The 72,089-nt window shown below is 37.8% G+C and overlaps 1 protein-coding gene and 1 pseudogene across 1 annotated transcript; one reads left to right on the top strand and one right to left on the bottom strand.

Moving 5' to 3' along the window:
- Window positions 1-21,512: 21,512 nt before the first annotated feature.
- Window positions 21,513-47,447, bottom strand: LOC134391857 (vomeronasal type-2 receptor 26-like; annotated as a pseudogene).
- Window positions 47,448-62,140: 14,693 nt separating this feature from the next.
- CLEC4E (C-type lectin domain family 4 member E) lies at window positions 62,141-67,825 on the top strand. Its single transcript, XM_063115765.1, has 6 exons — window positions 62,141-62,177; window positions 63,007-63,099; window positions 63,736-63,825; window positions 64,747-64,898; window positions 65,550-65,665; window positions 67,636-67,825. Exons 1-6 carry the CDS (start codon window positions 62,141-62,143, stop codon window positions 67,823-67,825), a joined length of 678 nt encoding a protein of 225 aa, XP_062971835.1.
- Window positions 67,826-72,089: the final 4,264 nt, after the last annotated feature.

Below are 72,089 nucleotides of genomic sequence, written 5' to 3'. Positions count from 1 at the left end.
TAAAGCCGTTTGGGGGCTCATACCTGATTTCAGAATATGTCAATCTAAGTGATAGAAGAGTGGGGGTCAAGGAATTCAGACACTTAGCTTCTTGTTAAAATTTTACCATTATCTACTCAAGCACTCTTAAACAAATATGATTCAATTTCCGTATTTGTGAAATATAGCAATGGCAAAAACATTGAATGGAAAAAAGATTTATGAAAGTACTTGGAAAGTTAAAAATTTCATAAAAACATAAGACATTGATATCGGTCTCAACATTAATAATAGCAATTAAGTGGATTAAGCCCTTACACAATTATTTCATTGAATCTTATACCATCCCCAAAAGAAATATGTTATTATTAAACTTATGTTAAAGGTGAGAAAATTAAGGCTTAGATTCTCTGGACTGTAAGACATTACCAAATATATAACACTGTTTTTTAAGTAAGAAACTAAGATCATATTGAAATATAAATATCTCAAAAAGTTATATTTGTGATAAAGATAAAATTTTTGTTCAAATAACCAACATACATGCTTGAAAATCACTTTGTCTTACATTGGATTTTTTAGAAATTTACAAAAGTAATGCATGGTAATTGCTACTGTAAAAAAAAAAAATACAGGAAGACCCGCCAAAGCCCAGGCCCTGACCCGCAGACCCCAAGGCAGCAGTACCCAATCAGTAGCCCCTGCAGGATCCAGGCCAGACACCAGGGTAGAATGAGTGGACCGTGAAACCCTCTGCCTCAATGACTAAATACCAATGGAGAGATACTGGAAATATGAAAAACCAAGAAAGTAGGATACCACCAAAGGACAATAATAACTTTCAAGTTCTAGATCCTTTAGAACAGGAAGTCCTTGAAATGACTGACAAGGAATTTTGAGCAATAATTCTAAGGAAACTAAATGAGATACAAGATGACTCATTAGACGACACAACAAAATGAGAAGAAGTATGTAAGACCTAAAAGAAAAAACGTACAAAGAAATCAATGCCCTAAAAAAGAATGTAGCAGAGCTTGTAGAGCTGAAGGATTCATTCAATGAAATAAAAAACACAACAGAGAACTTAACCAGCAGGCTAGAACAAGCAGAAGAGAGAATTTCTGACCTTGAAGACAGCCTGTTCAAAAAACCATAGGTGGACAGAAAAACAAAAACAAAAACAAAAACAAAAAAGGGCAAAGGAGCTGAATAACATTTCTCATATAAAGATAGACAAAACGGCTAACAGAAACATTAAAAAATACTCAGAAATCTCTCAGCATCAGGGAAATGCAAATCAAAACCACCCTGAGATTTCATCTCACCCCAGTTAGAGCTATTATCAAAAAGACAGAGAATAACAAATGCCGGCAAGAATGCAGAGAAAGAGGAACCTTCCTATACTGCTGGAGGGACTGTACATTAGTGCAGCCGTTTTGGAAAACAGATGGAGTTTCCTCAAACCACTCCATATGACCCAAGAATCCCATTGCTGAGTGTACACCCAAAGGAATGGAAATCATCATGTCAAAGGAATACCTGCACCCCACATTTATTGCAGCTCTATTTACAATACCCAGGAATTTGAATCAACCTAAATATCCATTGGCAGACGACTGGACAAGAAAAATGTGGTATATATACACAATGGAATACTACTCTGCCATAAAAAAGAATGAAATTCTGCCATTTGCAGAATCATGGATGAACTTGGAGAAAATTATGTAAAGTGAAATAAGCCAGGCCTAGAAAGAGAAATACCACATGTCCTCACTCATAAGTGGGAGCTAAAAGAAAGAAGGAAAGAAAAGATGAGAAAAGAAAAAAGAAGCAATCACAATAATACATAAAACTTTCAAAAAAAAAAGAGAGAACAAAACTGTGGTTATTAGAGGTGGAAAGGGGGAGGGAGAGAGGGGTTGCCAAGAAACTAGTTAAGGGTCACAAAGGTTGATTATGTTTTGTAAACATGAGTATGCTAATTATCCTGATTTGATTACCACATATTGTACACATGTATTGGTATTCAATTCTATACCCCGCAGATTATATAATCAATTATCTTTCAATAAAAACACTGTGAAAAATTTTTTTAAAAACAAAGTTTTTCGTTCTAAAAAAACTGCCTTTCTGTTATATGGTTGCTCTATTTTTTATTGTCTTGTTAGGTTTGTCCTCTATTCTTTTTACTAAAGATATAAGTGGTTTATTATCACCCTGACAACATGGGAGTATTCTGAGGTTGTCTGTGTACTTACTTTATTAGTGAGTTATGCATCTTCAAATGTTTTCTTGCTAGTCTTTAGAGTCTCTTTTTTCACACTGAAAAACTCCCTTCTAATGTCTAAAAACATTTCTTCTAAGGCAGGTCCACTATTGATGAATTCCCTTAGCTTTGTTTGTCTGGGAAAGATTTTATTTCTCCTTCATATCTGAAGGTTAGTTTTACAGATACAGAATTCTTGGTGGACAATTTTTTTTCCTTCAGCACTTTGAATATATGATCTATTCTAGCTTATAGATGTTTTACTGAGAAATCTGCCGAGATGAATTGGGGCTCCATTGAATGTTTGGTGTTTCTTTTCTCATGCTGCTTTTAGTATTTTTTCTTTGTCTTTGATATTTAATCATTTGATTATGATGTGCTTTGGAGTGTTCCTCTTTGGATTGAATTTGACTGGTGACCTTGGGGCTTCCTGTACCTGGAGGTTGTCAACTTTCTTCATACTTGAGAAATTTTCTATAATTATTTCCTTGAATATGCTTTCTAGGTTTCTTTCTTTTTTAGTGCCTTCAGGTATGCCAATTATGCAAATGTTATTTCACTTGAGGGAGTCCCACAATTGCTGCATTTATTTTTTTCTTATTCTTTTTTCTTTTTGCTCCTCTGATTAGATAATTTCATATATCCTGTCTTCAAGTTCACTGATTCTTTCCTCGATCTGATCAAGTCTGCTGTTGGATCTTTCTATTGGGTTTTTCAGTTCGGACAATGCATGCTTTATTTCTAGAATTTCTATTTTTTTTTTTTTTTTTTTACATTGACTCTATTCCTTTGTCAAGTTTCTTTTTCTGCTCCTGAACAACTGTTTTTCAAATATTATTTAATTTTCTATCTGTATTTTCTTGTGACTCCCTGAAAATCCTTAAGAGGATTATTCTAAATTCTCTCTCAGACATTTTATAGATCTGCTGTTCTTCTGGGTCCATGGCTAGTGGTTTTTTTGTTTCCTTTGGTTGTGTCATATTTCTCTGTGTTTTTTTTTTTCCCTCAATCTTTGTTGATGCTGTGCATTTGAGGAGATGGCTACTTCTTCCAGATTTTATAGGTGTTCTTTGGTAGTGTTACACCTTTACTGGTTAATATCAGATTTTTGTCTCTGGTCAGTGTTTTTTACTTTTTATTTTTATTTTTCATTCTGTGGTGTAAACTCTGCACTGGAACTACTTTGCTGTCTAGTGGTTAATTCCCAAATTAGGAAAAACTTCCTCTGGGGACCAGAATTTGAGCTCTGTGCCTGAGCAAGATTGCTGCTTTGCTGCTGTTTCTCATACTGGGGAAAGTTTTTTGTGCACATTTTAATTGTTGGCCTTTTAGTCACTGCCACATCTTTTGTGGCCACCATGGACACAACTGTGCGGAATATGTGGCCCAGGACTGAGTCTTTCCTGCAAACTGTGCCCCCTGCAGTTCTATCACTTTGATCAGTCTCCAGTGTGTGGCCCTGTGCCAATTGGAAGGCAGATCAACGGTCTATGCTCCCTGTTTTTAACATTTTCTTGTTGCTTTGGTTTTCATCAATTTTATTATGTGTACCTAGGAGTGGTTTTCCTGTTTGAAGATTGCATAACTTCTGGAACCTATCCAAAAGTCTATTTAATTTTTAAAAAATTCTTAGTCTTTTTTTTTTTTTTGAAAAATTGCTTCTACTTGATTTTTTTCTCTTTTCTGCTTCTGCAACTCCAAAGTGATGTACGCTAGACCTTTCACTAAGACCAACATGTCTCTTAAACTTCTTTTTGCATTTTCTTTGTTGCTTCTCTCTCTTCTTTATTAGAGATATTTTCTGTTGGCATGACTTCCAGTTAACTCTCTTTCCTTTAACTGTGTCTATTTTTTTAAAAAAAAAGTAATTAAGTTCTACATTTCAGGTGTTCTATTCTATTAGAACTAGAATTCCTATGTCTCCAGTAAAATTTCTCTATTTTCCTCTCTTTTCTTCTATTTACTTAACTATCTATTTTTAAAAAATTACACATATACGCCAGGAGACTTATACAAAATTGAAAGAAGCAGCATTGTTTGCAATAGGAAAAACATAGAAATAGTCCAAATATCTGTTGTGAAGAGAATTCACTAATTATTTACATATTCTTACAAAGTGAGATATAATATGCAGTAGTAAAAAGAATGACATATGGCTATATTATATAAAACTACATATATAAATCCTTAAAACAGGCTTAGAAAATAGAGCAAATCACAAAAGAATATATATATTTATATAAAATTACAAATGAAAGAGGAGATATTACAACTAATGCCACAGAAATACAAAGGACCATAAGAGACTACTATGAATGATTATATACCAACAAATTGTATAACCTACAAGAAATGGATAAATTCCTAGAAACATATAACTTACCAAGACTGAATTATGAAGAATAGAAAATCTGAACAGACCACTAATGACTAAAGAGATCGAAGAGGTAATCAAAAAACTCCCAACAAAGAAAAGCCTCAGACCAGAGAGTTTCACAACTGAATTCTACTGAGCATTTAAAGAAGAATTAATGTGACTCCTACTCAGATTCCTCAAAAAAAAATTAAAATGGAGGGAAAAGTCCAAAACTAATTTTACAAGGCCATCATTACCCTGATAGCAAAGCCAGATAAGGACACTATAAGAAAAGAAAATTACAGGCCAATATCCCTGATAAACCTAGATGCAAAAATCCTCAACAGAATACAAGCAAACCAAGTTCGACAGCACATTAGTAGGATTATATACCATGATCAATTGGGATTTATCACTGGTATGCAGGTTTGGTTCAACATATGCAAATCAATAAATGTGATAAACTACACTAACAGATAAGGATTATTTTAATATATGCAGAAAAATATTTGACAAAATTTAACATCTTTTCATTATAAAAACTCTAACAACTTAGGCACAGAAGGAATGTATCTCGATGTAATAAAGGCCATATATGAGTAGTCCACAGCTTACATTATACTCAGTGGTGAAAATTTGAAAGGTTTTTCTCCAAGATCAGTTACAACACAATGATGCCCGCTCTCACCACTTCTACTCAGCATAGTACTAGAAATTCTAGCCAGAGCAATCAGACAAGAAATAACAAGTAAAAGCCATCCAAGTTAAAAAGAAAAAAAATTAAATTGTTTCTGCAGATGACATAACCCTAAAGATTCCACATACACACTCAAAAAAACCTGTAGAACTAATAAATTAATCAGTAAAGTTGCAGGATACAAAATCGGCATACAAAAATTAGTTGCATTTCTATAAACTAACAATAAACTACCCAAAAAGAATATTTTAAAAATTTACAATAGCATTAAAAAAGTAAAATACTTGGAAATCAATTAAACCAAGAAAGTAAAATATCTACACTGAAAGCTATAAGACTTTGATTAAAAAAAAATTGGAAGACACAAATAAATGTAAATATATTGCATGTTTATGGATTGGAAGAATTAATATTGTTAAAATGTTTATACTACCCAAAGCAATGCATAGACTCAATGTAATTCCTATCAAAATTCCAATGGCATTTTCCACAGACATATAAAAAAAAAATCCTAAAATTTATATGGAAGCAAAAGAGACCTTAAGTAGCCGAAGCAATCTTGAGAAATAACAAAGCTGGAGGCATTCCACTTCCTGATTTTAAATTATGGTACAAATCTATAGTAATCATGATGGTACGCCACTGGCACAAAAACAGACACATAGAGCAATGGAACACAGCAGAGAATCCAGATATAAATCTGCACATACACTGTTTTAGTTCGTTTTTAACAGAATACCTGAGACTGGGTAATTTATAAGGAAAAAAGGTTTATTTGGCTTATGATTCTGGGACAGCTGCATCTGGCATGGGCCTCAGGCTGCTTCTACTCATGGCAGAAAAGCGGCAGGCAGCTGGCGGGTACAAGCAGATCACATGGAGACAGGAAGCAAGAGAGAGAGGAAGCAAGGAAGAGAGAGGAGGTGCCAGGGTCTTTTATACAACCAGCTCTCACAGGAACTAATAGAGTGAGAACTCACTCATTAATCCCCCCGCCCCCAGGGAGAGCATTGATCCATCATGAGGGATCCGCCCCCATGACCCAATCAGCTTCCAACACTGCCACATTGGAGATCAGATTTCCACATGAGTTTTGGAGGGGACAATACATCCAAAAGCCATCATACATTATCAATGAATCTTTGACACAGGTGCCAAGAATATCCAATGAGGCAAGGATATCAATTGGACACTTACCTTACACGATAAACAATAATCAACTTAAAATGTATTAAAGACTTACATGTAAGACCTGAAATTGAAAAACTCCTGGGAGAAAACATGGGAAAGATTCTTGATATTGGTCTTGGCAATAATTTTTAAAATATGATACCAAAAGAACAGGCAACAAAAGAAAAAATAAACAGGTTGGGCTACGTCAAACTAAAAAGCTTCTGCAAAACAAAGAATCAACAAATTGAATAGACAACATATAGGATGGGGGAAAATATTTGAAAACCATACATCTGATAAGGGGTTAATAGTTAATATTGTGTTAATGAATGTGTTAATTAATTTTATTTTGTTAATCATTTCACAATGTATACATACAGTAAATCATCCTTTGTATACTTTCAATATGTACACTTTTTGTTTTGTCAATTACACCTCAATAAAGCTGGGGAAATGATATGCTTATTATAAAGTCCTTACCTGTTAACTCAAATATCTCAATCACCTTTATATATAAGAGAAATTCATTTCTCACAGTTGCTGAGATTGGGAAGGCCCAGATCAAGGCACTGGCAGATTTGTGTCTGCTGAGAGACTACTTTCTGGTTCGTAGATAGTTGTCTTTTTGCTGTGTCCTTAAATGAGGGAAGGGGCAAAGTACCTCTCTGGAGCATTTTCTATAAGGGCACTAATCCCATTCATGAGGACTTTGCCCTCATGACTTAACCACCCTCCAAAGGCCCCACCTCTAAAACCATCAACTTTGGGTTTAGGATTTTAACATATTAATTTTAGGGTGACACAAATATTCAATCCATAGCATTCCACCCCTGGCCCTCCAAAATTTTTGCCCTTCTTGCATGCAAAATACACTTATTCTATCCCAATAGCTCCAAGCATCTTAACTTGTTCTAGCACTATCTCAAAAGCCTAAAGTGCAAAATCTTAAGTAAATTTTTATCTAAATCAGATATGGGTGACATTCAAGGTAAATCTCTCTCCAATTTTAAACCTGTGAAATTAAACATGAAAATACAATACAATTTTCCTTTGAAAATACTAATAGTAGGGCAGGAAAAGGCTAGAAATTCCCACTCCAAAAGGTAAAGATAGGAAAGAAGAATACTAAGCAATCCTTAATAGGATGTTGGTAGAAATATGGATGATTAAAGCCATTCTGATGAGGCCTCACACAGAAACGAGAAACACATTATTGGACAGTGGAAGGCAATCCTTATTATAAAGAGATAATTGTTATAAAGTGGCATGAACTGTGTTTGTGCTCTAGTGTTTTGTGGATGATAAACTTGTGAAAGATGAAATTGAATATTTGGCTGAGGAAATATCTAAGCAAAGTGTCGAAAGTGCGGCTTGGCTTCTCTTGACTGCTCATAGTAAAATGTGAGAAGAGTGAAATGATTTAAAGATGGAATTGTTCATCAAAGGGGAAGCAGAACTTAAGGATTTGGAAATTTTTCAGCCTATTCATATTGTAAAGAATGAGAAAGCATGTTTAGAAGAGAACATGAAGGGTGTGGCCAAATTACTGTGAAGAGTGTGGCACAAAGGAGATTAATAAGCCATTTAACAAAAGCAAAGACCTCATCTCCTAGAGAATGGGAGAATGACCCTAAAGGCAATTCAGAAATTATCAGGGCTGCCCCTCCCATCACAGGCCCAGAGTAAATGAGCCCCAGCAAGTAAGCACAGGGCAATGCAGACAGTCCTGTGGAGCTGTGGTGGTGGGACCACCTCCTCAACCCAGACTAGTGGAGCTACTGTCATTAATGATTCTAGCCTGGTGGAGACATGAGCACACAGCAGAGGCAGAGAGTAACCACTGAGGTAGGGCTTGTGCAGAGAACAACTGAGGGGGTGGGCGGGACCATACACAGACTTGAGAATCTAACCATTGCACTGAAAAGCTGCTGGGTGCTGCCCCAATGTGCCCAGAAAGTGGGAATCCTACCCCAGTGGGTCTTAAAGGCAGGACCTTCACATCAGTGTGTCCAGAAGGCAGGGCTTCTGTCCTGGTGGGTCTGGAGGGAAGACCACTGAGCCAAAGAAGATTGTCCTTGAGCTTTAAGATTTAATGGTGTTTTTTCTATTGGATTTTGAACTCACTCAGGATCTGTTACCCATTTCTTCTTTTCTATTTCTCCCATATTGGGAAAGTGGCAGAAATAATTAAACAGCTCTAGATTTATATTCTTAGCAATGAAAGTCTCAGAAAAAGGAACTTGTATGACATGACAGAGAACAAAAAAGAGAACACATGACAACCACCCATTAGAATACTTCTAATGGGGTGTTAGTGTGGAGTAACATTTATAAAGCAAATGTAATATGTGGAGTATACTAACGTTTATAAAGCAAATGTATTTCACAGGACCTAACTTCTTAGAATTACACACAGAAATGTTAAGCTTATGAAAGACAGAAAACTTTCCATGAGCTAAAGTCTCTGTTGTAAATAAATAATTGTAACATAACAAAATTGCTGACTCTAAGGGCAGTGTCCTTGGTGCAGCCAAACCTAATGATTGTTGCCATACAAAAAGAATGATACTCTGCCATTTGCAGCAACATGGATGACCATGGAGAAAATTATGTTAAGTGAAATAAGCCATACAAGGAAAGACAAATACCACATGTTCTCACTTATAAATGGGTGCTAAGAAAAAGGGAAGGAAGGAAGGAAGGAAGGAAGGAAAGAAAGAAAGAAAAAGAAAAGACCAAAAACCAAAAGACTGTTAAACTTACAGTAGGGGAAAACAAACATGAGGATAGTAGAGATGTGGGGAAGGCAGGGGGTTGGTTTGTGGAGGGATAGGTTGTTGGGTAAAGGGCATAAAGAAAAATCATGATTTGTAATAATAATATGAGTATAATTAATAACAATAAATAATGATAAGCAAACTATAAAAGGAAAAAAAGTTGACCTTTTGAGAAGACAAACAAAACAGACAAACCATTAGCTCAGCTAACTAAAAACAAGAAGAGAGAAGACCCAAACAACCAAAATCAGAAATGAAAAAAAGACATCACAATGGATACCACAGAAATCATTAGAGACTATTTTAAACAATTATACACCAACAAATTTGAAAATATGGAGGAAATGGATAAATTTCTCAGCACATAACAAACTACCAAGACTGAACCAAGAAGAAACAGAAAACCTGAGCAGATAAATAATAAGCGGTAACATTGTAGCAGTAATCAGCAGTCTCCCAAAAAAGAAAATCCTAGGACTAGATGGCTTTACTGCTGAATTCTACCAAACCTTTAAAAATGAATTAATACCAATTATCTCCAAACTATTCCAAAAAGTTGAAACAGAGGCCATTCTCCCAAACTCTTTCTATGAGGCCAGCATCACCCTGATACTATAACCAGACAAAGATACAAGAATAGAAAACTATCAGCCAATACCCTTGATGAACTTAGACACAAAAATTCTCAATAAAATATTAGCAACAGAATATACACATCAAAAAAATTATACATCACAATCAATTGGGATTCATCCCAGGGATGCAAGGATAGTTTAACATGTGCAACTCAATAAACATGATACACCACATCAACAAAATCAAGGATGGAGTAGATCAAGATGGCAGAACTGATGGTCCCTAACATCACCCTCTCCCACAACCAACCAATTTACAACTATTAACAAGCAACAAATGCTAAGCTGGGGCTTCCAGAGCTCAGGGGAAGAGGAGGAGAGAACTACAGAGTTCATGAAGGCAGGAGAAGCCATGATGAGAGAAAGAAAGGACCACTCTGTCTGTTTTGAGCCCCAACCACTTCAAGTCTGGGCCTGATGAGCACACAGAAAAAGAACTGACAAAAGCCACTGTTGTACCCTGCATGTGTTTCTTGGAGGTGACAGGGGAGAAGAGGGCCTTGGTGGCCCCTAGTCAAGCAATACCATTACCAGGGTTCCCATTGACCCACATAGGAGTGAGTAGCAACAGACAACTGAAAAAAGAAGCCACTCAGAGGCTGGCAAGTCATCACAAGGGATCAGTGCATGGCCCATCAAAGTGTTTGGAGTGTGAACAGTGAGGGAGATGAGCCCACCCGGGGAACATTGCTGTACAGCATGGACAGCTGATCTTCCCTCCAATCAGCACATTACCTGTTCAGTGGAGGCTGGTCAGGAATGCAGAACTACAGGGAGTGTAGTTTGCTGAAAAGATTCAGGCCCAGACCAGAGTTTCAACACAACTCAGGTGTATCAAACGTAACAAGACCTGGAAGTGCTTACAAGGTCAACAATCAAAACCTGAGCTGCACAAAAAGCATTCCCCAGAGAATCAGCAGCAAAGCAGCAATTTAACTCAACCACAGAGCTCAAATGCTGGTCCCCACAGGAAGTGCCCCCATTTTAGAAGTAAGTAAAGGACAACAAATTAGTTCCAGTGCAGAGTTTAAGTGGTGGGAATAGCAAATAATCACACACAGAACTGAAAGAAAAACAAAAAACACACAGATCAGAGACGAAGTTCTTATATATTTTAGGTTTTTAAAAAAAATATTTATTTACTATTATTATTATTTCTTTTCCATTCTAAGATGTTGTTTCAGAGCAGTTGGGGTAGAGGTAGAGAGAGGAAGGGAAAGGAGGAAAAGGTGGGAGGATTAGAAAGGGGGGATGGGGCATGTTCAAGGCCTGTGGTACCCCTCTTATTTTGGCAGAGAAGCCCAGGGGGCTTCCAGCAGCAACTAAGTTGTTGTTGGGCTGGATGCAGACATTAGGGGCATGGCTGAGGCCTCAGCCCCCCACCACCTCAGCTTGGGAGCCCAGGGCACTTCCTGCGATCACCTGGTTGTTGTCACTGGGCTAGGTGCAGACTTTAGGGGAGTGTGGCTGTATTAGTCCATTTTTATTGTTCATAATGAAATACCTGAAAATGGGTGACTTATAAAGAAAACAAAATTTATTGCTTACCATTTCTGAGGCTGGGAAGTCAAAGTCCATCTGGTGTTAGCGAGAGTGACCCAGGGGTCTCATATTGAAAGACAGTGGAAGCGGAGAGAGCAGACAGAGCAGGGAGAGAGACAGACAGACTCTCCTCTTCTTTTAAAGCCCTCAGAACCATGCCCCTGACCACCATTTTTAATCCATTCACTATGGCATGGTCCTACATTCCAATCACCTCTTCAAGGCTCCACCTTTCAACTGTCATAGTAAGATTTTCCACTCTCTTAAAAGTCACAGTGGGAGCTAAGTTTCTAATACATAAAATGTGGGAGACAATTCAAGCCTCAGTGAGTTTGCAGGGGTCATAATTCAATCGACTACATTCCACCCCTGTTCCTCCAAAACTCATGTCCTTTTCACATACAAATACATTTATTCCACCCCCAAAGTCTTAATTTGTTTCAATTCAAAAGTCTAAAGTTCAAAGTCCCATCTGCCAAATTCAAAACAAGTTATGTACTTCCCAGATACAATGGTGAGACAAGCATAGGGTACATATGCCCATTCCAAAAGGGAGAAATAGGTCAAAAGGAAGGTGTAACAGGTTCCAAACAAGTCCAAAACCCAACAGAGCAGACATTGAATATAAAAGCTGGGGAATTGTGTACCTTGAGTCCGTGTTCGATGTCCTCTGCCCACTGGTGTGGGGCTTGGGTCCCCAAATCCTTGGGTAGCTCTGCTCCTATGGCTTTCCTGGTCTCGGATGATGCTTTAGTTCTTCTAGGCTGGCATTACATGCTGGTAGCTGCACAGGTTTGGGGTCTCCATGGAGGTCCCACCCCACAGCTGCACTAGGCATGACGCTGACGGTGTGTCTCTGCTGCAGCTCTGACCCAGCATTTCCACTTGGCATTGCTCTAGTGAAGGCTCCATGTGGTGAATCCACTCCTGTGATAGATCTCCTTTTGGGTCCCCAGGCTTTTCTATACATCTTTTGAAATAGCAATGGAGGCTCCCAAGCCTTCCCAGCTCTGGCACTCTGTGAGCCTGCAGACCTCAGACCACGTGGACAAAGCTTCCGGCTTGTCTTCTCCAAAGGTGCAGGTCCAGCCACACCTGGGGCCAGTTGCTACCAATTTCCTGTATTAGTCCATTTTGTGTTGTAATAACTGAATACCTGAAACTGGGTGATTTAAAAAGGAAACGAAATTTACTTCTTACAGTTTCTGAGGCAGGGAATTCCAAAGTCCATCTGGTAGTGGTGACAGTGACCCAGGGGTCCCACATTGCAAGATGGTGGAAGCAGAGAGAGCAGAGAGAGCAAAAGACAGATTCTCCTGTTGTTTTAAAGCCCTCAGAACTGCACTCCTGACCACCATTTATAATCCATTCATTACTGCACAGTCCTACAATCCAATCACCTCTTCAAGGCTCCATCTTTCAATTACTATAATAGGATTTCCCACCCTCTTAACAGTCACAGTGAGGGCTAAGTTTCTAATACATAAAACTTGAGGGACACAATTCAAGCTTCAGAGAGTTTGGCGGGAACATAATTCAATCCACTACAGTGGCTGAAGCCCTCGGCCCCCTCCACCCAGGTTCAGGAGCCTGGGTTGCTTGTGGTTGTTGCCTGGTGGTCATTGCTGGGCTGGATGCAGAATTTGGGGGGGCCTGGCTGAGACCTTCAGCCCCCCCATCCCAGCTTGGGAGCCTGGGGCTTTCCAGCAGGGGACAGTAATCACTGGGCTAGATGATTAGGAGCCTGAGATGCTTCCTGTGGCAGCCTGGTGGTCATCACTGAGCTGGATGCAGATTTTGAGGTGACATGGCTGAGGCCCGCAACTCTCTACCCACCATGGCTTGGGAGCCCCCAAAGTTCTGATATTAACCAGTAAAGGTCTAACACCACCAAAGAAGACCTATAAAACCTAGAAGGCTCCCTAGCCTGGGTTAGGGGACAGGCCAAGGGCCTCAGCCAAGCCCCTCTGATGTCTGCATCCAGCCCAGTGACAACCACCAAGCTGCTGCCAGAAGGGCCCTGGGCACTCACACTGGAGCGGCGAGGAGTCGAGAGCATCAGCCATGCCCCCAACATCCACATCCAGTCCAGCAATTACCACCAGGCCACCGCCAGAAGGACCCAGGGCTTCCAGGTTGGGGGGACTGAGGGCTACCTCTGGCTAGTTTTCCCAAGCACTGCATACCACCACTCCAGTAAAATAACTTATATAATATGCATAATTTATGTATACATTCAGAATTTCAAAATTTATTAAGAAACAATTATAATGAGGCAGTGTGATAAATGTGGGCATATAGCAATAAAGAAACAGACATTGTCCTGTACTCATGAACTGTACATTTTAGCAAAGAAAATAATTTTTACAAAATCATAAATTTTACAATCAATATTTACAAAATTAAATAATTACATTTGTGATAAGTACCCCCCGACACACACACACACCCCAAAGAGTATGTTTTAAGAACATGCTGATGTATTCAAGGCTATTAAACTCATGTAGCAAATGACATGGAGGTAGACAGGTAAAAAGGAAACTATAAAATAAATGAATAAAATTTATCCATGCTACAATAACTTGAAAAATTAAAAACAAAAAACAATTTGTATTTTGGAAGTTTATCCCATGCTATGGCTTCAATTTGTCCCCCATAGTTCATGTGTTGGAAGTTTACTCCCCAATACAGCAGTGTCGAGAGGTGGGACCTTTAGGAGGTGATTAGGTCATGAGGGCTCTACCTTCATGAATGGGTTAATGCACTATTGCGGGGCTGGGTTAGTTATCACGAGAGTGGGCTTGTTATAAAAGCGAGTTCAGCCCTCTCTTGCTCTCTTGCCCTTCCACCTTCTGCCATGGGATGATGCAGCAAGAAGCCTCTCACCAGATGTTGGCCCCTTGACCTTGGACTTCCCAGCCTTCAGAACTGTAAGAAATAAATTTCTTTTCTTTATAAATTACCCAATCTGTGGTACTCTGTTATAGCAATGCAAAACAAAGACATGTCACAAAAATAAATATATAAGGCAATATTTATAAAAATCCTTATTGCGGAATTATGTCAAAGAATAATCTAAGCATTACTCCATTTAAATATCATTGGAAACATTATAATCCAACAGACCTGGTGCCTGCTTCCCAAAACAAATAATTTTAAGAAAACATTAAAATTGGCAATCATATCAATGACCTTTTAAGGTTTCACTTCCCACGCTCTGACAGAAGTTTATCTTGGGAAAGCACTATATTACACTGATTTTCTCTCGTGTTATTCTCATTTTATTCTCTAATTTTTAAATGACAAATGAAATGTTGTTTTACACATATATCTTAATTTCAGTAAAAAATCATTCTCTCCCAGATAAATGTAGCAATATAATATTTGAAATAGGTCGAGTATTTTTAAAATAGATTTAAGATTAAGATTACAATTGGTGTATAACAGTTAGAAATTTTATTCAAAAAAAATCTATTTTATTTACTATTTAAACTCTGTTTACCTCTGAAGATTTAATTTCTGCTCATTCTTGAAATGGTTAAAATAGTGTGATTTCCCAAAATTTGTACGTTCTTTTTTCCCTCGATGTATGCAGTATTCGGAAATCCTATATAGAAAAATTTTTATTTGCTATTCACTGTCCTTCTTTGTAATGTCAGGGTCCTCCAGAGAAACAGAACCAGTAGGATCTAGGTAGGTAGGTAGACAGGTAAGGGGAGATTTATCATGAGGAATTGGTTCACACAACTACAGAGGCTGAGAATTCCGATGACTTGCCATCTGTAAGCTGGACACCCAGGAAAACCAGTGGTGTGATACAGCCTGAATCTGAAGGCCTGAGAATCAGGGGAGCTGATGGTGTAAGTCCCAGTCAAGGCCAGGAGAACACTGATGTCCCTGCTGAGGCAGTAGGTCGGGAAAGGGCTGAGTTCTCCCAGGCGCTCAGCGAACTGGCTGGTGCTCACCCACTGTGGGGACAGCAACCTGCTTACTGAGTCCTCTGATCCAAATGCTAGTCTCATACAGAGATACCCTCACGGACACACCAAAAGATAATATTTACCAGCTATGTGGGTACCCCACGACCCAGTCAAACTGACACATAAAATTAACCATCACACTCTGTTTATACTCGCATTTATGTAAACCTTTTTAGATTCCCCCTGCTTATGACAGCAATAACATCCTGACAAGTCTTTCTTCTTTTCTCCTTGTGCCCCTCTAGTCTATTCTGAGAGTGACGTTTTTTACAATTTAAGTCAGATTATATCAATCTTTTGTTCAAAACCCTGGAATTGTCCCCAATTCCAGTCTGATGAAGAGCCAGTCCTCACGACAGCTTCCAGTCTCCACGTGTCTCCCGTGCTCTCTCCTTCCCTTGTTCTACTCTCCCACAGCCTCTCTGCTGTCGTTCGTACCCTGCTTCTGCTTGCTGGATAGGATCACTTGTTATTCCCTCTGCCTGTACTGCTGTTTCCACTACATTCATACTGCTAACTCCCCAAAACACTTTCTCCCAATGATTTCAAAATCTACTGATAATTGATAACTCTTTCCTAAAGCAATGATTAAAACTGGAGATGGATGTACAAACACGATTTTCTAATTCCGTCATTCCTTGCATATTTATTAGCTTGCATTCTTCCATAAAGAAGATCTCCCTTGCCCTCTCCACGCTTCCCTATATTTTGAGTGATATTATGGACTCATGGATTCTGTTTTTATTTATGTCACATTTTGTAGTTTATTATTGGCTTTTTTTATGCTTAAAATTTCCCAAATTTGTCCGGTACGACCTCTGACAAGTTGGCTCCCTTGTCCTTTTGACAACTCTCTATTAGTCTTTGAACACTGTCTTACTTTCTGGCACAAAAAAAGATGGACTAGGCTCACCCTTTATGTTCCCTCTCTCAGACCTGGAATCAGTCATTTCTCCATGAACTAACTTCTAGTTCATTTTAACGAGAAATGGTGCATAAGAGCCACCATCTCGGGACTAAGTCTCGTTGCCATGAGGGTATCCGTGGCCTTTTCCCTTCATTCTTAAGAGCTATTTATATTCGTTCTTTATCTGTGGCATATTCTGCAAATATTTTCCTCCCATTTTCTCATCTTTTTTCACTGATTATGTTTTTATATGTGTTATACAGCATCTGGATTTTGAGTTGCAGTCAGTCATAGTTGAGTTCTCAGACTTAAATTATATAAAAGTTTTCTAGGTTTTCTTTTTCTTGTACTTGTATGGTTTTATTTTTTACATTTAGTTTTCTTATCCATTTGGAGTTTATTCTAGTGTTTGACACATGAATCCAATTTTACCATTTTTCACAATGGCTAATTGTTTCAATTTCCTTTATTTAAAACTTCATTTTGAGATGGCACTTTTATACTTTCATGTACTGGCATTCATTTCTGAATGTTTGCTTATTCCATTGGTTCCTGTGTCTGTTTTCATGCCAATACCACAAGGTCTTATTTTTTCAGTTTTATTGAGGTATAATTGACAAACAAAAATTGTATATATTTTTACAACTAGTTGTTCAATACGATGTTTTGATATGTATATATATTGTGAAGTGATTACCACAATCAAGCTAATTAACTATCCATCACTTCACATAGATACTTTTTTTTCTTTCTGGTGAAAATAGTTAAGATCTACTCTCTTAGCAAATTTCAAGTATGCATTATTAGCAACTATAGTCACTATGTTGTTCATTAGGTCTCCAGGATTTATTCATCTTATAATTGCAAGTTTATATCTTTTGACCAACATCTACCCGTTCCCCCCCAACCTCTGACAACCACCCTACTGCTCTGTTTCTATGAGTTCAACTTTTTTAGATTTCACATGTAAATGAGCTCATGCAGCATCTGTCTTTCTGCACAGTGTTTTAAATACAGAGCTTTGTGATGTGCTTACACATTTTCTTTTCATGGCTCTTTCCCTTTCAGGGTATTTATACGTACTCTAGCGTGTTTTTTGCAATATGAACTTTAGAATCAACTTGCTTTGCTCAAGGAAAAACAAATTACGCTATTTGTGTTGGGACTGTGCTAAATTTTTATGTTAACTTGAGGACTGACATCCATAAACAAGGGATTTCTTTCCATTTGTTTGGGTCTACTTCTCATTTTGGTTTTTCACACATTTTTATGTTTCTTCCTAGGAATTTTATCTTATTTGCTGTTATTGTAAATGAAGTTTTCTCTTCCACTATATCTTCTCATGGGTTACTGTGTGTATACACGCTGATCTTGTATGTTAACTTTCTATTTTACTCTCTTACTAAAGTTTTCATTGTTTAGTTTTATCACTGAGTCACTTTGATTTTCCAGATATATTATCACATAATCTGCCAATAGAGGTAGTCCTGTATCATCTTATCTTCTTTTCTAATTGTTATGCCTGTAGGGTTTTGTTTGTTTGTTTTCCCCGAAACTGCATTGGCCTTTACTTCTAACACAGTGTTAAATCACGATGCAGACAGTGAACATCTTGTCTCATTCTGGACCTTGGTGGGAATTTCCTAATGTTTCCCCATTAAGTTAGATGCTGACTTTAGAAATGACCAGTTCATATTTTACTAGGTGCTCTTTATTGGAAATGGATATTGAATTTTGTCAAGGGCCTCAAATGCTGAAGGAGGCGTTTATGGAGATAATCATAATTTTTTTTCCTGTGATGAAAAACATAAAGTAGAATTTAAGAGACATTGAAGACAGAATAATGCTACTATTATACATCTCAAAGGAGAGGAGATAGAGACTAGGGAAGACAAAATATCTGAAGAAATGATGTCAGAGAAGTTTTCTGAAATAGAAGTTAGCCCACATATTTAAGGAGACCAGAAAATCCTAAGCAGAATAAAAGAAGAAATACGCATTTAATATCATTGTGAAATTTCAGAATTTCAAGGAAAAGAGAAGTAAAAATGGCAATCTCATTGTTAGTCACATAATTATAAATTTAAACTATTTCATAATCTCAAAGTGACAAAATTAAAAGTCTGACAATGACCAAGTGTTGGTTAAGATGTGGAGCAAGGGAACATTTGAAATACAGCTGTTGAAAGTTAAAATTATTACAAAGAGAATTTTAAAAATAATTTAGTATTTCCTAGCAAAGGAATATCCTATGACATAGAAAGTGAGTAGAAATTTCACTTCTAAAGAGTTTGTGCACATATGCACCAGGAGACTTGAGCAAAAATGAAAGAAACAACATTGTTTACGATAGGAAAAAACATGGAAATAGTCTAAATATCTGCCAGGAGGAGAATTCATTAGTTACTGATATATTCTTATATAGTGAGATACAATATGCAGCAGTGAAAAAGAATAAAATATTATATAATATTATATAAAACTGCATGTATAGAATCCTTACAACAGGCTTAGGAATTAGAGCAAATCACAAAAGAATACATACAGTATACCCATATAAAATTGAAAAACATGCAAAATTCAACAATACATTATTTGGGCATGGAAAACTATTTTACAAATAAAGCAAGAAAATGATTAACACGAATTTAGAATAGAGCTTCCCTCTGGAGAACTGCAGGGGGCAGAGTGAGCTTGGGAAAGGGCACATAGGGAGCTTCAAACGTACTGGTGTTTTCTTAAGGAAGGTGGTCAAACAAGGGTGTTTGTATAATGAAAATTCTTTAAACATGGACATTATTTACACTTTTATTTACAAAATATAACAAAATAATAAATTTAGATACTTTTGAGAGGTTATTGGATGACGGTGTATTCTTCATTAACCACGCATCCATTGCCCAACAGTATTCCCACTTACAATCCATTTCAATTTGTGAACATTTGGTTTGAAACATTTGATTTATTTAAACACTGAAGTATTTGACAAATAGTCACTTAATCACTTGGATAGGCTCCTGCCAGAAGGCCGAATTTCTACCATTTATTTGGAAATATTTCTGAAGACATTCTATTCCTTCCATGTATTGCATACATTTTAGTGCTTGGATCTCCAATGTCATGACATACAACTCCAGCATAGAAAGATTTGCTCTAGAAAACATGGATTATACATTGGCATAGTCGTGCTTATCTTCCTTCCAGTTTTTTAAAACTGAGCTTCTTTCCCTTTTCAGTCATAAGTTCTCGTGAATGAATAAATAATAGGTTTATTATTTATAGAAACCTTCCCACACAGCTTCTGCAAGGCACGCACTTCCATACTCATCAGGGAATAAATTGTGAACATAATTCAGTTTATTCACACAGCAGCAGATTCCAGGGGAATATTTGATCCCACTTCTACTGATTTTATGGCTAAACAGAAGCAATTCAGTTCATTTTAACCAAAGTGGTGAGCTACATATTAATCTTAGCTAGGTATCTATTTTGTTAGAGAAAGAAGTATAAGCTATAATCGAGTATCGAGACAGGCTAAGAATATCTTTAATTTACTGTCCCTTTGTCTTGCAGTTGTATGTGTTCAATACTATGTGCAAACACAATTCCTCTCAAGCTGCAGAACTTTGAATGACATATAACTCCTGTTCCAAAAATCATTTACCTGATGTAGCAATTTCTGAGCACCAGTTATTTCCAATATTTCTATTATTTCAGTCATGGCTACCACCCGTCAACAGTAACCCTTACCTCTGTGGCTGACTCCAACCTAAGCTCCAGAAATCAAGTCTAAGGAGCCTGCGCATATGCCCCTTCACATGACAAGCTGACAATTGAGGAGAGGCTGACGGGGAAGCCCGAGAGCGCTCTCTTCCCAGCCCACGTGGCCTTCAGCCTTTAAATGCCTACATGAGGAGTTTATTTACTATGGGATAATCAGAAATGGTCTGCACAAAGGAATTTTTTGCTAGGAAAAAAAAATTGGAAAACTATATCTTCCAGGGAGAGTCCTCTTACAGTTCTCCAGGTCCTCTTAATTACAACTGTTATTTCACATTCTTGGATTTAAACCTCATCTCCCGATGCTCGTCTAACCTTTGACACAGTTCACTTCTGGAAAACAAGTTTAACAAACTGCAGGGGATATCACATATTAGTAGGAGAAGAGGTGAAAGAGAAATGTCTAAGTTTGACTACATTGGAAAATAACACTCTCCTATAAAGGATGGTGTTTTAGTCCATTTGTGTTGCTATAGCAGAACTACCTGAGACTGGGTAATTTATAAAGGAAAGAGGTTTATTTGGCTTACGATTCTGGGACAGCTGCATCTGGCACAGGCCTCAGGCTGCTTCTACTCATGGTGGAAAGTGGCAGGCAGCCGGCGGGTACAGGAAGCAAGAGAGAGAGAGAAGGTGCCAGGGTCTTTTAAACAATTAGCTCTCCCGGGAACTAATAGAGGGAGAACTCACGCACTCCCCCAGGGAGAGCGTCAATCCATTCATGAGGGATCCGCCCCCATGACTCAATCAGTTTCCAACACTGCCACATTGGGGATCAGATTTCCACACGAGTTTTGGAGGGGACGACACATCCAAACTCCATCAGATGGTTTTGCTCCTTCAGTAATACAGGTTTCCCCACCTGTGTGTTAGAGGTCCTCAATGATAATGCACTGTCTTTTCCCTAAGTATTTCCTCCTCTTTCCCTCAGGGCTTTACCTAATCTTGGATCCACAGTATTTCACCTGGGCATATGGAAGAGCACAAAACACTATCTGGGTAGTCCAAAACTTAAATTTCATATTGCTTTGTTATTATGAGTAGTTTGATGAGGGAGAATTAGTTATTACTGATTTTATACCACCAGAAATTATACTTCCTAAAAAATTTTTATTTAAATAAGAAGAAAATGACAACCAGAGTAAGACTAACAGAAAGGAAGCATATTTTTGAGCACATTATGTCTTCACATAAATGATTTTATTTAATTCTCACTCTAATCCTTTGTCAGACCTGCTACATGTTGTTCAAAGACGGAAAAATTGTGATTCAAAAAAATGCTAATTAGATACACTGAAAGTCAGAATCAGCCAGCAGGGGTGTTGAATTTGAACATTTGTCTATCTGACCCCAGAGCTTTTTTCACCGTAACTTACTGCCACCAATGATGATAGTGACACTTGATTAAAAAGAGCAATTGTCATTGTTTTGATGCGCTGCTGTCTGATTTCAGCAGGATCACATAGCACTTGGGAATGAATACACAACCCAGTAAGCCAGCCCTGGGAGCCAAGATTGAAAAAGCTTGCAAATCTACCATGGTTTTGCCTTTGGTACTCAGGCAGGTGGGTGTGAGAGAAGTTCACACAGTGCAGAACACCAACATGCTGAATGCGATCATTTTAGCCTCATTGATACTGTCTAGTAGCTTTCTGCCAGAAAAGAATAATCAAGCTCATAAGTGCCAGAAAGCCCAAGTAACCCAGAACGTAGTAGGAGTCACTAGCGGATCCCTCATTACACTGAAAGATGATTTAGCCAAACTCTGCGTCAATATCAGGGAAAGGGAGAGAAGTTCCCAGCTGGATTGTACAGATACATACTTGAATAAGAGACACTATAGACGATGGCACTTGACAATCGGGTCACTGTCCACATCTGTAATGTGTTTCTTGATTTGGTAGCTTTGAAGGCCATAACCACAATGAAAGTCTTTGCTAAAATAGCAGAAACAACTACTGAAACTATAACTCCAAAGAATGTTTGTCTGAGGATCCAGGTGACCGGGCTAAGCTGGCCAATAAAAGCCCAGGAGCAGAGGGAGCACCGTGTTAAGGGAACACGGAGGATACAAACATTCTGGTTATTTGCTCTGACGGTGGGTTTGTCTCAGTGTGGAATAAAGAGTGCTAAAATCAGAACAGTGAGGACAGAGAAACTCAGCCAGAGAGACCCAAACAGCTTGCAGAGGATCTTCATCAGGCAAAAAAGTCATAATCTTGGAGGGTCACTGATTTATCTGCTTCTGTGGATACTGGTCCTCAGGACACTTGATGCACTGATCCATATCTGAAAGGGGTACAGCTTGATTTATTATATTCCATCAATCATTTCCCAAATGTATGTATTAAACAAATGTATCTTTGAACCGAACCATATTTGAATTCTGAAGGAAACGGGCCCTATTGTATTCCTCGGGCTACAACATTGAAAAATAAATGAATAAACTAAGACTTTCTCTCACAGGAGAGAAATCATCTATTATAAATTTCAATCCATAAAAAATACAGAAAGAGTGAGAGAGCCAAGAATTTAGAAAATGATGTTGAGGGAAAACACAGACTGTATGAAAAATATATTTGATACCATATAAATGGAAGAGAGAACCCGTTCTGAGGCTCTGGGCTTTCATTGTGGAAGGCTTAGGAAATAAATAGCTCTAACGCTTACCGAGCACCTATGTCTCAGGAACTGTGGCAAGTGTTTTCTTTAAAGTTACTTTGATTTTGATAGTAGTTTTGCAAGAGATTTACCATTATTTTAGTGCTTACCTAAAACGATAATGCTGAAAGCAAAAAATGTTAGAGGTAAATAATTTGAAGAAATTTCAAAACAAACAATAAAAAGTAGAGTTTTATCTATTAAGGTTTGAAGAACACTTGCATATGAGCCATTTTTGACCAGAAATGCAATGATACATTCAACTGAGGGTTTATAGCCCACAAAAATTTTACCAAAAATATTATAAAAAAACACTGATCATTTCTATGCTGTTAATCTTGCTTTCAAAAGAGTGATATAAATCAGTTGTTCGTAGGAACAAGAACTTCTTCATGATCATTATCAGAACTTGCTAGAACTGGCTATCAGCTCCACTCGTCCTCCTTCTTGCTTTCTCGGGTATTCCTTTAATATGAGCATCGAGACACTGGAGATTCCAAAAAAAAAGAACACAGGGAATCTAACTTCAACATAGAGGGAAGAAGCAGGATCATTAAACAGACTAGTACAGTGGGATGTGGAAGGTGTTTTAATAAGCCTATTGTGAACGATAAGCAACTAATGAAAAGCCTGTGGGTCATAATAACAAGTCTGAATGCATTGTGACAGATGTGTAGACAGTGCTTTCTGAATTTAAATTAGAAAAATAATATCAGATTTACATGTTCGTGAGATCATGTTAGCTGCATTGCAGGGATTTGGAGCTGAAAGGAGAGAGGATGGTAAAGGTACTTAGGGAGCTCTCTAGAGCCACTGCAAACCACAGCAACAGAGCCCAACAGAGTGACACAAAATGGAGCGTGGGGGAAACGAAGTCACCCATTAGTTAGAATTGGCTGACTTGGGAGTCTTGGTGCGTGGAAGGCGCAGAATTCACCGACGAATCAGTGATGAGGGAGAGCAGGACAGCGATGAAAAGGATGGACACTGCGTTGGAAGAAAACACAGCACTGTGGTCTTGATACGCGTTGTGTCATCCACACGGAGATGTTGACAGTTAGGTGACACTCAGGAGTGAGAGCTAAACTGAAAATTTGAAAATCGTCAGTCTGTAGATGGGAGTCGAAGTCCTGGAAATCAATCAGCTGCCCCAACACAGACTGAATTAAAAAATACACGAGAACCAAGAGCGAAATTCCAGAAACCATTAATTCAGTTGCCACTATTTGCTTCTCCCCAAAGTCAGGCATTAAGAAAGTGGAGGAAGGGAAGCCAACGCCTTAATGCTTAAATATTGTGAACTCTTTGAGTCAAGGCACTAAATCTTGTTCACCTCTAAATCCCTCAAAGATCCTAGAAGTAATTCCTGATCCAATCAGATTATAAGAAAATAATTGTTTAATTTAATTGATGTTACAGAAGAGCTTGGAATCTTCTGGAATTGGAAATGAATCGTAGTAAAGCAGTGAGAACCAGAGGGACCCTAATGTGGAAACTATGACTTTCGGGGTCTGACTATTAACCTCAGGAGTGGGAGAGAGATTTGGGTTTCCCTCTTTTTGCTGAAAAGAATCTAAATTCTTATACATATAACCAAACCACTAGCAACCTTCTACGAAACCTTGGTGAGGCAAAACTCATAAAACTGGACTAATAGTCTTACACTCACTTTCCTGGGGATGAGTTTTCCTATTTAAACAGCTCCAATTTTTCTTTTATAGAAGTAACGATAGTTCGGCGATCTGTCTTACACCGCCACCGTCCATGCTACTACTGGAGAGCCTGTCGGAAGGTGTGCACAGGCGTCCCACATCACGATGCAGGTAACATTGACATCGCGATAACTTCTCTCTTGGACAACTTTTCTCTCCCTCTCTCCATAACCCAGGAAATTCTGCCAGTGGTTTATCTTTTTCAAAAATTACTGAAAAGGAACCTCTGCCACAATCTCCACTCACTCTATTGTGTTCATAAAGCCTATTGTAAAGCAATCTAATTATTTTACAGATGAAAAACTCATTTGGCGAAATACCAAAGAAATGATTTGGTACAGCTTTACTGGTAACAGAGCAGGTGTTCTATTTTAATTCCCCCTGGTTTCTGTCTCTCAGTCGGCTCAGATACAACAGCATGTATTCGTTAGTATTCTCAAACCTCAACAGCCCACGTAGTGGACATGAGATGTGCTACCCAGATACCCCTTCTAGCAAAACCTTGTTGTGCCACCTGCTTGGAGTGCTGTCACTAGCCTGTCAGCTTTTCAGGGTTTGCCTCAGCTGCAAAGAGTCACCTTGCTGGAGAGTACACTCTTACTGGGGCTGCCCAAGTGGACCGGCTGATGCAGTGGAGCTATAATGGTCCCTGTTGGCATATGTAGAGCTAGGGCTGGGTCTGGAGCTCACAGACCCCTCAAGCCTGTTGTCCAGACTGGGTCACAAACACTTCACATGCAGGTCTATGACCTAGGTAACAGGAAAAAGGTCCTTGGAGCCAGAGGTGAAGAAAGAATAGTCTTTATTCAGCCCACACACACACCTAAGAGCTAGGCAGTCCAAAGAGAAACTGAGCACCTGCCAGCAAAGTAAATGTGCTCTATTTTTAGATGCGAGCTCTGCCCACCAGCAGTCCAGCAGTTCACAGCCACTGCTTCAGACACACTGATGAAGAACACACTAAAAATAGCAACAAGCTAAAAGATGCACAGGCAGGCATGCACACTAACTCTACTCCCACACAAGTTGTTTACAAAGAATGAGCTGCACCACCCCCAACCGGACCTGAAGCAGGGGGCCCAACTAAACTACTCTATTTTCTTCACAGCATCTATGCATCAAAGCTCCCATAGGGCTGGCAGATGCTGTGTTGGAAATGAATCACTGTTTAACTTCTCCCTCTCTTGAACACATGTGGATTCATAATAAATATCTTCCATGCCAAACTCTATCTCAGCATCTGCTTTCAAAGAATGCAACCCGTGAAAGCCCATAACAATCTGACTCCTTTCAATCTAGTTTCCATATGAGAAAAAAAAAATGGTTTTCAATGTCAATCTTACCAAGATCCTGTCCTTTTGTTTTGTTTTGTTTCTTTGTTGTTTTTTTGGGTTTCTTGGCAACTGGCTGGTTCAGGGATCTTGTCCTTAAAGTGATCACAAGATTTCACCACACTTCTTAGTATGGCCTACAGTGCCCTAGATGATCTGGTCTCTGCCTACATCTCTAAGATTGAATGGAGACATTTTCCTACCCCCTTCTCTATTGTTTAGTAACACCGATATTCTGTCAGTTTGTACCAAATTTGTCTACCTCAGATTTTTGGCATATGCCTGTACTCTATCTGGAACCATTTTTACTCTGTTTTTCAAAAGCTGGTTTCATTTCATGATTGAGATCTCATCTTAAGTCTCAACTGCACAGAGAGGTCTTCCCTGACCAGTCTATCTACATTAGGTATATCTTGTTAATTCTCTATCATAAGACTATTTTTTTCTTTTATAACATATATCACAAATTTACAACTGCATATTTACTTTTTTGTTCACGTATTAAATATTTACTTCCTTCAGCAGGCCATCATCTACATGAAAGCAAAGACATGTCTGCTTGAAAACCTCTGTGTGCTTAGAATTTAACACAGTTTCTACAGGTAGGAAATGTAGGCTGAATATTTGTAAACAGATAAATAGGTAGGTATATGTTATTAATTGAATTGTGTCCCCCCAAAAGATTTGCTGAAGCCCCAACACCTGATATCTGTGACCTTATTTGGAAACAGAGTCACTGGAGATATAATCAAGTTAAGGGGAGATCATTAGGATGGGTTCTAATTCAATATATCTGGTGTCCTTATAAGAACAGGAAAATGCCAGGTGATGATAGACTCACAGGGAGAAGACCATGTGACGACAGAGGCAGAGACCGGCATGATGCAGCGACAACACAAGGAACCCCAAGGACTGACAGCCACCAACAGAAGCTAGGAAGAAGCAAAAAAGAGATCTCCCCTACGGATTTCAGGGGGAGCATGACCCTGCTGACACCTTGATTTGGGACTTCTAGCTCCAGAACTGCGAGACAATAAATTTTTGTTGTTGGCAGCAAGTCATGGTGAAAAATACAAAATAAGATTATTAAAATAGGTTCAGACATCAGTTAAATCCATTTGCATATTTAAAAATACAAAATTTGTAAGACCCACACCTAAGATAATAGTAACGCAAAAAGTTTGGAAATAAAAGTAAAGAACATTTTATAATGAAGCTCTCAGTCAATAGGACATCACCTTTGCTCCAAAAATAGAGCAATAACTGGTAAAAAAAAAAAATATATATATATATATATATACCATCAAAATTAAACAAAACATTAAAAGAGAAACCAAAAGGCACATCAAGGTTCATGCACAAATATTAATACACCAGAAACAAAAGAAAATACAAAGCACCAAGTAGAAAAAAGCCATAGACCTAGGGAAGGGTCCAAACAGTGCAAAGCATTTCCCAGGCAAGTGGCCAGTACAAGATGACCTAGCCTAAGAGAACTCCACCCGAGATGTGGAAGGAGAGACGTGCATGACATCAGAATTTGCTATGCACGCAGGGCTGAGAGGCAAAGACACAATGCCAAGACCCTGATGCGTCAAGTGAGCTGCTGGCTCTGTTCCTGTATATGAAATATCCTCCATATAATGTCCTCAATATCACCTTAAGGCAGAACCTCACTTAAACATTGATAAGACCTGGCTCTGTACCAGGGATTAGGAGTCCAGGTGAAGGCAACTATAAAATCACCATCTAACCTCCTTATATACACACTTATGGCTTCCATTATTTCTGTTCAGAGTTATATCGTCAGCCTGATAATTTTTCTTTTGTGTGCGTTCTGTGCTCTATTTTTTTTCTCTTGCTGCTTTTAGGACCTTTTTATTTTCTCTCTGTGCAATTCTGCATTTAATGACAATCTGTCTCGATGTAATATTTTTTGCTTTCTCTGTTTAGAATGTTCATATATTCAGATATGGATAGAGATAGTTAGATTTAAGTATTTTATCAATTTTTGCAAATATTCTGTTATTATCCCTTCAAATTTTGCCTTTTCTCCATCCTCTGAATTCTCTCCTCCTGAGACTCCAGATCTTCTCATTTTGAACTGCTTACCTATTAACCTCTCTTAGCTACAAGGACTCCAATCTGAATAATTTCCTCAGATGCATATTCCATGCACTAAATCTCATTTCAGTCCTGAAATAAGATTCAGTAGTATCTGCTACTAACCATACACTGACTATTCTTTTTTTATTTTGAAATTTGTTTATTTATTTATTTTATCAATATACAATGTAGTTGATAACTTTGTTGGGTATATAATTCTTGGCTGGCAATTTTTTTCGTTTAGTATTTTGAATATGTCATCCCATTTTGTTCTGGCCTGTAAGGTTTCTGTTGAGAAGTCTGCTGTTGGTATGTTAGGGGCTCCCTTATAGGTAACTTAATGCTTTTCTTTTGCTGCTTTTAGAATTCTCTCTTTGTCTTTGAGCTTTGCCAGTTTGACCACAGTGTGTCTTGGAGAGGATCTTTTAGGATTGAATCTTTTTTGGGATCTTGGGCCTTCCTGGATCTGAAGGTCTGTGTCTCTCCTTATACCTGGGAAGTTTTCAGTTATTATTTCCTTGAATAAGTTTTCAATGCCTTTTCCTTCCTCCTCCCCTTCTGGAATACCCTAATTCAGATGTTTGTGCACTTGAGTTTGTCTGCTAGCTCTCTTAGATCTTCTTCATTTTTTGAAATTCTTTTCTTCTTCTTCTTCTTCTTCTTTTTTTTTTTGGAGGGGGTGTTTTTTTTGTTGTTGTTTGTTTGTTTGTCTACCTGGGTTATTTCAAAAAGACCATCATTGAGATCTGAAATTCTTTCTTCTTCTTGGTCTAGCCTGCTGCTCAAGCTCTCTGTCGTGTTCTTTATTTCACTGAGAGAATCCTTCAGTTCTAAGAGTTCTGCTACATTTTTGTCTGGTACTAATCTCTTTGTAAATTTCCTCCTTCATATCCTGGATATTTGTCCTTGTTTCTTTGTATTTTCTAATTTAGTCTTCCCTTATCTCTGAGTTTTCTTAAGTTCAGTGCTTGGAATTCCTTTTCAGACATTTCAAGGTTTTCTTGCTCTGTGGTGTCTTGTACTTGAGAGTTACTGTATTCCTTCAGTGGGGTCCTATCTTCTTGTTTATTTGTGGTTTTAGCATTTTTTCACTGATGTTTGGTCATCTGGTAGGAGACTTGTTTCTTCTATTACTCTGGAGTGGGCTGTGAGGAGAAAGGCTTCCTTCTCTACTTTAGGATCTGCTGGTAAATTATACTACTTAGGAATTTTATTTCAGAATAGTCAAACAGGCATTGCAAAATGTCTGTTTTTAAATGCAGGCATTGGGTGAATTTAGAATAAAAAAATCATAATATAAATTAATCGGGTGGGGGGCAGTCTGTGTTGAATGGATTCAAATATTAGACAGATATTTGGAATAGTTAACTGACTCTAGAGATAATCATGACATGCTCATATGCCCTGCTGATGCTTCATCATTAGTGAGATCCTTTTTTATTTGAGAAAAGGCAGTTGAGTATAACCGTCAGCTATGAAGTAGGAGTACAGAGGAAGAAAGGCCTTCACACATGGCTCCTCCTCTTGAGATCATCGGGTGTTTGGACATAAAGAGGCCCAGTGTTGGCTTATAACAAGGAAAGAAGGAAGTAAAACAAAAATTTTAAAATAAAAATTGTGATAAGAATCATAATAATTTTATAATAAAAAAGTAATCATTCAACAAATATTTATCCATTTATTAAAGAATTATTAATGGAGCTTCTACTATGAACCACAAAAGGTATCGCAAACACTGTGACTGTAGGTGTAGTGGACTGAATTATGTCCCCCCAAACTCCTTGAAGCTTGAATTGTGTCCCCCAAGCTTTATGTATTAGAAACTTAGTCCCCCTGGGACTGTGAAGAGGGTGGGAAATCCAATTATGGTAATTGAAAGTGGAGCCTTGGAGAGGTGATTGGATTGTAGAACCGTGCAGTAGTGAATGGATTAAAAATGGTGGTCAGGGGCATGGTTCTGAGGGCTTTGAAAGAAGAGGAGAGTCTGTCTCTGTCTCTCTCTGCTTCCACCATCTTGCAATGTGAGACCCTGGGTCACTGTCACCACCACCAGATGGACTTTGGACTTCCCAGCCTTGGAAACTGTAAGCAACAAATTTCATTTTCTTTATAAATCACCCAGTTCCGTGAATTCCGTTATAAGCAACATAAATGGACTAATACAGTAGAGTATTAGAAGAGTAGTGCTGTATTTGACATCATTGTCACTATACTATAATAGCTTTTATCAGGAACTCTGATTTGACAAAGATGTAGATTTTGTCCCAGCTGTCTCTTAGTTGCATGACCTTAGCAACACATATAATCTCTCTGAAGTTCAATCTCCTCATGAGTAGAATGTTGATTATTATTTGCTCTCTCAAAGGGTCACTGTGAGCATTAAATAAGATAATGCATGTACAGGGCACTTCACAGTTTTTGGTACATAGAGAGTGCCCAGTAAATGTTAGCTATTATTATACTATAGCAACAGTAAAGCAGTTAGTGAAAAGGAGGAGGTGGGAAGAGAAGAAACTAAATTCAGGGCAGATATGCTACCAACAGAGCTAAATCGAGAAGTTAAAAAAGAGTGTTAGAGATATCTACATAAACGTCCTCAGGCATCACTGAGCCAATTCACATTGTGTACCACTCCCACATTCAGATTCAATTTCAGAAATGCCTACCTGTTTTATTTGCAATCTCCCCATCTGGGCAGGTAATATATTCAAAACAACAAAATGGTTTTCCTTCTTGAGCTGTTTTTTCTGAATCCAAGTGGACAACTTCATCTGCAAACAGCAGAGGGAGTCTGTGTAAGAGACATGGGAAGAGGAAAAGCTAGTCCATAAGCAATATTCAGTGAGAGCATGTAGGAGGGATATTTCAGCAGAACTTCTGTGCAACATAACATCCTAATCAAGAACTCCTGATCTTCTGGAAAAAGTTTAATTGCCAGTGTCCTCTCAGGACCATTACGTCCCTCATTACCATGGCTCACGTGTCTTTCCATTATAATAGCACCCAAATTTTCTGGGGGAATAGAGGTCGTAGCAGGAATTAAAATAAATGTGCAGGTAACAGTTAAATCCAAGTAACAAAACGAATTATTGAGTTTAACTGCTGAAACTATTTTTATCCCCACTCACTGCATTGTTTTCATCTGAGTCAGTCGTTCTTGTTACCCTCAACGCTGTGATCTTTGTGAGATCTGTCTCCTCTAGAAAATTGCTTGAGCTGATTTTTCCTACCAAAAAGCAACATTTCTATTTGATCACTATGAGGACAGGCAATCTGTTCAATTAATTCAAAATAAATAAATAGTTTTCACAGTGATTCTGAGGCCAGAACATTCAAATACTTGGCATTACAGGAAAGGACAGAAGAAGGTGAGTCTCAGCGTAGTGGAATTCATGAGAAACATACTCTAAGTCCTACTTACTGAGCATAAAACAATAATGCGAATAAAACAGGATTTTTAACTTTTTAAGAATACAAGCTGTACTCCTCTGAGTTTATATTCATTTTATGGATTTTATATAATTAATTGATGACAACTATCTTGGTTATTTTCATAGAAACGTCTTATTTTTGTTTTAAAACTCGATAACTGTGGAAAGGAAAACAAAATATTATTCCCGTCACATTCAAGATCAATAAGTTTTCCTACACCAAGGTAAATCTCTCAGTTTCAGCTGGAGAAGAGTTTTTCAGGGATACCTAAGAAATACTTGTTGATTGCCCACTTATTTGTTAATGTACTTATTCTTTCATTTTAATTTTATGACCCGCCATTTCATAGAGGACTTTTATGGAAAACATACGAATGCAAACTTCACCAGAAGACTTATTATCCAGAAAAATGTTCATTGAAGTTAAAATTTGTGTGAAATCCATGCTGTAAACTGAGAATTAAATCATTCAGTAGGTAGACAGATAGGTAGGGTAATAGATTATTTGCGGAAAACAAAATAACCTCTAGAGGAAGCAGACTTTTTAAAAAATAAACATTGGCTTTTGTGTATAAATACACAAATGTGTTGGGGGGATAAATGTTCAGGTTTCTGTTATACCAAAAGATAATAAAAATTAGTTGCATATAATATTATATGTACCACTAATGTCCAAAAGAAAAAAACTAACAACTTTGATTTAAAAACAAGGAAAATGAGAGAAAGCAAATGACTACAAAGACAGGGGACTTCCAGTTTCCGCTTCATCATGTAAAAGGTTTGGAAGTCATCTTTCCATCCTAACAATAAGAAAAAAGCTAAACAAACTTAAAATCAACAGCTGTTCTCAGATACATGAGAGAATTGAGGTCACAGGGCAAACTGCTGCCCTGAAAACTGGAAAGACAGGCAAATACAGAAAACAACAGTTTCCGGGGAGTAGATGCTAGATCCAGGATCTCGTACAGAAACTTAGACCGTAACTGGTGAATTGCTGGAGGCTGAGCACAGGCCAGTTCAAGAGATCAAAACTCCTACAGGTCCAATCTTGGGGTGTCCAGTCTGAGAGGGAGAGAAAGGGCGTACTTACACGAGTTTTACCACCACGTGCCCCAGTTTGCACAGTGAAATCAGAGAAAAATCCCCTCTTGCTTCCAGCAGGGGGAGCAAAACAGTAACTGTTCTCAAACATGTGCAGAGCGTTCTGTGACCACAAGACCTGGGAGTAGTGAAACTGCTTCACTGAAGCCTAATCAACCTGGCGGAAGGGAAATGTCCACCCAACTCAAATCCCTTCTAGCCTTTCTGTCTCACCGAAAGGAGAAAAATAGAGATGAGAAGCACTTGTGAAGGTCCAAGCCCAGGGTCACAGGCTCCTTAAAAGGCTGAGACCTAATCACAGGATTACAGAACTTTTCCCCTCTTCCCACACCATATCATCACGTCACCAGGGCTTCTGTATAAAAATAGAAGGTTGCAACTGAAAGAACTACAAGGCTCAGACTCTATCTAAGGAGTTTGTATGGAACCTCAAACAAGATGGGGAGACAAATTGAAAATGCAAGAGGAAAATGAAGTTCAGACACCTATGGCTAAGGCAAATAATACACACAGCCTAACTCTTAGCCAGATAAACAGAAACCCCCGTACTAAAGGGCTCAGGAAATAAGCCCCAGTTGCTGTTACCCAATACATCATGGCTCCCTTTATCAAAAAATTGGATATCATGCTAAGAGTTAAGAGAAAACATAGTTTAAGAGATAAAGCATGCAACAAACCAGACTCAGATGTGGCAGTGATTTTGAATTATCAGAGTAGAATTTTAAAAACTATGATTAATATGCCAAGAGCTCCAAAGGAAAAATAACAACATGCAAGAACAGGTGGGTAATATAAGCAGAGAGATCAAAACTCTAAGAAAAATCAAAATAAAATGCTAGAAATAAAAAAATACTGTAACAGAAAAATGCCTTTGATGGGCCCATCCGTAAAGTGGATATGGCCAAGGAAACAGTCAGTGAGCCTGAACATATGTCAGTAAAAACTTCCCAAACTGAAATGCAAAAAAAAAAAAAAAAGGTTAAAAGAAAAAACGAAACAGAAGCTGTAACATGCCAATAGGGCTACCCGAAGGAAAAAGTACAAGAAAGAAATAGAGAAATATTTGAAATAAAAATGTCTAAGAATCTTCCTACAGACCTCAAACCTTAAATCCAGGAAGCATAGATAACACTGCTGTGGTGTGAATATTTTTGTCCTCTCCAAAACTCATGTTAGCATTTAATCCCCAAGGCAACAGTGCTGGGAGGTGGGGCCTAATAGGAGGTGCTTAGGTCATGAGGGCTCCAGCCTCGTGATGAATAATGCCATTGTGTAAGCATGAATTCAGCCCCTATTTGCCCTTCTGCCTTCCATCATGTGAGGACACTGTATTTCCCCCTTGCAGAGAATGCAGTGAGAAGACCCTCACCAGATTCAGGCAACTTGATCTTGAACTTCCAAGCCTCCAGAACTGTGAAAAACTGAATTTTACCCAGTCTCAGGTATTCTATGATAGTAGCACAAATGGACTAAGACAAACACTAAGCAGGATAAATACCAAAAACACTACACCTAGGCATATCATGTTCAAACTGCAAAAAAAACCACACAAACAAAACATCTTGTAAGAAACCAGAGAATAATATACCTTAGAGTAGGAAGGACAAAAATGACAGCAGACTTCTTGTGAAAATCCATGCACAAAAGAAGAGTGTTATGAAATACTTAAAATGTCAAAAGAAACAAAACCACCTAGAATTCTGTATCAGTGAAATCATCAAAAGTGAAAGAGAAATAAAAATAACCTCAGACAAACAAAACTTAAATAATTTTTTGCCAGTAGTTTTGATTTGCAAGAAATTTTCAAAGAAATTTTTCAGGGAAAAGAATAATGACATGAAATAAAAAACCAGTTCTACACAAAGAAAGGAAGAGCATTAGAGATGGAATACAAGATGGTAAAGTTAAACATTGTATTACCCTCATTCTTTATTGATCTAATAGACAATGATTTGTTTAAAATAACAGAAACAATACCTTGTGTGACTACATCCTATGGATAAGTGAAGTGACCAACAGCAATATTACAAGGGATGAGAAAGAGGACCTGGGAATGCGCTATCATAAGGTACCTACACTACTGACAAGAAATATTTATAAATGTATATTGCAAACTCTAGGACAACCACTGAAATTTTGAAAAAATAATCATAATTGATATCCTAAGAGAGGAGAGAAAATAAAATAATATAAAATCCTCAATTAAAACCACAGAAGGCAGAAAAATAGGGGATGACCAAAAAAGTAAGAAAAAGGGCAATTAACAGAAAAGTATTAGAATTGTTAGATATTAATCAAACTGTATCAATGATTACTTTAATGCAGATAGTCTAAATACACCAATTAAAAGCGGAAACTGGCAGACTAAATCAAAAGCAAGACTTGACTATATGTTGTCTAACATGAAACTCACTTTAAAAAGTAAAGACAATGACAAATTAAATGTAAAAAGACAAAGACATACCATGCAAATACTAGTCAAAAGAAAGCTGCGTTAGCTGTATTAAATTCAGACAAAGCAGCCTTCACAACAAGGAAAATTATCAGGAATAAATAGGGGCATTACTTAACGACAGTGGTCAATTCTTCAGGAAGACATAACAATTCTTAATGTGTATATGCCTACCAAAAAAGCATCAAAAACCACGAGCAACGAATAACAGAACTGCAGGGAGAAACAATCCACTGTTACAGTTGGAGACTTCACCACATCTCTAAGAGTCATTGGCAGATTCAGTAGGCAACAAACGAGTAAACACAGTTGAAGTAAGCAGCATCGCCAGTCAACTGGATATAATTGACCTTTATAGACCAGGACATTATAAGAACACTTCATCCAGCAATAGCAGAATACACATTCTTCACACAGTCACATGGAACATTCACTAATGTAGTCCATATTCTGGGCCATAAAATATATCTCAACAAATTTGAAAGAATAGAAATCATACAATAAATTTTTTTGTGTTTTTATTGGTTATGAATATTCATGGGGTACAAATTGTCACCACTCAGGCCTAAAAGGTGATGGCCAGATCCATACTGGCAGCATGTCCATTACCACAGATTGTGATTATACCCCGTGACCCCACCCAATTATCCCCCCAATTATCCTTAACCTCTCTCCCCATCCCCCTTTCCCCCACTCCACTTTGTATCCCTAGGTCTGCTCTCTCCCTCTGCAAGTCCAACGCACCACTGTGGTCTTTCTTTCCTTCCTTCTTTCTCTCTTAGCTCCCACTTATGAGTGAGCACATGTGGTATTTATCCCTCTGTGCTTTGCTTATTTCACTCAACATAAGTTTCTCCAAGCTTATCCATGTTGTTGCAAATGAAAGAATTTCATTCTTTTTTATGGCAGAATTCCATTATGTATATATACCACAGTTTCATTATCTAATCGTCCATCGATTGATGTTTAGGTTGGCTCCATATCTTGGCTATTGTAAACAGAGCTACAATGAACATGGGAGTGCAGGTATCCCTTTGACATGATGACTTCCCTTCCTCTGGGTTTATACCCAGAAGTGGGATTGCTGTATCATATGGAAGATCTATCTGTAGTTGTTCGGGAAGCCTCCATACCATTTTCCATAGTGGTTGTACTAATTTACAGTCTCACCAACAGTGTAGAAATGTTTCCTTCTCTCCACATTCTTGCCAGCATTTGTTATTCTCATTTTGCTTTTTGATTATAGACAGCCAAACTGGGGTGGGATGATATCTAAATGTGGTTTTGATTTGCCTTTCCCTGATGACTAGTAATCTTGAGCATTTTTTCATATACTTATTGGCCATTTGTATATCTTCCTTTGAAAAATGTCTATTCAGTTCCTTCGTCCATTTTTTAATTGGGTTATTTGTATTTTTTACTGTGTAATTGCTTGAGTTCCTTGTATGTTATGGATGTTAATCCATTGCTGGATGCATAGTTAGCAAAAATATTCTCCCACTCTGTAGGTTGTCATTTCACTCTGTTGATTGTTTCTTTGCTGTGCAGAAGCTTTTTAGTTTGATATAGTCCCATTTGTTTATCTTTTCTTTTGTTGCTTGTGCTTTCAGGCTCATGTTCATAAAGTCTGTGCCCACACCTAGTTCCTGAAGTGTTTCCCCTATATTTTCCCTTAGTAATTTTACAGTTTCAGGTTTTACACTTATGTCTTTAATCCATTTTGAGTTGATTTTAGTGTATGGTGAGAGGTGCCTGTCTAGTTTCATTCTTCTGCATATAGATATCCATGTTTTCCAGCACCACTTATTGAAGTGGCAGTCTTCTCTCCAGTGTATGTTTTTGTTCCTTTTGTCAAATGTCAGATGGCTACAAGCCTGAGGGATGATTTCTGGGTTCTCTATTCTGCTCCACTGGTTTGAGTGTCTATTTTTATGCCAGTACCATGCTGTTTTAGTTACTATTGCTTTGTAGTATAATTTGAAGTCAGGTAGTGTTGTGCCTCTGGCTTTATTTTTTTTGTTCAGGATTGCTTTGGCTATTCAGGATCTTGTTGTTCCACATTACTGTTGAGATTGGTTTTTCTATTTCTGTGAAAAATGTCATTGGTATTTTAATGGGGATTGTATTGAATCTATAGATTGCTTTGGGTAGAACATTTTCACAATGTTAATTCTTTCAATCCAAGCACATAGAATGTCCATCATTTCGTGTCTTTAATTTCCTTCAATAATGGTCTGTAGTTCTCATTGTAGAGATCTTCCACCTCATTGGTTAAATTGATTCCTAGGTATTTTACTTTTTGTGCAACTGCTGGTAATAGGCTTACTTTCTTGATTTCTGTTTCTGTTAGCTCATTATTGGGGAATATAAATGCAACTGATTTGGGGGCATTTATTTTGTATCCTGCAATGTTACTGAAAATATTAACCAGCTCTAGGAATGTTTTGATAGAGTCTTTAGGTTTTTATACTTATAGAATCATGTCATATGCAAATAGGGACAGTTTGACTTCATCTTTTCCAGTCAGAGTGCCCTTTATTTCTTTCTCTTGCCTGAGTGCTCTGGCTAGTACCTCCAGTACTATGTTAAATAGAAGTGGTGAGAATGGGCATCCTTGTCTTGTTCCTGTTCTTAGGGAAAAGCCTTCAGTTTTTTCCCATTCAGAATGATACTGGCAGTGGGCTTATCATAGATGGCTTTTATTGTGTTGAGATACTTTCCTTCTGTAGCTAATTTTCTCAGAATCTTTATCATGAAGGGATGTTTAATTTTGTCAAATGCTTTTCCAGCAGACATAGAGATGATTATATGGTTTTTGTCTTTGATTTTGTTCATGTGCTATATCATATTTATTGACTTTCATATGTTGAACCATCCTTGCATCCCTGGGATGTATCCCACTTGATCATGGTGTATAATTTTGTTGATGTGTTGCTGTATTCTGATTACCAATATTTTGTTGAGGATTTTTGCATCTATGTTCATCAAGGATATTGGCCTGTAATTTTCTTTTTTTGTTGTGTATTTATCTAGTTTGGGTATCAGAGTTATGTTGGCCTCATAGAATGAGTTTGGGAGAATGGCTCCTGTTTTAATTTTTTTTGAATAGTTTGAAGAGAATTGGTATTAATTCCTCTTTAAAGGTTTGGTAGAATTCAGCTGTAAAGCCATCCAGACCTGGGCTTTTCTTTGTTGGAAGATTGCTGATTATTGCTTCAATCTTATTGCTTGTTATTGGTTTCTTCATATTTTCTATCTCTTCTTGGTTCTATCCAGGTAGTTTGTATGTGTCCAGAAATTTATCCATATCTTCCAGATTTTCATATTTGTTGTCATAGAGTTGTTTACAATAGTCTCTAATGATTCTTCATATTTCTGTGGTATTGGTAGTAATGTCTCCCTTTTCATTTCTGATTTTTGTTATTTGTTATTTGGGTCTTCTCTTTTTTTTTTTTTTTTTTTTTTTGTTAACCTAGCTAATGGTTTGTCTATGTTATTTATCTTCCTGACAAACCAACTATTTGTTTCATTAATCTTTTGATCATTTTTTCGGTGTCTATTTCATTTAGTTCTGCTCAAATCTTAATTATTTCTTTCCATCTACTACCTTTAGGATTGGATCGTTTTCAAGTTCTTTGTGTTAGGCATAGTGTTAGGTTAACTGAAATCTTTCCATTCTTTTGATGTAAATGTTTATTGCAATAAATTTGCATTTTAGTACTGCTTTTGCAGTATCCCACAGGTTTCAGTATGAAGCATCTTTATTTTCATAAATTTCAAGAAATTTTTTGATTTACTGTTTAATTTCTTCTAGAACCCATAAGTCATACAAGAGCCTATTGCTTAGTTTCCATGTATTTGTATAGTTTCCAGGGTTTTGCTTGTTATTAATTTCCAGTTTTAGCCCATTGTGGTCTGAAAAGCTCCTTGGAATGATTTCAGTTTTTAAAAATTTGCTGAGGCTAGATTTCTGACCTAATATGTGCTCTATCCTGTAGAATGTTCCATGTGCTGGTGAGAAGAAAGTATATTCTTTAGTTGTTGGGTGAAATGTTCTGTGTATATCTGCCAGGTCCAGTTGGTCTAAGGTGTAGATTAAATCCTGGGTCTCTTTGTAGGCTTGTTGTTTGGACTATCTGTCCCATACTCAGAGGGGGGTGTTCAGATCACCCATTATTAATGTATTAGGGCCTATTTCTTTCTTTAGGTCTAAGAGTGCTTTATATATCTGGGTGCTCCAATATTGAGAGCAGACATATTTATGATTGTTATGTCTTCTAGCTAGATAGATCCTTTTATCATTATTTAGTGGCCTTCTTTGTCTTTGTTTATGTTCTTTGGTTTATAGTCTATTTTATCCAATGTAAGAATAGCTACTCCTGCTCGTTTTGGTTTCCATTTGCACAGTATATCATTTTCCATCCCTTCACTTTTAGTCTGTTTGTGTCTCTAAAGATGAGAAGGGTCTCTTGAAGACATCATATACTTGGGTCTAGCTTTTTAATTGAATCAGTCAATCTATGTCTTTTGACATAGTTTAATCCATTCACTTCGGGTAGCTATTGACAGGTATGGTTTAATTCCCGTCATTTAATTGCTTATCTTTTGATCCTTACTTCCTCTTTTATTTCTCTTCTTCAATGTAAGTTGGATATTTGAGGTGGCATGATTTAGCTTCCTGCTCTTTCTCACTGGCATTTTTGTTTTAACAGCAGGGTTTGCTCTTTATTGTGTATCTGTGATAGTGATCATCATTATTTAGATTCCAGATGCGGGACTCCCTTGAGAATTTCTTGCAGGGCTGGTTTATGTGGCGGTGTACTCCCACAATTTTTGTTTGTCTGGGAAATATACTATTTCTCCCTCATTTCTGAAGGAGAGCTTTGTTGGGTAAAGGATTCTTGGCTGGCAATTATTTTCTTTTTGTGTTTTGAATATAACATTCTACTTTCTTCTCACCTGTAGGTTTTCATTTGAGAAGTCTGTTGTTAGTCTGATGGGGGTTCCCTTATAGGTGACTTGACACTTTTCTCTTGCAGCTTTTAGAATTCTCTTTGTCTTTGGGCTTTACAAATTTGACTATAATGTGTCTTGGAGAGGATCTTTTTGGATTGAATCTGTTTGGGGATCTTTGAGCTTCCTGGATCTGAAGGTCTGCATCTCTCCGTACCCCTGGTAAGTGTTTGTTATTATTTCCTTGAATAGGTTTTCAATACCTTTTCCTTTCTCCTCCCCTTCTGGAATACCCAGAATTTGGATGATAGAACACTTGAGGTTGTCTGCTGTCTCTCTTAGATCTTCCTCATTATTTTTAATTCTTTTTTCCTTTCTTTTTCCTTTCTTTTTTTTTTTTTTTTTTTTTTTGTCTGCCAGGGTTATTTTGAAAAGACCATTTTCAAGATCTGAGATTCTTTCTTCTGCTTGCTTTAGTCTGCTGCTCAAGCTCTCTGTTGTGTTTTTTATTTAATTTAGTGAATCTTTCATTTCTAGGATCTACTACACTCTTTTTGTAAATTTCCTCCATATTCTGGATATTTTTTCTTGTTTCCTTGTGTTTTCTAATTGAGTCTTCTTTTATTTCCTTGAGCTTTCTCAAGATCATTGTTTTCAATTCCCTTTCAGACATTTCAATGATTCCCTGTTCTGTGGGGTCTGGAATTTGAGCATTACTGTATTCCTTCAGTGGTGTCATATCTTCTTGTTTGTTTGTAGTTCTAGTATTTTTCACTGATGTTTGGTCATCTGGTAGAGGTCTTGCTTCTTCTATTACTCTGAGGTTGACTATGAGGATAAAGACTTCCTCCTCCATTTGTAGGCTCTACTGGTGACTCTTCTTATATCAATGTAGTCAAGTGAGTGGCAGGTTGCCCGTAGAGTGGCCCTGGTTGCTACTGGGGTGGTGAACTGTCCTTGTGGTGACAGAAGGTGTGTCGGTACCTGTATTACACCACCTTGGCTCCAGTTCCAGCTTTCTATGGCCATAGACTAGGACCCTGGTGCTGTGCAGGTCTTGGCTCACTTCAGCACCTGCTGGGCTGTGTGCACTTCCCTTCCCCCCAGGGGCCTAAGACTGAGCCCCACTGCCATGTGAGTCTTGTCTTACCTCAGCAGCTGCCGGGCTGTGGGTGCATCCCTCTGGGCCTTAGACTGAGCCCCGGTGGCACATGGGTCTCCCATACAATAAAATCAAACAAGAAATCAATAACAGAAAGATAGCCAGAAAATACAAAAATATGAGATTAAACAGCATACTTCTAAAGAACATATGATATAAATAAAACTTCCAAAAGAAATTTTTTTAAAGCTTGAACTTAACATGATAATACACTTATCAAATTTTATACAATGCAGCAAAATCAATGCTTAGCAAGAAATTTATAGCATTAAATGCATATATTAGAAAATTTTTTAAAAACCTAAAATCAATAATGTAAGCTTCCATTATAGGAAACTAGAGAAAACATACCAATATAAACCTAAAGCAAGAAGAAAAGAATAATAAAAATTAAAGCAGAAAATCATGAAGGTGAAACAAGGAAAACAATAGAGAATATCAATAAAACCAAAAGTTGGTTCTTTGAAAAGATCTATAAAATTGATAAACCTCTATAGAAGCTAACCAAGAGAAAAAGAAAAAAGACATACATTGCTACTATCATAATTATAAGAGAGTTTATAACTACTAATTTCCTAAATATTAAAAAGATAAAAGAAGAACATTATGAACAAATGTTCAAAAATTTGATAACTTAGCTGAAATGGACCAATTCCTTAAAGACACAATCTACTAAAACTCACGAAAGAAGAAATAGATCATATGAATGGGCTTAAATCTACTAAATAAATTGAATCAATAAATAAAAACTTTTCAAAATAGAAAGCACCAGGCCCAGACAATTGTGCTGGCAAATTCTACCAAACATTTAATAAAAAAATGACACCGATTCTCTACAATGTCTAAAGTAGAAGCCAAGGGAATATTTCCTAACACATTCTATGAGGCCATCATTATTGTAATTCAAAGCCAGATAAAACAAATCTCTGATGAAATAAGTTTTAAAAGATCTTAAAAAATAAAGAGATATGTTGTGTTCATGGATAGGGAGACTCAACACCGTTAAGATGTCAGTTCTTCCCCATTTGATGTACAAATTCAATATAATCCCAATCAAAAGGTTGGTAGCTTATTTTGTGGATATGCACTAACTGATTCTAATGTCTATATGGAAAGGCAAAGGCAAAAACAACCCCGTGCAGCTAACACAATCATGGAGAACAACAAAGTGGAAGACTGACACTGCCTAACTTCAACACTTACTGTAAAGCCACAATAATCAAGAGAGTGTAACATTGGTGAAAGAATAGACAGATAGACCAATGTAACTGAATATGGAGCCCAGAAATAGACCCACACAAGTATAATCAAGTGGTCTTTGAAAAGGAACAAAGATAATTCCATGGAAAAAGGATAGGCTTTTCAACACATAATACTGAACCACTGGACATTCACATGCAAAAATTAAAAAATGAATTTATACACTGACCTTATGTCTTTCATGAAAATTAATCTTATACATAATTCTAAATTGCAAAACTAAAAAACTTCCAGTAGACAACAAGGAAAAAACTAGGTAGCTTTAGGTTTAGCAATGAGGTTAACACCAAGAGCATACTCTATGAAAGAAAAAAATTGTATAATTGGTCTTCACTTAAATTAAAAATTTACTCTCTGCGAAGGCTACTAAGAAAATGAAGAAATAATCCACAGATTGGGGGAAAATATCTGTAAAACACATATTTGATAAAACACTTATATCCAAAACATACAAAAAACTCTTAATACTTATAATAAGAAAACAAAAAAATCAGATAAAAAATGGCCAAACATCTAGAAAAACACATTACCAAAAAAGATATCCAGGTGGCAGATAAGGGCATGGAAAGATGCTCAATATCACATGTAATTAGGGAATTGCAAATTAAAGCAACAAGATACCATTACGTACCAATTAGAATGGCTAAAATTTTTTTAAAAACTGATAATACCGAATGCTGCCAAGGATGTAGAGCAACAGTTATGGACTGCACGTTTGTGTTCCCCTAAAATGTATGTGGTGAAATTCAAATCCCTGTGTTTGGAGATGTGGGCTCTGGAAGATAATTAGGTTATAGAGCTGGGGCTGTCATGACAGGCTTAAAGCCCTTACAAGAGAGGGGAAAGAGTTTTCTTTCTCGCTCCGTCTGTCTCTCTCTCTCCACCTTGTGAAGATACAATGAAAAGATTGCTGACTGAAAACCAGGAGAAAGGCCTTCACCAGACACCAGATCTGCCACCACCTTGACCTTGGACTTCCTGGGTTCCAAAACTATGAGGAATAAAATTTTTGTTTAAGTACTCACTCTGTGATATACTATTATGGCAACCCGAACTGATGAAAAAAATGGGAATTCTGATTTATTACTGGTGAGAATGCAAAATGGTACAGTGCTCTGGAGGGTCATTTGTTAGTTTCTTATAAAACTAAACATAGTCTAGAAATCATTCTTCAGTGCATTCACTTACATGAGTTGAAAATTATGTCCACACAAAACCTGCTCGTGAATGTTGAAGTAACTTTGTTCATAATCACTAAAAACTGAAAGCAACCAAAATGTCCTTCAATAGGTAAATTTATAAACAGTGTTGCCTCCATCCAAAGAAGTAGCATTCATCAGTACAAAGAAATGAACTATCAAACCATGAAAGGACAAGGAAGAAATGTAAACACATATTGATAAATGAAGCAAGCCAGTCTGGGACTGATGTCAGCAAGACGGCAGAACAGGAGTTTGCTATTGTCATCTCCTCACAGAAGCATTGACTTTGACAATGACCCAGAGACAAAAAGTACCCTTATGGGAGTCCAGGAGTCCAGCATGGAAGTTCCAGCACACCACTGGGGCAGAAAAAAGAATAAATGCATTGAAGAGGTGAAGACAGTTTCACTTTACCCACATGGTCCCTTACTCAAGGTGGCAAAACTCAGTGCCCACAGAGACCCCCTTAGACCCACAATTTCATCTATGGGGGGAAGTGAGAGCTTAGTAAATGAGCATCCAGCTTCCGTAGACATGCAAGAGGCTGCCCAACAGGCCCAATTCTTCCTTGTCCCATCCAGAATACTGAGATAATAAGTATTGCTGAATGGTCAAGAAAGGCTGGGAACAAGGAGAGAGGTGGAAACTCACAACACACTGGGTTCAGAACTCAACAAAGGTCCATGAATCCTACTAACCACACTGTGAGCTCTATCAGGAAACCCACTTATGAGCTGCTTGGGACATCTTGCCTGCGAACTCCACCACCCTGCACCAACGGGCCCATAGACATTCTCAATGCTCTGCATGCCTCACTCCCCCAAACTCCATTGGGCCTGGCATTCTGCGCATGCCCCTATGGACTGCAAGTGTGAGCCTCTACAGATGGTCTGCACACACAGACAGCCAGCCCAACTCTGTGGGATTTGTAGAAGGCACACAGAATATTTAGGGCACTGCCCTAGGAGGAAAGAAAAGAGGCTGTCAGCACCTAGCCTGTCTTTAGGTGACCAAGAGAAGGCACACAATCTTAAAAATTCCAATCCCCCCCTCAAGAGAAAATAAGAGGGGTGGAATGGATGCAACTATAGGAAAGTAAAAGCAGGCAGACTCTCAAGCCGGGCTGATCAAACTGTTTCTCTGGAGGAAGGGACTTCTTTAAATGCTCAAAGAGCAATGCAAGTCTTCAAGAAACATAAAAAAATTAAGAAAATACAACACCACTAAAGGAACAGGATAATCTTTCATTTACTGACCTCAAAGAAATGAGGATCTATGAATTGCATGACAAACAATTTAAAATAATTGTTTTAAGGAAGTTCAGCTAGCTACATGAGAATACAGACAACTCAATGATATCAAGAAAACAATACATGAACACAATTAAAATTTCAACAAAGAAATAGAAATCATAAAAAAACAACTAAACAGAAATTCTGGAGGTGAATAATACAATGTATGAAATAAAAAATTCAATATAGAATGTCAATAGCTAATTTGAAAAGCAGAAGAATCTGTGAATGCAAAGAGAGGTCATTTGATGCTGACCTGTGTGCCTTATATTTGCAACAAATTGAAAATAAATTTCCACCAATGAATATTTTCTCAAAAACAGAGAGAGTTCATTTGAAATCATCTAGTCAGAGGAGGAAAAGGAAAAAAAATAAATAAAAAGAAATTAAGAAAGCTATCAAGAGAATTATTAATACATGGATTATGGCAATTTCAGAATGAAAAGAGAGAGAGAAGGGGGCAGAAAATTTATTTAAAGAAATGATAGCTGAAAAATTCCACATTTGGATAAAGATAGTATTATTTAGCCAACCACTCATTCATTTAACAGATGGTGAACACCTTTCATGTTAATTTGCCATTTGGATATTCACTTTTGTAAGGTGGTATGCATCTTTTGCCCATTTTTCTATTCTGAAGAGAGATATAGGTATCCAGGTACACTCAAATAGTATAGACCATACATCCTGGAAAACACATCATGAGAATAATTTGCAGGCCGAACACTTCAAAGAAAATCTTTAAAACCAGGTATCTCATCATCCCTCCCTAAAATGAAATATCATGCCACAATTAAAGCAAATTAGAAAACTCTTTATGTACTGATATGGGACAATATACAGTATACAATAAAGGTTAAAGTATGTTACTATTATTGTTTTTTAAAAAGAGAAAAAGTAAATGGATAAATATCCATGCTTGCCTATTGGCATAGATATGTGTTAACTCCATGAGGATATATGAGAAATTTATTGAAATTAGTTGTCACTAGGAAAGTCAACTTCATTGACCATTTATTGACAAAACACCTAGAATGCAGATGATATATGCTCAGTAATATAAAAGAAGACAGTTTGGAATTCACTACCCAATTTATAAAACCACAAAGGGCTGAGACACGGGCTGTTTAAATAATTAAGAGTTTACAAAAGCAAAGGAAAAATCTTAAAGCACTCTTCAATAAACTGTAATATTTTCATTAATCTTTTAACTGCCATAGTAAAAGTATAGAAATTCTTGAAAATAACTCAGAAGCAATTTGAAAATTAGCCTTTTCTGACTCTTTAGAAAATCTTATGTCAAATTATCTTGAGGAGAAAAATTATGGGAAAATGAAGTAAATGTGTTATCAACTGATTTGACTCTATTTTATATAGTTTAATAGAAGGAAATAAATGGATCTAGCAAAAAGAGCATATAGAAATTTGAATGACATGAATTGAATCTACAACATTTAGTCCAGTTTCATTTTAAAGAAGCTACTTATCCTTTCTGGGGCCCATTTAACAAAACGAAATGAAGAACTGTAAAATGAGGTATTTGGATCACATATACCTACAGGTCTCTTCTAAAGGTCCATATTTATGCTTGCAAAAATCCCTTGAGTTAAATATTCTAATTTCTTCCCAAAGCAACAAAAACAGTAAAGAAAAATATGTGTAATAACTAAAAGATCTTAATATTATTTTTAAAATATGCTTAGGATCTGGTGTACATTTTCCCAATTATTATGGATTACTTTATGATGGAAATATGGGAATAAGGGAATTTTAAAACTTATTTTGCTCTTAAAAAAGCATCTTTTTCTCTAATTTTAAGATAACCATCAAAAACTCCTGAATACAGAAATAAGAAGGACAATCTCTGGTGCACTGCCCAAGGAAAATACAAGAATGAGCTATTGCTACCTGCCATAGATGAGGAGCCAAATATGTACCTTTGTCAAATAGTTCTTCCACTCCAAGTGAGAATTCTTATTGGAGTGCCTGGGCAAGGGCATACGGAGCAGCACAGACATTGTAGCTCTGAGATGAGGCATTCCTGTCCCAAACATGCAGAGTTCGAGTCTCTAGGGTACAGTTTTATTCACATTGACTCAATAATCTTTGTCCAAGTGTAGGCACTCAAATAGTATAGATCATACATCTTGGATAAACATATTGCGAGAATATTTTGCAGGGTGAACACTTCAGAGAAAATCTTTAAAACAAGGAATCTCATCTATGGGAACACAAAATGATAACTCTCCACCAAAATATGAATAACTTAGACTTTGTTCAAAAAGTAATGTAGTTATATCCCAGTCAGAATTTGTGACTCCAGACATTACCAAATAGATTACAGCAATAGATGTTCCATAAAAATCTCAGAAGAGAATATGTATCACCAAATGCAACAATGACATTTATAAATGTAAATCTTTTATTGAAAAGTTGCCTGTTTACTGTATTCTTAACAGGGAACTCTGGAATCCTCTCCAACATAGAGTCCATTGCTGGCCATTTCCTCTGTCTTGTCCCTGAGAAACATTTCTCGCCTAATGTCATCTGGAACTACAAGGCCAACCCAGACCCAGCCAAAATGCAGCAGTAGTCAAATAATTCCCTGATACAGAGCTGCATTATCTATGGGAAACTGGTAAAGAAACCGGAACTGGACTCCATCCCTGAGACTGTGGTCAAAGTGCACCATAGTTGATCTAAAAGAACACAAAATTACTGCTCACACAACATCATAATGTTTACTCATAAATGATTTAACTTATCCTATCTCTTATCTCCTCACTGAGCCTTCCCACTTGCTTGCCCCGGCGCGGGGCTTCCAGGGGCCTGCAGGCTGGCCTCCCCTCCCACTGCCTCTGCAGTTCTCTGGTGGGGTTGGCAGCGTGGGGCGTCCCCGGCCAGCATCGGGAGGGCAAGGAAGTACAGGCAGCGTCGACTGTCACTAGACCGCACCCTGGGCTCCGGCTCCCAGTAAACTTCCTGTTACCGGGAGGCAGATACCGTCTCTGCGGCCACAAGTTCGGAAAAACGCCTAACTGATTTCCGGTTAGGAATAGTGTGGTGGGAGAGTTCCTGAGTTCACTTGAACCTGCCGGAGAGCTGACTACGGGCGGGCACCGGAGTCGGTCCGTGCCGGGGAGATTCAAAGGTGAACCGTGTGCTGCGAGCTCCTCCCCTGAGGAGCTCACACTCTGGTGTGGGAGATAAGACAAGTACACAAATAACCACGATACCAGGAGGAAGGTGATAAGTCCCGAGAAAGATCTACACAGTGCTACAAAGGCACCCAGAGCGACCAGTCATCTTCGCCTAGCAGAAACCTGGTAGACTTCCTGGGCGAGGCGGTGCCGAGCAGGGTCTTGAAGGCCCAGCTGATAGACGAGGGTTGCAGAAGACACGTCCCAGCCCAGCCCAGTGCGCACAGAGTGGGGAGAGGTCTGGCTAGGGAGGCAGAGACTCGACAGAAAACACACACCCTGTGGGGACACCACTACGTGATCCAGCAGCCCGGGCCAGAGCACATGGAACAGGGAGAAGTCCTGCATGGGAAGTGGAAGCTCAGCAGAGACCACACACCCTGTGGTCCCACCCCGTGATCCAGTAGCCCAGCAGAGTCCAAGCTGACCAGAGACGTGGATCCCCGGAGAGGCCCAAGACCCGAGGCAACCACACACACAAGGCACTAGAGGCCAACTGAGCAGTCACGGAGGTAGCCATACCAAATTGGCAACCACAGCAACATCTTAGTTAGTCAATGGTCTCAAACCAGTGGACTGTGAAACCCCCTGCCACAATGAATAAACATCAAAAAAAAAAGATACCAGAAATACAAAAAATCAAGAAAGTACACCACCAAAAGTTAATAAATCTCAAACTCTAGATCCTATAGAACAAGAAGCCCTTGAAATGACTGACAAGGAATTTTGAGTGACAATTCTAAGGAAACTGAATGAGATACAAGAAAACTCAGCTAGACATCATGATGAAATGAGGAAAAGTATACAGGATCTGAAAGAGGAAATGTACAAGGAAATCAATGTCCTGAAAAAAAATGTAGCAGAACTTGCCGAACTGAAGAATTTATTCAGCGAAATAAAAAACACAACGGAGAGTTTAACCAGCAGGCTTGTCGAAGTTGAAGAGAGAACCTCTGAACTTGAAGATGGGCTGTTTGAAATAACACAAGCAGACAAAAAGAAAGAAAAAAGAATCAAAGACATTGAAGAAAACCTGAGAGAGATATCAGACAACCTTAAGCGCTCAAATATCCGAGTCATGGGTATTCCAGAAGGGGAGGAAAACAGAGATTGCATTGAAAACATATTCAACAAAATAGTGGCAGAAAACTTCCCAGGTATAGGAAAAATCACAGATCTTCAGATCCAGGAAACTCAACGATCTCCAAACATATTCAACCCAAAAAGGCCTTCTCCAAGACATGTTATAGTCAAATTGGCAAAACTCAGAGACAAAGAGAGAATCTTAAAAGCTGCAAGAGAGAAGCGTCAAATCACCTATAAGGGAGCACGAATCAGGCTAACAGCAAACTTTTCATCACAAACCGTAAAAGCTAGAAAGGAATGAGATGATATTTTCAAAATACTAAAAGACAAAGATTGCCAGCAAAGAATACTCTACCCTGCAAGGCTATCCTTCCGAAATGAAGGGCAAATAGTATATTTCTCAGACAAACAAAAACTGTGGGAGTTCACTACCACATGACCACCCTTACAAGAAATCCTCAAGGGAATACTGGGTTTGGTTCCTGAAAAATAACTACCACTGCCATAAAAACGCAGGAAAAATCAAAACCCACTAGTATAATAAAAATGGCATTCATGAAGAGAAAACATACAAACAAAAATGCTATCTACAACCTAAGGAACCAACAAACACAGAAAACAAACAGTAAATCAGAAAGCAAGGAACAAAAGACACCTAAGACAACCAAATAACCAATAAAATGCTAGGAATAAATCAACACCTTTCAATAACAACTCTTAATGTAAAAGGCTTAAATTCCCCAATCAAAAGACACACACTAGCTGACTGGATTAAAAAGGAGGACCCAACTATATGCTGCCTACAAGAGACCCACCTCACCCATAAAGATTCACACAGACTAAGAGTGAAAGGATGGAAAAAGATTTACCATGCAAACAGAAAAGAAAAACGAGCTGGAGTAGCTATTCTTATATCTGACAAAATAGACTTTAAACTAAAAACCATAAAAAGAGACAATGAGGGACACTACTTAATGATAAAAGGACTGATCCATCAAGAAGACATAACAATCATAAATATGTACGCACCCAATGTTGGAGCAGCCAGATTTATAAAACAAACTCTATTAGACCTAAAGAAGGAAATAGACACTAATACCATAATAGCAGGGGACCTGAACACCCCACTGTCAATATTAGACAGATCATCTAGGCAAAGAATCAGTAGAGAAACACAAGATCTAAACAAGACTCTACACCAATTGGAATTGGCAGATATCTACAGAACATTCCACCCAACAACTTCAGAATATTCATTCTTCTCATCAGCACATGGATCATTCTCCAGGATAGATCACATATTAGGTCACAAATCAAGTCTCAATAAATTCAAAAAAATTGGAATTATCCCATGTATCTTCTCAGACCACAATGGATTAAAACTAGAAATTAATAACAAACAAAACTCTGGAAACTATACAAACACATGGAAATTAAACAGCATTCTACTTAATGACATATGGGTCCAAGAAGAAATCAAGCAGGAAATCAAAAAATTTATTGAAACTAATGAAAACAATGATACATCATACCAACACCTGTGGGATACTGCAAAAGCAGTATTGAGGGGGAAATTTATTGCATTAAATGCTCACTTCAGAAGAATGGAAAGATGGCAAGTGAACAACCTAACTCTTCACCTTAAAGAACTAGAAAACAAGAACAATCCAAACCTAAAGTTAGCAGACGGAAAGAAATCATTAAGATCAGAGCAGAACTGAATGAAATTGAAACCCAAATAATAATACAAAAGATCAACGAATCAAAAAGTTGGTTTTTTGAAAAGATAAATAAAATTGACAAACCATTAGCATGGCTAACAACAAAAAAAGAAGAGAGAAGATTCAAATAACAAAAATTAGAAATGAAAAAGGCGATATTACAACTGATTCATCTGAAATACAAGGAATCATTCGAGACTACTATAAACAACTATACGCCAACAAGTTTGAAAATCTGGAGGAAATGGATAAATTTCTGGACACACACAAGCTCCCAAAACTGAACCGTGAAGACGTAGAAAAATTGAACAGACCAATAACAATAAAGGAGATTGAAGCTGTTATCAGAAGGCTCCCAACAAAGAAAAGCCCAGGACCAGATGGATTCACAGCAGAATTTTACCAAACATTCAAAGAGGAATTGAAACCGATTCTTTACAAACTATTCCAAAAGATTGAAACAGACGCAAATCTCCCAAACTCATTCTATGAAGCAAACATCATCCTGATACCAAAACCAGGTAAAGATATAACCAAAAAAGAAAACTACAGGCAGATGTCCTTGATGAATATAGATGCAAAAATCCTCACTAAAATACTAGCAAACAGAATACAGCAACACATACATAAAATTATTCACCACGATCAAGTGGGATTCATCCCAGGGATGCAAGGTTGGTTCAACATACGCAAATCAATAAATGTGATACACCATATTAATATAGTCAAACACAAGGACCTTATGACCATCTCTATAGATGCTGAAAAAGCATTAGATAAAGTTCAGCACTCATTCATGACAAAGACCCTCTATAAGTTAGGTATAGAGGGAAAGTATCTCAACATAATTAAAGCCATATATGCCAAACCCACTGCCAATATCATCCTGAATGGGGAAAAGCTGAAAGCTTTTCCTTTAAGAACAGGAACTAGACAAGGATGCCCACTCTCACCACTCCTATTCAACATAGCGTTGAAGTACTAGCCAGAGCAATCAGAGAAGAGAAGGAAATAAAGGGCATCCAGATTGGAAAAGATGAAGTCAAACTGTCCCTGTTTGCAGATGACATGATCCTCCTATATATCGAACAGCCTAAAACCTCTACAAAAAAACTCTTGGAGGTGATAAATGACTTCAGCACAGTAGCTGGATACAAAATCAACACACAAAAATCAGTAGCATTTCTTTTCTCCAACAGTGAACATGCAGAACGAGAAATCAAGAAAGCCTGCCCATTTACAATAGCCACCAAAAAAATAAAATACTTAGGAATTGAGTTAACCAAGGAGGTGAAAAATCTCTAAAATGAGAACTACAAACCACTGCTGAGAGAAATTAGAGAGGATACAAGAAGATGGAAAGATATCTCATGCTTTTGGATTGGAAGAATCAACATAGTGAAAATGTCCATACTACCCAAAGTGATATACAAATTCAATGCAATCCCCATCAAAATTCCAAAGATATTTTTCTCAGAAATGGAAAGAACTACGCAGACATTTATATGGAATAATAAAAGACCACGTGTAGCCAAAGCAATGCTGAGCCAAAAAAATAAAGCTGGAGGCATAACACTACCTGACTTTAAGCTATACTACAAAGCTATAATAACCAAAACAGTATGGTACTGACATCAAAACGGACACACTGATCAATGGAATAGAATAGAGAATCCAGAAATCAACCCACACACTTACTGCCATCTGATCTTTGACAAAGGCACCAAGCCTATTCACTGGAGAAGGGACTGCCTCTTCAGCAAATGGTGCTGGGATAATTGGATATCCATATGCAGGAGAATGAAACTAGACCCATTCCTCTCACCATATACTAAAATCAACTCAAAATGGATTCACGATTTAAATATACACTCTGAGACAATAAAACTTCTTAAAGAAAACATAGGAGAAACACTTCAGGAAATAGGCCTGGACACAGACTTCATGAATATGACCCCAAAAGCACGGGCAACCAAAGGAAAAATAAACAAATGGGATTATATCAAACTAAAAAGCTTCTGCACAGCAAAAGAAACAATTAACAGAGTTAAAAGACAACCAACAGAGTGGGAGAAAATATTTGCAAAATATACATCTGACAAAGGATTAATATCCAGAATATATAAGGAACTCAAACAACTTGATAAGAAAAAAGCAAGCAACCCAATCAAAAAATGGGCAAAAGAGCTAAGTTGGCATTTCTCTAAGGAAGATATACAAATGGCCAACAGACCTATGAATAAATGCTCAACATCACTCAGCATCCGGGAAATGCAAATCAAAACCACACTGAGATACCATCTAACCCCAGTTAGGATGGCTAAAATCCAAAAGACTCTGAACAATAAATGCTGGCAAGGTTGTGGAGAAAAAGGAACTCTCATACATTGTTGGTGGGACTGCAAAATGGTGCAGCCTCTATGGAAAATGGTATGGAGGTTCCTCAAACAATTGCAGATAGATCTACCATACGACCCAGCTATCCCACTGTTGGGAATATACCCAGAGGAATGGAAATCATCAAGTCGAAGGTATACCTGTTCCCCAATGTTCATCGCAGCACTCTTTACAATAGCCAAGAGTTGAAACCAGCTGAAATGTCCATCATTGGATAAGTGGATACGGAAAATGTGGCACATCTACACAATGGAATACTACTCAGCTATAAAAAAGAATGAAATACTGCCATTTGCAACAACATGGATGGACCTTGAGAGAATTATATTAAGTGAAACAAGTCAGGCACAGAAAGAGAAATACCACATGTTCTCACTTATTGGTGGGAGCTAAAAATTAATATATAAATTCACACACACACACACATACACACACACACACACAGTAAAACTGGGGGGGGGGAGAAGATATAACAACCACAATTCCTTGAAGTTGATATGACAAGCAAACAGAGGGGACATTGTTGGGGGGGGGCGGGAGGAGGGAGGGACGTTTTGGTGATGGGCAATAATAATCAGCCACAATGTATATCAACAAAATAAAATTTAAAAATTTTAAAAAAATAAAAGTATTGGTAGTAAGCACTGAATGAATCTGTTGAATGTAGAACCTAGACCTGAGTAAATATGGAAATTAGAGTGATATAACAGAATGTAAATATAATTTTTCCTGATATCTTAAACCATATGTAACTAACTGTAATTGGAAAGTAAAGGGAGAAAGAAATGAAAAGTTATAAAATTGTTTATTACAGTCATGCTTTGCTCAATGGCGGGGATATGTTTTGAGAAATGCATCGTTAGGTCATTTTATTGTTGTGCAATCATCAGAGAGTGTACCTACACAAACCTAGATGGTATTAGCCTACTACACACCTAGGCTATATGGTATAGCCTATTGCTGCTACATGGATAATGCATATGTGCTAAGTGATAGGAATTTTCCAGCTCCATTATAATCTTATGGGACCTTTATTGTATATGCTGTCCATCAACCAAAACATCATTATGAGGCACATGACTGTATTTCCTCATCGCTAGGTTAAAACAAGGATTGGCAAATTACGGCCTACAGGCGAAATCCCACCCAGTACCTGTTTTTGTAAATAAAGTTTTATTGGAATATGAAAAATAAATAAATAAATAAATAAAATAAAAAATCGATAGGTGAAAATGTTCATAAAATTTTATACACTGATAAAAGAGTAAAAAACAATCTGTAAATAGAATATTCCTAATATATGTATGATGCTCTATAATTACACAGAAAAAAAGACCAGATGCTAACACCAATAAATAGGAACAAATTTTCCCTGGGTGGTAGCATTACAGGTGATAGAGCTTGGTTGTGCTGTCCCCTCCAAAACTCATGTGGAAATCTGATCCCCAATGTGGCAGTGAATGCTGGAAGCTGTTTGAGTCATGGGGTCGGATCCCTCATGAATGGATTAATGCTGTCTCTGGGGTTGGGGGTCCTAATTGAGATCTCACTCTACTAATTCCTATGCGAACTGGTTGTTTAAAAAGAACCTGGCACCTCCCCTCTCTCTCTCTTGCTTCCTCTTGCCATGTGATCTGCTTGTACCTGCCAGCTGCCTGCCACTTTCTGCCATGAGCTGAATCAGCCCGAGGCCAGTGCCAGATGCAGCTGTCCCAGAATCGTAAGTCAAAAAAGCCTCTGTTCTTTATAAATTACCCAGTTTCAGGTATTCTAGTATAGCAACAGAAATGTAATAATACAGGGATGTAAATCCACCATACTAAAATGTTCAGGATCTGCAAATGAAGGGGGAAGAAAACCATAAAATATGAAAAGAAATTCATATTGCTAGATGATGAATACATACACTCAATGCCCAGGACTGTGCTAAGTGTTGGGAGAATTTGGAATTTAATTTTCCTTTTTAGTTAACAAACATGTGGGTGGTCCAGATCAAAACTGAAATTGGGACTGCCATGGGACTCCCAGCCCAGGCCAGTCCACACCACCCAAAGAAGCCCAAGAGCCACCCGTGCCAGAAGAGGCAGGCACTGCTCCGTGGGACTCCCAGCCCAGGCCAGTTCCTGTCACCCAGGGAGGCCCAAGCCACTGGACACAGGCCCCGAAGCAGCTGCACCAAATTGGCAGTCCCTGCAGAATCCTAGCAGGAAACTAGGGCCGAATGAGTGGACCATGAAATACCCTGCCACAATTACTAAACACCAAAGGAAAGATACCAGAAATATGAAAAATAAAGAAAGTAAGACACCACCAAAGGAAAATAATAAATCTCAAGTTCTAGATCCTATATAACAGGAGGTCCTTGAAATGACTGATAAGGAATTTTGAGCAATAATTCTTTTTTTTTTTTTTTTTTTTTTTTTTAAAGATGACAGGTAAGGAGATCTCAACCCTTGACTTGGTATTGTCAGCACCACACTCCCCGAACTGAGCTAACTGGCCATCCCTATTATATAGGGGTCCAAACCCATGGCCTTGGTGTTATCAGCACCACACTCTCAAATGAACCATGGGCCACCCCTGAATTTTGAGCAACAATTCTAAGGAAACTAAATGAGATACAAGAAAATTCAGTTAGAAAACACAATGAAATGAGTAAAAGTATGCAGGATCATGTAGAGCTAGGGCTGGGTCTGGTGCTCACAGACCCCTAGAGCCCATTCACAAAGCATTCAGACACAGGTCTATGAGCTAGGTAACTGGCAAAAAGGTCCTTGGAGTCTTGGATGAAGTAGGAATAGTCCTTATTCAGCACACACAACATTATGAGCTAAGCAGTCCACAGAGAAACTCAGAAACTCAACTGCTAAGGCAAAGTCCAAAGAAAAAACTGAAACTCAGCAGCTGACAGCAGAGTAAGCATGTTCTATATTTAGAAGCCAGCCAGCCAGCCAGCCTGCTTCACAAACTCAAGAACACACAATAGCAATAACTAAAAAGATACATTGGTGCACATGCACACTAACTCCACCTACACAACTTGTTTACAAGAAATGTGGAGGGAGTCTGACTAAATTATCCTATTTTCCCCACAGACCTGAAAGAAGACATGTACAAAGAAATCAATGCCCTGAAAAAGAATGAAGCAGAGCATGTGGAGATGAAGGATTCATTCAATGCAATATAAAACACAACAGAGAGTCTAAACATCAGGCTAGAATAAGCAGAAGAGAGAATTTCTGACCTTGAAGAATTTCAGCCCTTGATGAGCTGTTCAAAATAACACAGGTGGACAGAAAAAATGAAAAAAGAATTTTAAAAATTGAAGAGAATCTAAGAGAGATAACAGACAACCTTAAGCACTCAAATATCTGAATCATGGGTATTCCAGAAGGGGAGGAAAAAGGAAAGGGCATTGAAAACACTTTCAATGAAATAATGGCAGAAAACTTCCCAGGTATAGAGAAAGACACAGGTCTTCAGATTCAGGAGGCTCAAAGATCTCCAAACATATTCAACCCAAAAAGGTCTTCTACAAGACATGTTATAGTCAAATTGGCAAAAACTCAAAGACAAACAGAATCTTAAAACCTGCAAGAGAGAAGCGTCAAGTCACCTGTAAGGGAGCCACAAACAGATTAATATCAGACTTTTCAGTAGAAACCCTAAAAGCCAGAAAAGAATGAGATGATATATTCAAAATACTAAAAGAGAAAAATTGCCAGCCAAGAATACTTTACCCAGCAAGGCTATCCTTCAGAATGAAGGACAAATATATTTCTCAGACAAACAAAAACTGCAGTAGTTCACTACCACAAGACCAGCCTTACAAGAAATTCTCAGGGATTACTGGATTTGGTACCTGAAAAACAACCACCACTGCCATAAGTACTCCAGAAAGAACTAAACCCACTAGTAAAATAAAAATGCTAACAATAAAGAGAAAAAAATGTTTATCTACCACCCAAGAAACCAACAAACACAGAAGACAAACAGTAAATCAGAAAGAAAGAAACAAATACTTAAAACATCCAAACCAAAATCAATAAAATGCTAGGAGTAAATTAATACCTTTCAATAACATCTCTTAATGTAAAAGGATTAAATTCCCCACTCCAAAGATACAGACTGACTGACTGGATTAAAAAGGTGGGCCCAACAATATGCTGCCTTCAAGAGACTCACCTCACTTGTAAAGACATACATAGACTAAGAGTGAAAGGATAGGAAAAGGTACACCATGGAAACACAAATGAAAAACAAGCTGGAGTAGCTATTCTTATATCAGATAAAATAAACTTTAAACCAAAACCATAAAAAGAGATAAAGAAGGCCACTATACAATGATACAAGGATCTATCCATCAAGAAGACATAACAATCATAAATACATATGCATCCAACATCAAAGCAGCCAGATTTATAAAGCAAACACTATTAGACCTAAAGAATGAGATAGACACTAATACCATAAGAGCAGGGGACCTGAACACCCCACTCTCAATATTGGACAGATCATCTGGGCAAAGAATCAACAGAGAAACACAAGATCTAAATAACACTTTAGACCAATCGGACTTGGCAGATAATCTACAGACCATTCCAACTAGCAACCTCAGAATATGCATTCTTCTCATCAGCACATGGAACATTCTCCAGGATAGATCACATGTTAGGTCACAAAACAGGTCTCAACAAATTCAAAAAAATTGGAATTATTCCATGTATTTTTTCAGATCACAATGGATTAAAATTAGAAATCAATAACAAATAAAACTCTGGACACTATACAAACACATGGAAATTAAACACCATTTTCTTAATGATGTATGGGTCTAAGACGAAATTAAATAGGCAATCAAAAAATTTATTGAAACTAATGAAAATAATGATACATCATATAAAAACCTGGGTAATTTATGAAGGAAAGAGGTTTATTTGGCTTACAATTCTGGGACAGCTGCATCTGGCATGGGCCTCAGGCTGCTTCTACACATGGTGGAAAGTGGCAGGCAGCCAGCAGGTACAAGCAGATCACATGGCGACAGGAAGCAAGAGAGAGGAAGCAAGAGAGAGAGAGAGAGAGGAGGTGCCAGGGTCGTTTTAAGCAACAAGCTCTTGCAGGAACTAATAGAGTGAGAACTCACTCATGAATCCCTCCCTCCCCCAGGGAGAGCATTAATCCATTCATGGGGGATCCATCCCCATGACTCAATCAGTTTCCAACACTGACACATTGGAGATCAAATTTCCACATGAGTTTTGGAGGGGACAACACATCCAAATTCCATCAGCAAGTGAACAACCTAACACTTCACCTTAAGGAACTAGAAAAACAAGAATGATCCAAACCCAAAGTTAGCAGATAGAGAGAAATAATTAAGAACAGAGCAGAACTTAATAAAATAGAAACCCAAAAAATGATACAAGAGGTCAATGAATCAAAAAGTTGGTTTTATGAACAGATAAATAAAATTGACAAATCATTAGCAAGGCTAACTAAAAAAAGAAGAGAGAAGATCCAAGTAACAAAAATTAGAAATGAAAAAAGGTGATATTACAACTGATACCTCAGAAATGCAAGCAATCAGTAGAGACTACTACAAACAACTATATACCACCAAATTTGAAAATCTGGAGGAAATGGATAAATTTCTGGACCCAAACAAACTACCAAAACTGAGTGAAGAAGATGTAGAAAATCTGAACAGACCAATAACAATAGAAGAGATTGAAGCTGTTATCAGAAGGCTCCCAATAAAGAAAAGCCCAGGACCAGATGGGTTAACTGCAGAATTCCACCAATCCTTCAAAGAGGAATTGATACCAATTCTCTACAAACTATTCCAAAAGATTGAAACAGAGGCCATTCTCCCAAACTCATTCTATGAGGTAAACATCACCCTGATACCAAAACCAGACAAAGATACAGCAAAGAAACAAAACTACAGGCCAATATCCTTGATGAACATAGATGCAAAAATCCTCAGTAAAATACTAGCTAACAGAATACAGCAACACATACACAAAATGATACACCATGATCAACTGGGATTCATCCCAGTGATGCAAGGTTGGTTCAACATATGCAAATGAATAAATGTAATACACCACATGAATAAAATCAAAGACAAAGATCATATGATCATCTCTATAGACACTGAAAAAGCATTTGACAAAATTCAACATTCATTCATGACAAAGACTCTTTACAAGTTAGGTATAGATGGAAGGTATTTCAACATAATTAAAGCCAAATAAGATAAGCCCACTACCAATATCATCCTGAACAGAGTAAAGCTGAAATCTTTTCCCTTAAGAACAGGAACTAGACAAGGATGCCCACTCTCACCACTCCTATTCAACATAGTGTTGGAAGTACTAGCCAGATCAATCAGAGAAGAGAAGGGAATAAATGGCATACAGATTGGAAAAGATGAAGTCAAACTGTCCCTGTTTTGGGATGATATGATCCTATATATCGAACAGCCTAAAGCCTCTACAAAACCTCTTAGAGTTGATAAATGATTTCAGCAAAGTTGCAGGATACAAAATCAGCACAAAAAAACCAGTAGCATTTCTATACTCCAACAGTGAACATGCAGAAAAAAAAATCAAGACAGCTAGCCCATTTACACCAGCCACCAAAAAAATAAAATACTTAGGAATAAAGTTAACCAAGGATGTGAAAAATCTCTACGATGAGAAGTACAAACCACTGCTGAGAGAAATTAAGGAGGACACATGAAGATAGAAAGATATCCCATGCTCTTGGATTGGAAGAATTAAAATTGTGAAAATGTCCATACTACCAAAAGAGATCCACAGATTCAATGCAATTCCCATCAAAATTCCTACGACATTGTTCTCTGAGATGGAAAAAGCCATCCAGACATTTATATGGAACAATATAAGACCATGCATAGCCCAAGCAATCCTGAGCAAGAAAATAAAGCTGATGGCATAACAATACCTGACTTTAAACTACATTACAAAGCTATAATAACCAAAACAGCATGGCACTAGCATAAAAACAGAGACACAGATCAATGGAACAGAAGAGAGAACACAGAAATTAACCCATATGCCTTCAGCCATCTGATCTTTGACAAAGGCAGCAAGTCTACATACTGGGGAAAAGACTGCTTTTTCAACAAATGGTACTGGGAAAACTGGATAATCGTATGTAGGAGAATGAAACTAGATGCGTATCTTTCATCATATATCAAAGTCAACTCAAAATGGATTAAAGAATTAAATATACAAGGGCTGGCCCCGTGGCTCACTAGGGAGGGTGTGGCGCTGGGAGCGCCGAGGGCACGGGTTCGGATCCTATATAAAGATGGCCAGTGCACTCACTGGCTGAGCGCGGTGTGGGCGACACCAAGCCAAGGGTTGCGATCCCTTTACTGGTCACAAAAAAAAAAAAAAAAAAAGAATTAAATATACACCCTGAAACAATAAAACTCCTTAAAGAAAACATAAGGGAAAATTCCAGGAAGTAAGATTGGGTGTAGACTTCATGAATACTACCTCCAAAGCACAGGCAACCAAAGGAAAAAAAAACAAATGGGATTATATCAAACTAAAAATCTTTTGCACAGCAAAAGAAACAATTAACAGAGTGAGAAGACAACCGAGTGGGAGAAAACATTTGCAAAATATACATCTGACAAAGGATATACAGAATATACAGGGAACTCAAACAACTTCACAGCAAAAAAACAAGTATCCCAATTAAAAAACGGGCCAAGGAACTGAGTAGGCATTTCTCAAAGGAAGATATACAAATGGCCAACAGACACATGAAAAAATGCTCAACATCACTCAGCATTTGGAAAATGCAAATCAAAACCACACTGAAATACCATCTTACTCTAGTTAGAGTGGCTAATATCCAAAAGACTGAGAATGATAAATGCTGGCGAGGTTGCAGAGAAAAAAGAACCCTCCTACACTGTTGGTGAGACTGCAAAATGGTGCAGCCTTTATAGAAAATGGTATGGAGTTTCCTCAAACAAGTACAGATTCATCTACTGTATAATCTAGCTATTCCACTGTGGGGTATATACCCAGAGGAATGGAAATCATCATGTCGAATGGATACCTGTACTCCTGTGTTTATTGCAGCACTATATACAATAGCCAAGAGTTGGAACCAGCCCAAATGTCCAACATCAAATGAGTGGATAAGGAAACTGTGGTATATGTACATGATGGAATACTACTGTGCTATAAAAAAGACTGAAATACTACCATTCGCAGCAACATGGATGGACTTAGAAAAAGAAAAAATTATATTAAGTGAAATAAGTCAGGTACAGAAAGAGAAATACTACATGTTCTCACTTATTTGTGAGACCTAAAAATAAATAAATAAATAAATATACAAACAAACGGTGGGGTGGGGGGCAGGGAAGACACAACATTCCCAACAATTCCTTGAACTCTTTGAGACAAGTGAACAGGTATGATGTTGATGGAGGGGAGGAGGGAGAGGGTGGAGGGAAGAGGAATTGGTAAAGAGACACAAAAATCAGCTGCAATGTATATTGACAAATTAAAATTTTTTTTAAAAGTTAGGTTGGGAGTGCTGAAGTGGGCTCCACAGTGTCAAGAGAAAATTAGTGGATGAGTTAGTCTGTGAAGAAAGCAGAGATATTTTATCCACCAACATAAAACGGTGTTTTCTAAGCCTGTCATATTTCCAGTGGTCAACCTACTATCCTACTTGTTTTGATACTTACCATTTCGTCACTTCTTCTTTCTGTTGTTTCCTGAAGTGAGAACTGACACGTTGCTCAGTAAATTCCCTTGTTCATCTTATGCAATAAAGGAAATCCTGACTTAAATGCACAGCCACAGAAAAGAGGTAAAGTGTTTATCCGTCAAGATTCATTTTCCCTGAATTTTACTAACAAAACACTACTGGACTCAGCAACTGAAGAGAGGAAGAGAGAGAATGAGAAAAAGAGAGAAAAAATGAATTCTTCCAAGTCATCTGCATCACAATGCACAGGTAAAATTTGCAACTCTCCCTTTTCTTCCATAGAATTATTTTTGGAACAGGTGATAAATATGGTGAGGGACAGGATAACGGAAAAGTACTCAATGAAGTAAAAAAAATGAGTGCGCGCGCGCACACACACACACACACACACACACACACACACACACACACACAGAAATTAGAAGATTATATATTATACTAGAAAGCTTGCTGGACTTTTCAGGGAGAGCTACCAGACTTGTTTCTGTCCTTTCTATATACCACACTGTGTCCCTTTGGACAAGTCACTTCATTTCTATAGAACTCACCCTGTTTGTCTGTGAAATGTGTACTGGGAGAAGGAAAGTGACTGCTAGATGATTGTCAATGTTTTATGTGACTAATTTACAAAAAGCTTGGAAAACAAAACACTAAAAGAAGAGAGCAAGAGACAAGAAAAGCAGAGAGAGAGAGAAAGGTAGAAAGGGATAAGGCGGAAAAAGCCTTAGAAAATATTAAAGTATTTTAACTGGAAGACTTATAAAGGAGAAGTTGCATATCTGAGCTCATGAGAGTCTTAAAATTAGGTAGGGATTATACCAGTGGTTCTTAAATTGTCCTCAGACCAGCAGCATCAGCAGCCCCTGGGAACTTGATGGTTCCATACAAGCTCTACTGAACTGTCAACTCTGAGGGTGGGGCTCAGCAATGTGTGTTTCAATGAGACCTCCAAGTGATTCTAATGTATACTGAAGTTCGGTAATTACTCGGTACAGACAATGCAAGTGGAAGGAAATAAGAATCTCTTTTGTGTTTTGCTTGGCAAAGATTGACCGTGTGTGTGTCCTTCTTCCTACAGAGCGAGGATGCTGGTCTTCCCAGGTGTTCTTCTGGACTGTTGCTGGGGTCTCCATCCTACTTCTCAGTGCCTGTTTTATCACTAGAGTTGTTGGTGAGTCTGAAGACCACATTCAATCTAACTCTCCCTGGTGAATATTGGGAATCAACACTTCCTTGATGCCTGTGTGTTCTCTTCTCCCACATAGGGTCTTTCTATTTCACTTTTCACCTTATTAATCTCCGAGCTGTTCCACAAACCAGAAACCCCAACTAGTGCAGAACTGTTACTAAGTTACACTGACCTCTGGTACATTTTTCATAATAGACATTTTTCATCCCCTGGCTGGTCTTGAGTCTTCCCCACCGTACCCCTATCATCAGTGTAATCTTTATGAGATCCTAGCTTGAAGCTTGGGCTCACTGGTCAAGACCAAAGACACAAGAAATTACTTTTTGGAAGGAAAGATAGAGAGCGTTAGACTTGGCATGAGAGAGAGTGCAAATGCATTTCTTCTCAGGGCCTTTAGGTCTGCAATGAAGTGTATCCAGCTTCATAAATCAGGAAACCTGTGAAGTGTGAATTCCTCTTCTTTCTTTGAGTAAGTGAATCCCAGTGCTTCCACATGTGGAAGGAAAAGTAGATAAAGAGAATCATGATAATTATTGCCATTTTTGTTATATACAAAACAGGAAATTGATTTTTATCAAAAAATAGTAATGAACATTAACTGTGCTCCTTTCCTTACAGTGACCTATCACATCTTTCAAAGCTGTGATGAGAAAAAGTTCCAACCACCTGAGAATTTCATGGAGCTTTCCTGCCACAATGACGGAGCAGGTATAATAGACCCCAAAGCTGAAATTTATATATCAATGTTTTCTGGCTTCCAGATTGACTTTGAGATATGTATATTTGGATAAGGTTCTATTTTTCAAAAATTAAATGTAAAATCCTGCCTGTGCTGTAAGAGAATAATGAGGAGTTGGAAAGAGTATGGGAACAGAAGTTTGTAAATGCAATTAACCTTGGGGCAGGAAATCTTTGGAACATTATAGCAGACTTTTAGAATAAATTCAAGGTATACATCTGAACAGTAAATGTGGAAGTGGAAGGGGTTAATTCCCAGGAGTGTTCTTTTATTTTTATTTTTTTTAGAATCTGGAAATACTTCAGAAATATATTCCCTGTGCCCTAACATATCATCCTGTTCCAAGTCTCAGCAAAATGCTGTATGACACTGGGAAAGTGACTTCCTTCTCTGATCTGTCATTTCTTCAACCCTAAAGTGAGAGGGATCGAACTACTTATTTTTAGTAAATTTAAAGGCTGAAATTCTAAGAAATTTAGCCATCTATACACCACAGTTTGGATATTTGGTTGAGGGCACATTGTTTAGGCAGCATTAGAGACAGTTGCTTAGGATAAGCAACCCAGATAAAGAGCCTAACTTTCTATGATCTTGGCAGTCTAAGAGCAGATAACAGAGTTCTACATCAACAGCGTAACTGAGATAGATTGCATACATGGCTGCATTCACTGGCACTGACATCTAGAAAATAAGGATTATGTTCAAAAGAAAAAAAAAAAAAAATGCTGTTTGTGTTTTTGACATTGGAATTATCTAAAGTCTTAGATAGCAAGATGGGTATGAACAAGAGATTCCGAGGCTTCTGACTCATGGATGGCATGGTGCCAAATGAAGTTTCGTTTTCTTCATCAGTTCCCCAGGGACACTCACTGAAACTTCTCTCCTCCTAGGTTCAGTGAAGAGTTGCTGCCCGTTGAACTGGGAACACTTTCAATCTAGCTGCTACTTCTTTTCTACTAACACCTTAACATGGGCATCGAGTTTAAGAAACTGCTCAGACATGGGGGCTCATCTGGTGGTTATCAACACCCAGGAGGAGCAGGTAGCAGGAGCACAGCTCCTCCAGCGTCGATGCAGCCTTCTTCACAGGGCCCATCCCTCTTCCATACGTTTGCACAGTGTTTGACCTTTAACGGCTATTTGTTAAATGAATGTACTGGAATGCGTACTGTTCCTACTGTTTGTGTCCGTCACTACCTACTTTATTTTTATTACTAGGAAATCCTAAGAAAGAGGGAATTTCCCTGTGGAATTCCTTTATTAGTTAAACTGGGGCGGGGGAGGGTTGGGGGTTAGTTTTAGTTCTAAAATTTTCATGAGGTTTATGAACATATCATATGAAACAAAGCAAGCAAATATTGTCCATTATCTTTCAACTGTGATTAATAATGTTTGTTCTAAATATATGCAATGGATTTGGCAACCAATAACAGTAAACTCTGAATGAGTTATCGGGAATCTCCTTCTCTGCTGAGGGTCATTTTTTGTCAGTTTAATTTTATGTTGTGTATATTTTGCCACAATAAAAAAAAAAAATCAGTAGATAGTCCTCATAATCTTACAGCTTCAGGCCCATTTATCTGTTATCTCTAGTCTAGATCCTATTTTACCTCTTTTAATAACAATTACCTTCAACATTTGCACAGAGCTGAAATAATTGATTTTCTATTTTTTGATGGTGTATCTTCCATAGGAATTCCTTTTCCACAAGAAACCTAGAAAGAGAGAGTTTTATATTGGACTGACGGACCAGGTGAGCGAGCGTCAGTGGCAGTGGGTGGATGGCACACCTTTCACGTACACTCTGAGGTAAGCACCTCCTTGTAGGAGAAATGCAACTCTGCCCCAAATCTTAAGTTAGACCTCTGCTGAGGGGGTTCTCAGAAGCCCCTCCTGTTGCATGAGATATATTCAGGGCCATCCCTGGTGGTGTTAGTTGCAGGCACGGGAATAGCTGGTGTAGAGGAAACAGAAGCACAAGCACCTGCCTCTCCCATTTCCTGGAACTGTCTCGAGAATAAAGGGCAAATAGCAGATGGAAATAAGAAGGGGATTAGAACAGAAGAACCATTCATTGGGAATGCAGAAGACACAAGACTGGAATTAAGAGTTTTACCCTGGTAAAAGAATATATAAGGAACTCAAACAACTTTACAAGAAGAAAACAAGCAACCCAATTAAAAAATGGGCAAAAGAGCTAAGTAGGCATTTCTCTAAGGAAGATATCCAAATGGCCAACAGACATATGAAAAAATGCTCAACATCACTCAGCATCCGGGAAATGCAAATCAAAACCACATTGAGATACCATCTAACCCCAGTTAGGATGGCTAAAATCCAAAAGACTCTGAACGATAAATGCTGGCGAGGCTGCGGAGAAAAAGGAACTCTCATACATTGTTGGTGGGACTGCAAAATGGTGCAGCCTCTATGGAAAATGGTATGGAGGTTCCTTAAACAATTGCAAATAGATCTACCATACGACCCAGCCATCCCACTGTTGGGAATATACCCAGAGGAATGGAAATCATCAAGTCGAAGGTATACCTGTTCCCCAATGTTCATCGCAGCACTCTTTACAATAGCCAAGAGTTGGAACCAGCCCAAATGCCCATCATCAGATGAGTGGATACGGAAAATGTGGTACATCTACACAATGGAATACTACTCAGCTATAAAAACGAATGAAATACTGCCATTTGCAACAACATGGGTGGACCTTGAGAGAATTATATTAAGTGAAACAAGTCAGGCACAGAAAGAGAAATACCACATGTTCTCACTTATTGGAGGGAGCTAAAAATTAATATATAAATTCACACACACACATACACACACACACACAAACCGGGGGGGGGGGGGAAGAAGATATAACAACCACAATTATTTGAAGTTGATACAACAAGCAAACAGAAAGGACATTGTCGATGGGGAGGGGGGAGGGAGAAGGGAGGGAGGTTTTGGTGATGGGAAGCAATAATCAGCTACAATGTATATCGACAAAATAAAATTTAAAAAAAAAAAAAAAAAAAAAAAAGAGTTTTACCCTGGTAAATGAGAAAAAAAGAGTGATTTAGGAAAGATGGCTGATTCTTAAAGGAGTGAAAATTGGGACCCCTTGATAATGTCTCTTTTCTCTTTGATGATGGCCTTACATCGTTAAAGCACAGCATTTTGGAGTTTTCAAAGTTTTTTTTTTCTCATTCATTATTTTATTTTACCGAAATCACACCTTCCTGAGATACTGCAATGGTATGAATCTTCATTAGGCATTTGAGGAAACTAACGGTCAAAGGTGTTAAATGATTATACAGCTAGGAAGCAGTGGTTCTAGCAGTCCAGCCCAGATGCTCTGCAACTTTACAAAACTTGCTTCACTCGAGCCTTGGAACACCACTGAAGGGATGCCCCTGCGTTAATACATACTCTGTGAAGGATAAAGGGAACCGAACATGATATGAGACATGAGTGCAAAGGAAACAAATCCGCCAGGACATCAGTCCCTGCCGAAACTGCCCATTCTGGGTCTAAGACCTCAGACACAGAACAGAAAGTCAGGAAAATCCAGCTTAGCTTCAAGACTCACAGCTTCTATCACTTAGGCAAATTGTTTAGCTTTTCTGAGAATCTTTGTCTTCAACAATAAAATGGAGATTTTAATACCTACCTCACAACAGGATTGTGAAGTTAAATAGCACAAATGTACTCTGCCTGACATGTTAGGTCTCTTCCCCTCTTTTTGCTGGAACTTAAAATCTCCCTTTATCGCTCTCTTGCAGCTTCTGGGACGCAGGAGAGCCCAACAACTTAGCTACTGTGGAGGACTGCGCCACCATACGAGACTCTTCAAATCCAAGGCAAAACTGGAATGACGTACCCTGTTTCTTCAATATGTTTTGGATTTGTGAAATGCCAGAAGTAGATATTTCAAGCAAAGAAAAACCTCGAAGAACAAAAGGCACAACTTAAATGTATAAATGAGGAGGAACAAGAGCGTAACCCCACAAAAGAAATGTGTGCACTGTACTTCAGAGGACTGCATAAGTATTTACTCCCGTGATGTAAATAAAAACAAGCAGTTTTGAAGGTTATAACTCATGCTATTGACTGATGTTTTCCTCAACGTTAGTCTCAGGTCCTCTTCCCAGAATTTTCAAAGCAATTCATTGACGCATGCCATGAGAAGAAAGGAATGCTCCTTGTGGTAATTTTATCTCATTTGTGAGTATTTATTGTTTATTTTTTATTTTCTGTGGGAATTGCAATCTTTTTTTTTAAAAGGATATGCACATTTATTTGTTCAAATAACAAATACATAAACTGAATAACAGGTGAATAACAAAATACACTGTAGCAAGTAGGGCTTCAATTTTTCACAAATGCTAGAGATGTAAAACATTAAAATTTAAATATTCATTTTATAATCTCTACAAGTATTTAAACTAGCTCTCTAAAGTCTTCTAAAAGCATGCAAAGGGCAAATTAATTTCAACAGAGGATGAAAAAACTGTTCAAAGGCAAATTAATTTGTAAGCATATCGAGCCCACTTGATAAAAAGAAATCAAGAACAGAAATTAAATATCTAAGTTTAGCAAGATAAATAAATGAAACAGAACATAAACACAATGACACTTCAAAAAGTTCATGGAAAAGTAGAATTGAAAGATAATGGAAATTTTTTCATGACCTTTTGTTTGTTTGTTTTGTTGAAATTTTTCCTTTTTTAAAAAAAAGACTAAGATCATTAGAAAATATGTTCTCTGACCACAATAAGAGAAGGAAATTTAGAAAACTCACAAATGTGTGCAAATTAAACAATAGTCCCTTAAATAAACAAAAGGTAAAAGAAAAATCACAGGGAAATTACGGAGCTCTTTGAGACAAAGATCAAAGCACAGTATATCAAAATTTATAGGTTGAAGGGCTCATTCAGTGCTTAGACAAAAATTTATACTTGTAGGCACCTATATTAAAAATAAGAAAAATCTCAAATAAGCAATGCAAACTTCTACCTTAAGGAAATAGAAAAAGCAGAGCAAACTAAACCAAAAGCAAATATAAATATTAACAAAGATTACCGCAGAAATATATTAAATAGGCAATTAAAAAACAATACAAAAAATTAACAAATCCAAAAGTTGATTCTTTAAAAAGATGAACAAAATTTGCAAACCTTTGTGAGTATTTATATGGAATTATAGGAACACAGAGTAAGTACAGAGTCATAACAGAGAGGACTTTGGAAAGTACCTTTGAACAATTGCCTGAATTCGGTCTCTGTATCAAGTCCTCTTTTTTCGAGGTCCTGAAAAGTCTGTCCTCTCCTTGATTTCATGCTGTTTTTAATCTCCTGCCCAAGCATATGTTTTCTCTGTGCTTTCCTGTACCATGAGTAAGTCATTCTTACATGAATAATTCTTCAACTCATGGAACTTACTCCTACTCAAAGACTTTCTGGCCACAAAACTTTAATGCACCTCCTTAGGGAAATGCTAACCCTCAACTCTAAACACACTGTAAAGAAGCCCACTCACTCCAGGACCTCCCTTTTCTCTCTATTCTCTTCCACTGAAGGATTGGATCTCACCCGAATTGTATCTATTGCTCAGCTAGGACCAGACTGAAATGGTCAAATTACTCTAAGAGAACATTCAGTTTCACACTATTCTATCTCAAGCCTATCCATTTATTGCATAATATTCTATCAATACTGATAAGATGACTCAAGAATATGTAAATAACATGGCAGCTTTGATAGCCATGTTTCTTGCATATAATGCCATAAGGAGACCTTCAAAATTCAAACACTGGAATTAGTGTGGTCATTGAATGGGAAAATTCAACTAACAAGTGAATATATTATATTAGCTTTCTTTACATAAGTTTATTTCTCTTAGGCATTGTGATAATCTGGTTTTGAAAGAACACACTGTTAAGTCAAAAGTCATCCAACATAAAAGTATTTCAATAAACATACCTTCAACTTTCTAAGTCCCTTTTTTAAAATCACAAACATCAATAAGGAAACCCTGAAAGACAGATGAATCTTTTTTGTTTATTGGTGTTTCCCTGCAAGTGACTGTAATTTGATTATTTTAAGTTTTATTTCTATATTGAAAGACAAATAAAAATATTAATATAATATTTCCCCATATCTACTGATAATTCAAGCTATAAAATTAAACTTTGTCTTTAGTTTGTCAAGAAAAGAAACAATTGCTAAGGGTATAGTCGTTAAAGGTCATTGGAACCCAAATTATCTATCTGGAAAATTCTTTTCTGAGGAAATCATTCAAATGCAAATGTATCAAAATACAGTATTTTATAAGTGGGACTAAACGAATACTTAACCACTTTAGACACCAGAAATTTACAATAAATAAAAGTGTATTTCACCTCTATTCCCAAAATACCATTTGGGTCCCCAATTTAAAAAAAAAAAAAAATTACTCACTCTACTGCTTTCTGCCGAACTGATACAGGTTCATTATCAAAAATTCCTATAGAGCACAATTATAAAGATGACAATAAAAAAAATTCCACATGCCAAGTGGCAGAGCCTAAGTCAGACCAGAGGTGTAAGGGGAAGAGTGCGGGAGGAGAGGAAAGACGTGCAGGTGACAACATCCCAGCGGGTTCAAGAGGACAGCCTGGTGGAAGGACAGACTTACTCACAGTGTGGAAGCCTGAACTAGGACGAGGGGGACTTTCACACATGGGCTGGGGCCGAGCCAGGGTGACCAAGGCCAGGCAGGAGGACCTCCTAAGAAGGTCACGTGTACAGGGTAGGGTGAGACGAGTGTCCATGCAGGTCACACACCACAGAGCCCGAGCACGTCAGCCTACGTGTCTTGCAGCCCAGTTTGAAATTTTCTTCAGAAAACTTGAACATGTGGTCAAGTTTATTACTGAGTATCTTCTGGTTTTATTGCTACTGTAAGAATAATATTTTATTTTAAAAAATATTTTGCAGGGTATTGTATTATTTATTTTTGTAAGTTGATCATTTATCGAAAACCATTGCTAAACTGTCCTTTTTTTTTTTTTTTTTAACACTTCGGCTGTACAGTCCCTTGTGTTTTCTGTGTAATTTTATTGTCTTTGTAATCAAGCTATTCAGTATAGTAGCCACTACCCGCAGGAGGCTATTGAGTACTATCCTGATTGAGATGTGTGGAAGTGTAAAATATACAGCACACTTTTGAGAACTTAATTTGAAAAAAGAAAAAATATAAAATATGTCATTAAGAATTTTGTATTGATTGCATGTTTAAATGATATGTTTTTGAATGTGTTGATTTAAATAAAATAAGCTGTTAAAATTAATTCCCCCTCTTTACAGTCTTGATATGGTTACTGGAAAATTTAAACACACGTGGATCACATTTTTGGCTTGCATGGTATTTCATTTGGATAGTTCTGGTCTAGGAAGAATGATAGTTTTGGTTTTTTTCTTCCAAGTCCTTTTGGTCACATTGAGCTTGCTAGAACCACCAATATATTGTTGCATAAAAGCTGCTATAGTAAGCACTTTGTTTTGTTCTTGACTTTGAAGAAAATGCTTTGAATGGTTTATCATTAAATATAATAGTTGCAACAGGTTTGGGGTAGACACTCTGCAGAAAATTCTTTTTATTTCTATTTGTTAAATGTTTCGCACTAAGTGGTTTATTGATTTTATTAGCTCATGCTTAAGCATTTCTTTTTAAATGTTGATATGATTAATTACATTAATAGATTTGCATGTAATGTACATCACATACATTGCATTTTTTAATTTTAAGTTTATTAATATATATATATTTTTTACATTCTAAGATGTTGCAGAGCAGTTGCAGGGAGGGGGAAAGGAGAAGGGAAAGGAAATAGGGTGGGAGAAGGAGGAAGTGGGGGCATGGCTGAGGCCCATAGCACCCTCCTCATTACTGCAGGGGAGACCAGGGAGCTTCCAGCTGTGGTTCAGTCATTGCTGGTCTGAATGCAGATGACAGGGGGTGTGGATGAAGCCCTCAGCCCCCACTACCCAGCTTGGGAGCCCACAATGCTTCCTATGGTGGCCTGGTGGTCACTGCTGGGCTCGTTGTGATGTTTGGGGGCATGGATGAAGCCCTCAACCCTCCCACCTCTCTGGCTTGGTAGCCCAGGAGGCTTCTGGTCCTTCTAGGTTTTCTAGGTGTTCTTTGGTGGTGTTATATCTTTACCAGTTAATATCAAACTTTGTCTCTGATCTAT

The sequence above is a fragment of the Cynocephalus volans genome, chromosome 12 (assembly GCF_027409185.1).
Source record: "Cynocephalus volans isolate mCynVol1 chromosome 12, mCynVol1.pri, whole genome shotgun sequence".
Taxonomy (NCBI): Eukaryota; Metazoa; Chordata; class Mammalia; order Dermoptera; family Cynocephalidae; genus Cynocephalus; species Cynocephalus volans.
This window is presented reverse-complemented; position numbering and strand designations above follow the sequence as displayed.

Excerpts from the sequence above, each read along its gene's own strand:
- CLEC4E (XM_063115765.1), top strand. The coding sequence starts at position 62,141 with ATGAATTCTTCCAAGTCATCTGCATCACAATGCACAG. Across the intron at positions 63,100-63,735 it reads TTTTATCACTAGAGTTGTTG|TGACCTATCACATCTTTCAA; the intron begins GTGAGTCTGAAG and ends CTTTCCTTACAG. Across the intron at positions 64,899-65,549 it reads TCAACACCCAGGAGGAGCAG|GAATTCCTTTTCCACAAGAA; the intron begins GTAGCAGGAGCA and ends TATCTTCCATAG.